The 60948-nt window shown below is 34.1% G+C and overlaps 7 protein-coding genes and 1 pseudogene across 7 annotated transcripts; 6 read left to right on the top strand and 2 right to left on the bottom strand.

Moving 5' to 3' along the window:
• Positions 1-3255: 3255 nt before the first annotated feature.
• LOC112783653 (amino acid transporter AVT6A) lies at positions 3256-6921 on the top strand. The gene is made up of 6 exons (XM_025826687.2): positions 3256-3876; positions 3962-4456; positions 4845-4997; positions 5429-5632; positions 5739-6204; positions 6396-6921. Exons 2-6 carry the CDS (start codon positions 4027-4029, stop codon positions 6532-6534), a joined length of 1392 nt encoding a protein of 463 aa, XP_025682472.1. The 5' UTR covers positions 3256-3876; positions 3962-4026; the 3' UTR covers positions 6535-6921.
• Positions 6922-7134: 213 nt separating this feature from the next.
• On the top strand, positions 7135-8086 carry LOC112783655 (nicotinamidase 2). The gene is made up of 2 exons (XM_025826689.3): positions 7135-7547; positions 7616-8086. Exons 1-2 carry the CDS (start codon positions 7247-7249, stop codon positions 7906-7908), a joined length of 594 nt encoding a protein of 197 aa, XP_025682474.1. The 5' UTR covers positions 7135-7246; the 3' UTR covers positions 7909-8086.
• On the top strand, positions 7822-9579 carry LOC112783654 (uncharacterized). Its single transcript, XM_025826688.3, has 2 exons — positions 7822-7949; positions 8711-9579. The coding sequence occupies exon 2, from the start codon at positions 8711-8713 to the stop codon at positions 9314-9316; it is 606 nt and encodes a 201-aa protein (XP_025682473.1). The 5' UTR covers positions 7822-7949; the 3' UTR covers positions 9317-9579.
• A 1776-nt stretch (positions 9580-11355) lies between these two features.
• Positions 11356-17769, bottom strand: LOC112785166 (abscisic acid 8'-hydroxylase 2). The gene is made up of 7 exons (XM_025828611.3): positions 16778-17769; positions 16380-16529; positions 14817-15059; positions 14647-14736; positions 14011-14196; positions 13632-13750; positions 11356-11693 (listed from the first exon to the last, which is right to left on the bottom strand). The coding sequence occupies exons 1-7, from the start codon at positions 17324-17326 to the stop codon at positions 11585-11587; spliced, it is 1446 nt and encodes a 481-aa protein (XP_025684396.1). The 5' UTR covers positions 17327-17769; the 3' UTR covers positions 11356-11584.
• A 9864-nt stretch (positions 17770-27633) lies between these two features.
• On the top strand, positions 27634-29140 carry LOC112786628 (uncharacterized). The gene is made up of 3 exons (XM_025829995.1): positions 27634-28266; positions 28367-28514; positions 28686-29140. The coding sequence occupies exons 1-3, from the start codon at positions 27634-27636 to the stop codon at positions 29138-29140; spliced, it is 1236 nt and encodes a 411-aa protein (XP_025685780.1).
• A 2640-nt stretch (positions 29141-31780) lies between these two features.
• On the bottom strand, positions 31781-35195 carry LOC112784079 (uncharacterized). The gene is made up of 5 exons (XM_025827190.3): positions 35062-35195; positions 34892-34976; positions 34711-34805; positions 33422-33693; positions 31781-32775 (listed from the first exon to the last, which is right to left on the bottom strand). The coding sequence occupies exons 2-5, from the start codon at positions 34919-34921 to the stop codon at positions 31961-31963; spliced, it is 1212 nt and encodes a 403-aa protein (XP_025682975.1). The 5' UTR covers positions 34922-34976; positions 35062-35195; the 3' UTR covers positions 31781-31960.
• Positions 35196-48003: 12808 nt separating this feature from the next.
• LOC112785288 (uncharacterized) lies at positions 48004-49861 on the top strand. Its single transcript, XM_025828748.3, has 2 exons — positions 48004-48555; positions 49298-49861. Exons 1-2 carry the CDS (start codon positions 48238-48240, stop codon positions 49673-49675), a joined length of 696 nt encoding a protein of 231 aa, XP_025684533.1. The 5' UTR covers positions 48004-48237; the 3' UTR covers positions 49676-49861.
• A 2646-nt stretch (positions 49862-52507) lies between these two features.
• On the top strand, positions 52508-60884 carry LOC112786812 (myosin-6-like; annotated as a pseudogene).
• The last annotated feature ends 64 nt before the right edge of the window (positions 60885-60948 follow it).

The following is a 60948-nucleotide window of genomic DNA, read 5'->3' as shown; positions in this document are numbered from 1 at the left end:
ATAAGACTCGTTGTTTTGGTTAACCCGTAAAATAAACTAATAAGTAATGAGGGTAGATTTAGTGATTTACTAAGTAAAGAAGTGACACCACATTATTTTTTCATAAACGTGTGGCTGCAATTGCAAGGACTTAAAAAAATGCTTCATGATTGCGTAGATTATAATGCTTGTTAATTGTAAGCACTTCCGTCTTATATCAGCTTGGCAAAAAGTAATAATCAAAGAATCAAATATTACTTTAGATAATAGTTTATAATATTTTTTGATTGGTGAATACTTAAGGACACATAAAAAATATCCTGAAATAAAAAATATGGTTTAATTTTATAGTTTTTTATAGTTTGGTCTATATTTCAATTAGATTTTTCACTTTGTAGTTCAATACTTTTTAGTTTTTATATGATATTTAAAGATATGGTTTAATTTTATAGTTTCTTTTAATTAAGTCCTTAAACTAATTTTTTAATTTATCTCCCATAGCTACTTAATAATTTGTTGTGATGATACGATATTTAAAAGATAATTAATTTGTCGCCTTACTCTTAGTTTTTTTATAGTATTGGCTTAGAATAAAATGTATTCGTTGATGCATGCAGAAGGAAATTAAAATAATAAAAGATAAAGTTTATACATAAAAATTAAATTATTTAATGAAATAAACATGTATATTTCGATGAAATTTAAAAGAACCAGAAAAGTTTGATAAAAGAGGACAAATATGTTGGGGTCGTCATACAAATTTATGTGGGGACTAGGAAGCTTTTTAAACTTTGTATCACTCGACTGCATTGGTCGGTTATGGGCCCATAACGTAACCTCTGATTATGAAAGGTATGGCCCATTGTGACATTACCCATTTGTTCTTCCAAAAGTCAAATTAATTAAAGGCAAATATCTAATAATGTCCCTCCTCAAAGTTCCAGGTTTCGAGTTTCCACCCCAAAGTAAAAAATAAAAAAATATTCAAGGTTTGTTATCAGGTGTCACATGCATTTCCTTTTTATTATTATTATTATTATTATTTTCCTTTTTGTAAAATTTTCCCGTTTCCCTTCTGTTTTTGTGGTCATGTTTTCCACGGCTTACACTTCCCTCTCACAATTGCTTAATTTAATTAGGTGGGGACAGAGAAAAAGTTAATTACCTGATTTAGAGAGTAAATTGGGTTTACACCACATGAAATAATTACTCACACATCCACTATTGCAATTTCAATCACATTTTCCCTTTTTTTTTTCCCGTCATCTGTAAATTAAGTTTAAGAGAACTGATAGGATTAATATAGAAAATCAAGATTGTATTAAAGAAAAGGGTTAGTGCAGTTAGGACCTAAGCTGTTATGTTGGTTAGGCTTGATTTGTTGACCAACTCACCAACTCTATTTTGGTATCTCTTATGCATATATATATATATATATATATATATATATATATATATATATATATATATATATTGTACGTGCATGAGACTGAGTAACGAACCATGTTCCAATACTGAATATCAGTTAGCTTTTCATTCATTTTTTCACAAATCTCTTCAAGAACTATAATTATATTCATTAATCCTTGTTGAAGAAGCTTATAACTAAGCTATCTCAATTACAAAAGTCAACAATCATCAGCTTGGTTTTCTATAATCTGCACTGTGATATGGCTATTTGTCTTTTAGGCTGTTTAATTTCATGAAGATTTTACAGGTAAAAAATTTACTTATTCCCAATTTAAATTGTCAAATTAATTGATGCATTATTTTACCTTGTAAATTAATTGATTCAACAGAAATTCTTAGGAGGTAACATGATTTCAAAGCGAGAGACAATGCCTTTGTATTAAATTATTCAAAGTTACTTTTTCATCAATCATGCTACCAAGTGCCGTAAAGAGCTGTCAAAAATGGTAAATCTTGAGTGGTTGGATAAAAATTAAATTAAACAATGTATGTTGACACATACCAACTATTTTTTTAAGAAAGAAAACAAAAACTGGTATGTGAATATAAACATTCAAAGTAGATGAAGGATTATTTAGTATAATATTAGGAGTAAACGTAACTTACTTGTAGAGGTCTTCCTCTCCTTAAGAATGTTCAATCTTGTTTGAGTGTTAATATATATAGTGCCGTGGCGCGTGAGGGGTAACACCATTATCATTATTATGTATGTCCATATATTTCATAACACTTATCCAATTTGGATGGCAAATAGGATATGCACTTCCCCATGTATATCATATGATATCATCACTACTTTTATTGCTATACGCTCATTTCATATGAATTTCTCTCTATATAAATACCAAAAATTTAATTTCGTCATAGATCTTCTCTTTAGATACATTTTTTTTTCTTTCATTACATGTATGATAATAATGCACCATTGCCAACAAAACTCTAATGTCTGGATCTGTTTGATCGATCGAATTTCTTTAGCTAATTTAACCTAAATGTGAGACATATATATAATACAATAATTTTAATTTTAAAATAAAGATATGAGTAAAATCTTTTTTGATTGAACTTTGAACATGAAGATGTCAATTTAAGTTGCCCGGTCTTGTATAAAAAATTAAAAACGGTTCCACGCACTCATCTCTTCTTGCTATTAAAATTATCACGAATTATGCTACGTGTACACTAAAATTAGCCACCAAAATCAGTCACTAGCATAAAATATATGGTAAAATATAAATATACATTGAAAATAAATTAAACCATACATGTATTTATATACAAATACATTGGTGGATGATTTTAGCGGCTGATTTTGGTGTATAAATAACATTTTTGAATTATCACTCTTGATTAAAAACATTTTCTACAGCATGGCATGATTCATATAAAATTTATATTTTGTTAAAGTTCTAAAAGGATAAACAATTTAAAATATTTAAATGTTGCAAACAGACAAAAACATCGTTGAATAAAAGAGTTACCACTTATTTTTCAATTTTAAATAAATATACGCATTGCTTATTAATTAAATTAATAATTGTATAAAAAAGATTTATTAGTTTTTCTATTTTTATTTAATAAAAAATGGCTCAAATATACTTTACTATTGGCACCCTAGTAATTTATAAGTAAAAGTGTATATAACCAAGAATAGTTTTATTTTCAGAAATTCTTTCTCTTTTTTTATTTGACTATATGTTAACTACAAATGTTTTGGTAATATAAAATCATGACTCAATTTATAATAAGAATAATATACTCAAGAAATGGTTACTAGTACATGGAAGCACTGCAGCGGTAAAACTTGAGTTTTCACAGATTTTATTTGATTTGCTTAAAACACTTTACAGTGATTCGTGTGTGAGTGTCTTGTCCTGTTGGATTTGTCTTTGTCACATGTCTCAGCAACTTGCCTCCGGGCCATGCTAATACCATTATTCAATTTTGCATACAATATTCCATCAATTCGTCTCCAAAATATTGATTGCGTGTATTTTTCTTCCGTTGATTAATTCTTCTATAATCTATAAATAAAGCTAATTGGCCACCACAACCACTAAAAATCTCTCCTTTTCGGTTCTTCTTTTCTATTTTCTTTTGGGTCTCTGCTTCCTCATTTTCAGTCTCAAGTTCTGCCCTTTTTCTTTAATTGGTTATTAATTACTTGGCTTCTCTCAATCATAGATCCAATAAATCTCCCAGGAACCACGGGGATTCCCTGCTTCTTTCGCTGAAGCACGAGATTCTGATTCTCGTCCAATATTTGATTTTCTCAACTGGGTTTTGTTGAACTTGTAAATTTTGTGTTGCTGTGTTTCAAAGTTGATTCCTTTTGACTTTTTGGATTCTGGGTATCAACTCTCTTCTTGCTTTGTGATTAGTCTCTCTTGTTGCTGAATTGGGATATTTTGCTTTGTCACTTATCAGGTACCTAACTCAATTGAACTTGATTGCTCAAAGCTTGTATCTTTGTTTCAATTTTTATTTGTTTAACCTTTTTTGTTCTTTACAGAGTTACGAAGCTGAAGCTTCTTTGAATTTAAACTTTCCAAAACCTTTGATAATTCGAACCTGAAAATGACGATTGTGAGCACCGCACCTAAGACTGAGAGAAAGAAGTCAAGGAAGAACAAGGCAATAGTTAATGAGAACGCTCCCTTGTTGCCTAAGACTCAAGAGAGTGATGCTGGTTTTGATGATTTCAATGGAGCTTCATTCTCGGGAGCAGTTTTCAACTTGTCAACAACAATCATTGGTGCTGGGATCATGGCCTTGCCTGCAACCTTGAGGGAGTTGGGGATGTTGCCTGGCCTCGCCTTCATAGTCTTCATGGCTTTGTTGACTGAGAAGTCAATTGAGTTCTTGATCAGGTTCACCAGGGCAGGAAAAGCTGTTTCCTATGGTGGCCTCATGGGGGATTCATTTGGGAAATATGGGAAAGCACTTGTGCAGCTATGTGTCATAATCAATAACATTGGTGTGCTCATTGTTTACATGATCATAATTGGTATGCTATGCCCTTTCCTTAATTGATTTTGTTGTTTGGGTTTATTAAAATATATGATTGTGTTACTAAAAGGATTCAAGTATAAAGGAGCTAAATACGTATGTGTTCTATGACCAGGAATTATGGTGTCATTTGATCTATTTAGCCGACCTCACCTAGTGGCTAGTGAGATGAGGCTTTTTTGTTGTTGATACATAGGATGGTATGATGTTTCCTGATGTATATAGTTGATTGCACCTAGTGGAACTGGCTGTGGTTAATTTGTTTTACTGTCATTGTTGTTTTGATGTTAGTTTCTGTTATAGGCTTAGGTTTCACGTATGAGTTTTTGGAGGCAACAGATCTAAGGCTTTCTAACTAATTCAGTTTTGAATTGGTGATATTGCAGGTGATGTGCTGTCTGGAACATCTGCAAGTGGAGAACATCATTCTGGCATCCTAGAAGGATGGTTTGGTGCACACTGGTGGACCGGGAGGACATTTATCGTCCTGTTTACAACACTGGCTATATTTCTTCCACTGGCAAGCTTCAAGCGAATTGGTGAGAGCTTTAGTCCAAGGAAGATTTATTGAGAACACTAGGAATTCTTAGACTTTGTTGCACAAGTTCTTGTTTTTACAACTACAGTTACATGCATATAATTGATAACATGTTATTGCTACAAGGGCTGTTCTTTGTCACCAAATTACTCATCGAAGTGTTTGTTGGAAGAGTAACGGCAAAATTAGATTTGCATTAAGGCTTAAGATGACTCAGCTTTCCCCCTTGTTTATTTGTTAGTAGCTTTAGTTTGTTCATGTTTCTAAAATACCTATTTTATGATAGAAAATTATAACTTCTTGAGGAAAAGTAAAAAAATAAAGACAGTGATGGACATGTATTCTTATTATGCGTATGATGTTGACCTTAAACATGTATTTGCGTATGATGTTAACAAATGGAGGTTTTTGATGCGTATTCTATGGTTGCAGATTCCTTGAGATTCACATCTGCACTCTCAGTTGCACTGGCAGTTGTTTTTCTTGTCATTGCTGTGGGAATCTCAGTTGTCAAGGTTATTAGCGGGGGCATTGCAATGCCAAAACTCTTCCCAGACATTCCCGATGTGACATCGTTCTTTAATCTATTCACTGTGGTTCCTGTGTTTGTGACTGCATATATCTGCCACTACAATGGTATTAGTACAATTGGTGTTTGGAAACTTGGAATTGTGTTAGAGCATGATGTTATTACAATTTGTCATACATTTAACTCAACTGATATTTGACTCTTTTCGTGCAGTTCACAGCATAGATAATGAACTTGAGGACTCCTCACAGATGCAAGGGGTTGTACGCACTGCCCTTGGTCTATGCTCTTCCGTGTACTTATTGATAAGCTTCTTCGGGTATCTTCTATTTGGCGAAGGAACTCTTGATGACGTGCTTGCCAATTTTGATACCGACCTTGGAATCCCTTTCAGTTCCGTCCTCAATGATGCTGTCCGTTTGAGCTACGCTGCACACCTCATGCTTGTATTTCCAGTTGTTTTCTATCCGCTGCGGCTCAACATAGATGGTCTCCTCTTCCCTTCATCAAGGCCCTTGGTTCTGGATAACTTCAGATTTGCAACAGTCACTGTTGGCCTAACTGGTGTGATCTTCCTTGGCGCAAATTTCATACCTAGCATTTGGGATGCTTTCCAGTTCACCGGAGCAACTGCTGCTGTCTGTCTAGGATTCATATTCCCGGCTGCCATTACTCTTAGGTGAGTTCTGTTGCCTGAATTCAATACTGGATTTGGTTTTCAAAAATGATTCTTCGTATGTCTTAAGATAAGTATCTACCCCAGCAGCTGATTTGCATAAAGGCTGTGGCCCTTGTCTCCATTAGAGTCCTGATGCGCTTATTTCGAGTATGCTGTGGTGCTAATCAGTCAAGTGTTTTCTGACCATGCAGGGACAGGTACAACATAGCGACCAAGACAGATAAGATTCTATCTGTGCTGATGATAGTCCTTGCAGTCTTCTCAAACATCGTGGCCATATACAGTGATGCCTATGCATTGATCAAGCAGAACAAGGGTTCTCGCGCGTAATCTGTGTTGCACGAGCACAAGTTCTGCCAAAACTGGCAGTAGAATCATGGTCAGCCTCTCACATGGAAACAACTCAAGTGGCAGGGGCAGTTTGAAAATCAGGGTTGAATAAAAATGAGAAGCTACACTCTGTACAAATTTGCTTCAGGAGTGTCGAGAGGCATGGCTTGCACTGTAACATGCATTCAGCCTCCCTTTGTCATGTGCTATCTTTTTGTGAACATGTAATATTTTAGTCCTGCTTGTAGTTTAAGATTCCTCTCTTTTTCTCTTTTTCCCTGAATTATTTTACTCATAAGTGTAATAATCTATTGTTGGCATTGTCATGTTTTATACAACCTATGAATTATGTTCTATATGCAAGTGGTATGATCCAAGAATTGAACATGACTTGTTTGTATGATCTCAGGTATTTTTGTCACTTTACCTTCATGATTGTTTAGTTTTAGTAGTTAGTTGACAAATAAGCCCAACAGGAGATTAAAATTTTTGTAATTGATATTTAATTATTTGTTTTTATTTTCACTTTTTTTTTTTTACCAAAGATAGGAAAACTCGAATTCGCAACTTCTTAATTGAGTATGGGGAGATTATGTCATTTGAACTCTAACTTGTTCGGCTTGTTTTTATTTTCACTTAAGAAGCAACTAGAATTGAATATTATCCACATATATATAGAGTAGTAGTGATGAGAAATCACAAGTAACTAATAATGGCGTCGTGCTCGTCCTATAGAAAGTACGAGATAAGGAAGAGAGATCCAGATCCCAAAAGATGCGCCCTCTTGGTCATCGATATGCAGAACTACTTCGCCTCCATGGCCAATCCCATACTCTCAAACGTCAACGCTACCATCGACCTCTGCAGGCACGCCTCCATGCCCGTCATATTCACGCGCCACTCGCACCGCAACCGCGACGACCACTCCATGCTGGCTGAGTGGTGGTCCGGCGACCTCATCCTGGACGGCACTCCCGATGCTCAACTTATGGCAGCCCTCCACCGCAAACCTGGTAAGCTTGGTTGAGTAATTAAATTAGGATGATGTAGGGTTTATGATTGAATATATGGAACGGTGCAGGGGAAGACATGGTGGTGGAGAAGAACACATACAGTGCGTTCAGGAAGAGTGGGTTGGAAGAGAAGCTGGTGGAGATGGGAATTAAGGAAGTGATAGTGACGGGTGTGATGACAAACCTCTGCTGCGAGACCAATGCGCGAGAGGCATTTGTTAGAGGCTTCAGAGTGTTCTTCTCCACGGATGCAACTGCCACGTCGGATGAGGAGCTTCACGATGCCACTCTCAAGAACATGGCTTATGGTTTCGCTTACTTGCTTGACTCCCACACCCTCAAACAAGCCCTCACTCACTAGTTCTATTACTTTAATTATATCTAGAACTTTCCACGAACGAGGTATATGTATATCCAGATCCTACAAATAAATATAGAGGAGCATTAAGGTCTAGGCGTCTAGCAGATTTTATAATTTGTATTCATTAATTAGTGTAAAATTATATCTAATGATATGAAATTATTTATTTTTTTTGTTAGTTAAGTATTGATCAGATTTTAATAAAAGTGCTGATCCTAGACTTTTTTAGAAGATGAAAACTCAGGTGCAGTCGATTTCCCGTGAAATTTAATGATTCTCAACTATCAACTTCACTTAAAGTCAACTCAACTGCACTCGAGTTTTCACCTTTTATAAATATATGTTGTCAGTAACGTAACCCGTGCATGTACACAACATACAATGCATTCTTGTTTGAACAAACATTTTGTCTGCTCCTAAGTAATCAGCATAGGTTGGCATACATGCACGAGTGCGTTGCATATTTAATTTGTTATTTTGTCACAAGATGCAGCAACAATCGATATCCTGAACCGCTTACATATCCACACCAAGAAGGTTCCTTTGGACCCAGCTTGTACCTTAGCTGTTTCCATTACACCCAATAATTCCGTACCACATAATTAATTAATAAAGGATACTTCATTTTTGCTTCCTCGTTTTGATCTCAGATCCAATCATTAGTTATAAAATAATGCTCTGTCTCTATGGTCTATACTATATATACCAGCTTTAATCATTAACTTGTAGGCATAGCCTTATTAGCTTAACTAATTATATAGGCACCATTATGGGACCCCTTGATTTTAATGCTCTGAAGAAGATGCAGAATTCTGCGAACGAACTGCTTCACTCAGCAGTAGTCCAAGAAGCACTGGTGCAGGAGCGGGAAGAGAAATGGTTGAAGGAGTTGTCGGATTCATGTTTGGGAATGTTGGAGGTGTGCGGAATCTCGAAGGACGTTCTGGTGCTGGTGAAGGAACACCTTGAAGATCTTCGATTCACATTGCGGAGAGCCAGCATAGGGGAGGCGGGAATCGAGGACAAGATGGCGGCCTGCGATTCCTACAGGAAGAAGCTGAAGAAAGAGACCCTCAAGTGTTTGAAATGGCTCAAGGCAAAAAGAATCACTACTCCAAGCATAATGGAGGTGGTGTTGGTTGTTGATGTTCTAAGGGAAGTGAGGTTGACCAGCATCTCAATTGTGGAATCACTACTGTCTCTGATTTCAACACCGTGGTTGGAGTCAAAGTCAAAATCATGGAGGAGGCGGTCTTTGTTCGCAGATGCCATGCTGCTTCAAAGCGCAAACAAGAGGCTTGCAGGGGTTCAGATGGCCATTCAAGATCTTGACCTTGAGTTGGACTGCATCTTCAGGCGTTTGATTCACACTAGGGTTTTGCTCCTTAACATACTCACACCAAATTAAATTAAGATAAAGACTCACATGCAATTCACTTCATATGAAGTTGTTAGTCGAGAAACGTTAGATAATTTGATATGTTTCAGTTTGACTAAATTGTTATCTAACGGTTCTCAATTAGCAACTTCATACGAAGATAACTGCATGCGAGTTTTTCTTTTAAATTAAACTCAATTAACCACTCACTCACTCTATTCTTTCATTTTTTTCAAATATAGTAACTGCATTGTCATCATTCTGCAATCAATTACCACAGTTAGTAGTACTCAGTTCATTCCTTTATTTTTTTATTTTGATATCAATCAATAATAAATTGTGTTAACTTAAAAACTTATTAGCTAGTGCATGTTCCAATTTGTCAACTAGATGTATGTATAGAGTAAATTAGAAGGAAAAAGACATAATATATATAAGCTTCACAAATCACATCTAAAAAGAATAAGATCTTTATTTATCTTTTAAATATGAGGTATATCCCCCACCTCTTAAGCTAGTTCTGATCCAATTATGTTGATGAGTCCCTTGTGTATCCAATATAATAATAGTACGTAAAATTAATGAATGGTGTTTTCCAGAATAGCACATATCACATATATGTGGTATTAGCGATGATAAATACATATATACTCAAAATATGGAGATTTGTGTTCAGTTATATATAGAGTTAGGTTCTGGAGATCATCTAGCTAGTTAGTTTTTTTTTTTTTTTATGGTTTTCCACGGTATCCCTCAGTCCGGCAGGCCAAGGACTAATCCGTCGCGGAACTGAGCTCCATTTAAGGGATTTACCGCTGGCCAATGGGTTGCTGTATGCAAAAGGCGGGATTCAAACCCCAACACTTCTAGTGAGCTAACCACTAGACCAACCTAATTTGATCTACTTTATCAAACGGGAATGCAGCTATCACAGCACTGTAAAACGTCTTTATGCTGCTGATATATGCAGCAATATCAACTAACTGATAGGAAATGGGCTTGGCCTTTTCTTAATGGGCCTCCTAGGTACATATCCATTACTGGATTTTGCCTTGGATCTATCAAAAGAAAAAATGGGAGCCTGGTTTGTATATTGGTGTATAAACCATAAATTTGATGGAATATGGCTATTATTAATTACTAAAGAATTTATTTTTTAATGGATATGAATTGTCCCAATTAGACTCAAAGTACATGCATGTTGGAAAAAGTGGGCCAGGTGAAATATAGACAAAACTTTTGCCTTACAATAATTTTATTAGCAGAAAATAATAAAACAAAATGCTAAGGATGGAGAGTAGTGTGAGAAATCATGGATCTCTCCTAGCTTATCATGAATGTTTTACTTTTCATGAGACAGAGAACAACATCTTATCATGAAAATAGTTGGAAGATGATTTGTGTCCATACAATGTTGAAAATACATTGGAATTTGCCTTGGATATACATGACAAGAGAAGATTTTAACATGTTAGGCTTGCTTTGCCTATGATGAACTCCACAAATGCAACAAGATCCTTTAAAACATGACCATTATGCCACGCATGCTGCATTTTGGTGCTCAGACAATGGCCACGTGTAATTGTGGTTAACATTTATTTATGTGGGTCACCACTCATCAAGTTACTGCTTGCTGCATGCATAGCTTGCCATACACCATATCTTATCCATAATCACATTGACTCAGCTAGACAATATACACAAGCTACATTCTCAACTCCACACACATTAAGGACCAATCAAAGTTTCTTAATCTATTATTCAGAGTTTTGGAATCAAATCAAATTATGTGCTTAAGGATAAGATAATATGAGAAGATGGATGGATGAAATTAAATGGAAGAGCAATAAATAATAATTAGGTATTTTATTGAGTGAAAATGCTGTTAAGTTGTGCAGATTGGTGGATGGCTGGATTATGAGAATGTCTAATAGAAATCTTATTCATTGGCATTTCATATGAAACAATATGATGTCAAATCTTCAGTGATCATTTGACATATATAGATAATATTGCTATTACTAAGAGAAACAGAGAGTGATCCATCTAAATTTGTAGAGAGAGAGAGAGATTTTAAAGTTCGTTATAATTAATGTACAGTAACATTTGTTTTTTAATGTTATTTATATTACATTTCTGAAGAAACATACAATAAGGCCTACTATATATTTCTACAACAAAAGAAAAAGAAGTGATTATTATTTAGTGACTAGTGTGAGACAGGGGACAAGGAATTTTGGCCCCACTTTGCTAACATTTTGTGAAGTACGTTTTAACAAACGCAAGAAAGTTGCAAATTTAGGTAAAGATGTTGTTTCTGCGGGTAATCTTTACTGGTAAGCCATGTTTGGGCACTGGAAAAGGACCATACTGTATTCCATCACCATTATTTCCCACAACTTGCCACCTAATTATATAAAGCAACCATCAAATTAAAGGGGTCAGCATCAATACAAATTTGACAAAATCTTTGATAACTTTGACTCTTTTGCCAAAACCATCACATTATTATTATTATTATTACCTTTGAAAATTTCTTCATGAACTCACACCTGTACTTATTTAACACTATTCTCTAATTAATTAGTCAAAATAATGAACACAAAAAAGTATAGTCATAGTCTCATTACTCATAGGCGTATATTTATTTTACATTCTACATTAAATTAACTCATCTTAATTACTACTAAATTAAGTGTGACCAAAATTAAATGATAGTAAAAATGAGTTAATTCAATATAAAATATGTAAAATGAATTATTTAAACATTTAATACGAAATACTTAGAAATGTCAGAGTCACATTCCAAATTAATAATATCTTATAGAATAAGGACAAGGTGAAATATGATGTGGTTTGTAATTGTGCAGAACTATGTGTGGTATCAAGTAAAACTTGCTCCCTTCAAATTTGACTTCTCTAACATCATGGAATTTGTCTGCAAATTGCTTGGACTATCTTCAAAAATTACTATCATCTATCACATGCCATAATTACCGGAAGAATTCATGTTTGAGAAGGAACTTAGCTTGATAAACAATTTAAAACAGAGTACACTAAAAAGAATAAAAACACGAGATTGAATTGAAAGGGGGGACGGATCGGAACATATTATGTTACCTTAGTACCTAACTAATTTTTTGTATTCTTTAAGAATTTTCTATTAGCAACTATAAATTTATTTGATGTACGAAGTTTACACGTAACTTAAGAAAACTTGTTGCATATTTATATAGTGTTGGTATCATTCTGAAAAAGAAAGGCATATCTATTTTATTAGTACTACCATTCTATATATGATTGAAAGGGACCTTCAAGAAGTGTGATGTTTTGAGTAATTGTAGACAAGCCTTTGCCTGTTAAACTAAATGACAACAAATTTTGATTGGCCAATATAGTAGAAATAGTGATCAGTGTAAAGTCCCACTCATTTGATTAATTGACCATCAACAAATAAAGATTAGGAAATATCTAATTTTTAGCTTAATTTGTGGGTTTTATTTCATAGACTGCTTAAATATCTACATTAGGAGTTTAATTAGAGAATTAATTTTTTTAGTTAATATCAATAAATTTTATTAAATTGTTTTTTATTTTAAATTTTAAATCTTAAATTCTAAAGAGATAATATTAAAAAATAAAATTTCAATAAAAAAATAGTTAATATTCACTAATTAATTAAAAGTTAGTTCATAATTATATCATTAAATAATACTAATAAATCTTATGGAAGATAATTTCTAATTTTTAAGAATTGGAAAATTTTTAAGTTAAAAAATAAAGTTATATAAAAAAAATTGTACTTAAATTTCTAAAAAGTGTGCATTTTACATAATATTTTTATTTTTAAAATATTTTTATTTTTAAAATATTTTTATTATAAAAATTAAATAATAATTTACATTCTTTATTGTAGCATTATTCTTGGAAATAGTAGTAGCTTATGTAAATATGCATGCATGGCGACAAAAACCATGCATGTTTGCCACGTATACGTATGAAATACGTAAACAGTTTAAGGTCGTCTTAAAATCCGGGAGGTCGTGGCTACTTCTTCCTGAAGACATGTATCGTATGTCATCAAAACCACACGCCAGTAATTAATAATATATGCTGAAATAATATTATAATATAAACATTGATAATATAAATAAAAACCCTATATTTATGAAGGACCACTTCCACATCTTAAGGAACACAGTATGTAATTATAGGACCACCCTCATTGATCAATTTTCCTAAAGTCAATTGAGAGATCTGAGTAGCTGACAAACTAATTATGCAAAAAGTTCATACAAGATCCAAACTAATTAATTGTATTATTGATCGAAAAAAATATAAATACCTATACGAAATAGTGAGATGATGAAGGAGGACAAGAAGCTCAAGCTTGGCTAGCTCATTCCCTGGACAAGAATGGATTCCATTTCCAAATGGCATGTATGTGTTTGGTCTCGGTGGCACCTTCACCATCACATAAACAAAGTAATTAACAAAAGTCAACCCTCTTTAAACATATTATCCACTATGTACATGAAATAATGTTACGTTGTACTAGCTAGCTAGCGTACAAATATAGGTCACGTGTTCTGATATCAAAAAATATATAGATGAAGATTCAAATAGGAAATGAAAAGGACTTTACCTAAGCATTGATTGATAACCTTATATATGAGATTAGATTTATAGAGACATATATTATAATAATGTGACATAATATATACCTCGAAGCGTGAGGGGTCGAATTTGTGTGGTTGAGGGAAGAAATCAGCAGAATGGTGAATGCTTCTGAAGAGTGGAAGGACCTTCCAGCCTTTGGGAATGTAGTAACCTTGAAGCTCCACATCTTCCACTGCTTCTCTGAATGTGAATGACAGTATGCTTGCACTTCTCAACGTTTCTTGGATTACCTGATCAAAATTAAAACATACACATACATATATTAATAATTAAAGAGAACTGTTAGGGAGCCAATGGTCTAAGTGTACATGTGTATAACGGATTATGAGTTAACAAATAAATATCACCCATAGTATTAAGAATAACCATCCGAGTACGATAATAAACATCTCATGTCATGAAACTACTTATCCCAAAAGCTTAAGTTGATTTTAGGGTTCAGTAAGGATCAAACTCTTGACCTTTCGGATCTAGAGCTCTAATACTATGTCATGCAACTGCTCATCCCAAAAGTTTAAGCTGATAGAAAAAGGTAACATAAATGGTTATATTTCTAATACTTCCTAAACTTCTATTGTACGCATTGTACAAATATTTCATTGGCTCCCCATACTTTTCCATAATAAAATTGGTTTAATGCATTAAAAATTAATTCAATGATTGATTAATTAATTTATTACCCGAGTAGTCAGTGGCATCTGCCTGGTATCATCCCAAGAAAGTCCTCGATTTTGTTGAGCTGTTTTGCTCTTGATTCCTTCATGTTCTTTCTGTGAAAGTTATTGAAAATTAGGATTGAGTAGGTGATGAGAAAATTTGAAGGATTATAGAGAAAGAGAAGGCATATTACTGTGACAGCTTCCAAGAGATTGGGATTGTCGTGCAAGTATTTGAGAAGCCAAGTAAGAGCAGTTGCAGTGGTGTCATGTGCAGCGAAGATAACACCAATGAGATTATCAGAAACCTGAGAATCAGAGAGTTTGTATTTTCCTTTCGCTTCCAGCAATTCTCCCAATAACCCTCCACCAAGCTCTCCACTTTCTTTTCTTCTTTTTATTAACTTCCCTATACTCTCATCTAGAAGCTTCCTTGCCTTCATTATTCATATTAATCAACAATTATTCATTAATATGTGCTATATCACCATAATTAATTAGCTGATTACTTCTATATATAGGTCTTTCTTTTTTTATTTTTGTACAATAAATGCACTATTTTATGCACATTTTCACTATGTATTTGAGTCTCTACCAATTAATTAAACACATAAACCTCTCATCAAGCTTAGAATCATAAATATTTTAATATGATAAATTATTCTTCTAACCTTTACCGTATCTAATAATTAACAAATTAAAGTTTTTTTTTTCCGTTAAATAAGAGTTAACTATCAAAATCAGATAATGATATTATTATGTCTTTGTTATATATCATGTCTAAAATAAGTCAAGTTTTTAAAGATTTTATCGATTATTAGTTTTGGTGAAAATCATAAATGGCATTTTTTTCTTTATTTAAATATATAGCAATTTAATATTTATTTATAATATATAAAAGCTGATACCAATTTTTTTCACAATGAATTTAAGCCATCTTTTCTTTGCTAATAATGTCACATCAACAATTCTAATGATTTGGCAAAACATTAAAATCAACCAATCACTATTTAGTAAAATATTTTAAAAAAATTAAAACAAAAAACTTTTATCTACTATTATTCAATTGAAACATCAAGTACTAATTAAATGTAATAAATATACATTAAAAGTGTCATAATAATGATAATTATAAAAAATTTCAGTTACAAATATTCAAATTCTACAACTTATACATATTAACTCTTACTACTTTTTATTTCTTAATCTCTTGTATTAATTATCAAAAATTTCTTAAATTTAATATAACTTTTTTATATATTTTTCATTCTCATTCATTCATTTTTTTAATTATTTACAAAAAAAACACAAGAGGTAGGAAATTAGAACTCTAAGAATTAATAAATACAAAACACATTACTATAAAGAATGATAGGAAATTAAAAAAATATTTTAAGTAAAGATTAAAAAAATCAATTTATGTCCCAAACATCTAAAGAATGAAAATAACATTAATATATGCAAACATATAAATAGAATTCAAACAAATAAAAAAATAAAAAAATATTTTTTTATAAACAAATTAATTATATAAAATAAAATATAATTGATGATAAGACATAGTATTTATATGACATGGTTGTTGAAATAATAAATAAAAATGACATTACTTCATCGTAAAAATATAATTTTTTTTAAATTAATATGTATATATATATGGTATCATATACCATTTGAACTATAATTTATTAGCAAAAAAACACCCTTGTTTACTTAAAAGAAGTAAAAACTCAATAAAAGAAATTTGTGATACATACCTTGATTGCTTTCCAATAGGAAGTTCCAGGAATATGTAAGGGATAAGAGTTGTAGCCTTTCTCCAAGCATCGATACAGTTTGCATATTTCTTCCATTTCTACCTCCATTGTTCCACCAAAGGCCGATACTGCAGCCACTTGGAAAGCATACTATATATAACAAAAAGAAAATAAAGGCACATATACATACATTAATTCTATGCTTGGGATAATAGGAGAAAGTCTCACGCGCCATACTTTTATTAAAATTTAATCAGTATCTAACTAATAAAGAAAGAATGTATAATTTTACACCATTAAATATAATTTTACATCATCAAAAATATTAATAATGATTAATTAATAATTACATTTCATAAAAATGTGCTGGTCTTCTAGCACTACTGCATAATATATACCTTTTTCATCTCCTGCAAGGTGTTGATGGTTTTATTGGTCCAAGTAGGCAACAAATCGAGGAGAATATGCTCAACCTCGGAGACCGAGTTCTTGATTTTGGAGGGCAAGAAAGAGTTTTGAACGAGTTTCTTGAGCATGGTGTGATAGGCGCCTTGTTGGAAGAACACAGCTTGGGGGCCTATGAGCTTCTCTTTGCTGGGTGGATGTCCTGCTTTAAAGAGATGCGCGTGGCTCACCAGCACCACTCTTGCCGCGTCTGGATCTGATATCATCACGCACGGGCAGCCCAGTATGTGCGTCTTGAATATCTGCCCGTACTTTTTCTGTCTCTTGGAGAAGAAGGAATTTGGGTTTTGAGTGTAAAGTTTGAGAGTCTCTCCAAGAAAGGGCCAGCCCATGGAACCGGGAGGCAAGTACCACTCTTTATTATATTTGAACCGCTTCCTCCATTGGATTTGGAGGAATAATCCTCCTATTATTATTATCATTGAAAACAAGGACACATAATAATAAGCAGAATGGGTAATAAAACATGAAATAAGTTGCATGATGGTGGACTTGATACACAGCTATATATACACTATATAAGTAGCTAGGTGCAAGCAATAAACAGAGAGGTTTAATTTCGTGCTATATTGTGTGGCCAATTAAGTTATGCACTGTAATAGGAAGAATGAGACTGAATTATGTAGACCAAGGAGATATATAGGGCTATATATATACACAGAGCCACAGAAATAGAAAAAAAGAAAAAAAAAAAAAGTACTAGTAGTCGGTTAAGTGAGCGAGTATGTGAGGTTATATTATATTGGTGCAGGTGGTGGTTTTATAGAGTGGCAAATCGGAGTTGGGACATGCGTCACCACCATTGTGGGAACACCTTGAAATCGGTTCCTCTTTTTCCGCCCAAATACAATCATCTTCTAACATGCTTTTATCATTTAGAACCGACCCTACACCTAGAGAAAATATTTTTGAACACTAAACTCTTGTAATATGTCTTCATGTATTATTTTAAGAGGAGTGCGAGGAGCAATAATTTTCGTAATTTGTAGTTATCAAATAGTTATTAATAATATTTTTAATGGTGTGAGATTTTATCTAATAGTATGAGATTACTCACTTTTTTTTACTAATTACATGTTGATCAAAATCTAATAAAGTTTCTGCTCCTTAGACTTTTTCTTATTTTAATATCAATTTTATTTTGACATTTATCTATATTGTCATTCGAGTAACTTAGCTGTTGGCAAACATTTTAGCTTTATTCATTTCTAGCTATTCAAATATTATCTCATTATATTTTATGTAACAAAAAAGATTTGCTATATATATATATATAACTAATATTACCAAAGGAGAAAACCTTTTTGTATATTGATATCTAGAAAATTTTCTGTAGTCTATTATTATTTATAAAGAAATTTGTTTCCACGGTGACGAGCAAAGAGGGAACATTTGTCCCATCCTTTGCAGACTTGAAAAGGTATTTAAGTTGGAATACAAAGATCATCTTCAAATGTGATGATAGGTTTGGCCACAAATTCAATGTTTGTCTAGAATTAGTTAGAGAATGAGCTAATAGAAATAAGAAGATACTTCATGTAGGGAAAGAGCAGTATTAGAAGAAAAGCGGTGGCTCTTCTATCCACGATATACAACGGTAAGAAGAAGGAAGGGACAATCCCAAAAGAAAAAGAATATATGATGGCAAAAAATTAAGAAATCAGTAATAATGATCAATAATCAATTTTAATGAAAAGATTGAGTGCAAATTACTTTTTAATCAAAAATCTTAGTAGAAAAAGAGTACGTACTCCGTACTCAAGGAGAATGAGAGAAGGAGAGAGCGTGGGCGAGCAGTTGAGGGTGAAATACGGTGAGAAAGATGGTCATGCCATCGGAAGAAATAAGGGGAGAGTGTGGGTGTGTATCCGGTGTTAAGGAGGGTTCTTCTCAAGAGGGGTTAGAAAAGTCTCTTTTAGAGATAAAGTCATTGGTGCAGAAAAGTTTAAGCCTTTGCATTAATAGGGTCTTTATCTGGGGATGGTATCTGGTGCGGAATTTATAACTACAAACTTACTGGCAAGTACACCGGGTCGTACCAAGTAATACCTTATGTGAGTAAGGGTCGATCCCACGAGGATTGATGGATTAAGCAACAATAGTGTTTGATAGGATTAGTTAGACAAACAAAAAAAATAGTGTTTGGATGTTCAAAAGCATTAAACAATAAAAGAAGAATTTGAAGACAGACAGGTAAATAAGTGAGAATAAAATATGGAGAAATAGTTAAAGTTTTAGAGTTATCTATTCTTTTGGATTAACTTTTTTTATTCACTATTTTAATCATGTAAGATTTAATTCATGGCAAACTATTTGTGACTAGACCCTAATTCCTTAGACCTTCCTAGTCTCCTCTAAAATTCATTAACTGCCAATTCCTTGGTCAATTAATTCCAATTAGAGGGTGATGATCAAATTCCCTTCTCTGTTGGCTTCTTGTATTTTGTTGGTTCTTCTGTTCATTCATCCTCTTTTTCTCCTACTTCAATGGCTAGTTTAGGATAGTCATTTTAGTAGGTATATAGATGGTTATTTTAATTCTTATGTGGATGATTATTTTGATTGGATTGGTTTAGTTTTATATAATTAAAATATATTGGATATTAAATTCATTAGGTATACGGATGGTTATTTATCATTAAGTGGATTGTTATTTTTACCACCGGTGTCGGCGTGTGGCAAGCCAAGCAGCGACGGCAAAGTGAGATGATTATTGATGAAGGTGGGGATGACAGCCGATGACAGCCGGTTGAAAAAGAAGAGGATGTTGGAGTGAAATGTGTTGGTAAATTACGTATTGTTTGGATGATATGATTTTGGAAAGAAAGAAAATGGGGGAGAAGAAAAGGGATGAAAAATTTGATTTTCCTTCGTTTGGATCAATAAGGAAAATGAAGGGAAAATGAAAAAGTACCTATGGGACCCATTTTAAAGTTTCTTAACCTGTTCGGCCTTCTTCCTCAGCACTGCCACCATAGCTTCCCATCCGCGTCCACGTTGCTACAGCAGTTTTGTTATCGTTGTGACAGGTGAAGCACATCTTCAACCAGGCATCCTCAACAGAAAGGTGAGTTCTTTTTTCAGTTCTAGTAGTTTTTTTCAAAACGAAACGAAAAAAATCATTATAGCATATAGATTGTATTCGTCTTTTGTTTTTCAACTGAAATGTTCTGATTTTACATTTTATGGATGCCGTTTACAATTGTAATGGAAAAAGAACACATTCTTCGTTGTCTGTTCTTAAATGCTTCATTCGTTCTAACCCAAAAATCCAATTATATATGACCCAGTTCACGTTTGATCCTAGAAAGGACTAATTTTTAACTCATCTGGTATTTGAAATGGTTTGCCCTGATTTTCATATCATCGGATTTTTTCTCAAAGTTTATTATATTATGCCCTTTTTGAATAGGGTGGTCCAAATATGAAGAAAAGAATTCAGGCAAGTGACCATAAAATTTAGTTACATTATTAGAGTAAATTACCAATTATGCCCCCGAATTTGTAAAACGCTGACAAAAATAACCCTAATATTTGATAACGACAATAATACCCTTCAAAAATTTTAAAACGGTACAAATCTGACCACCCGTGAGGAGAACCCTTCTCCGTTGAACGGCGCTTGGTGATGTGGCAAACGGAAGTCCAACGTGGCCTCCCTATTAGGCTTCACTCCCTTTACTCCCTTATTTAGAAATCAGAATGAACATTTTCCCCAAATTGAGCATAAAGCAAAACCCTAACCATTGTCATGCATGCTGGAAGCTCAGTCATGTCCAGTTATAATCGAAGGGCACAGTATATGGAAAATAGTGGATCTGAAGGGCTCGAAGAACATGTGAGCAAGCCATATGATGGCACATGCTTCTGTCGTCTTCAGGTGGTGGCGTTGAAGTCGAAGACGAGGAAAAACCCAGGTAGATGGTTCTTCAGGTGTCCTCTGTGGAAGGTAAGTATGAATTTTGTGCTTCATTTGTTCCCCCCGTCGACAACTGAGCTTGATGAATGGTTATTGTGTTGGGCAGACGAAGAACAGTGGGTGCTGTTATTTTCAATGGATGGACGAAACGGGTGAGGAATCTGCTGGGGTGGAGGAATGCTGTAAGAATGGCACAGTAGGATGCAATGCATGTGGAGTATTGGAAGGGAGGTTTACCAGTGTTAAGAGTGAGACGACACAGAGAGATCGAAAGATGTTGATAGAGCAGATGAAGAGAGTTGAATTACTTCTGTGTTTCGTACTGGGTGGACTTGTACTGAGTTTGAGTTTGAGTTTGATGTGTTTGGTTAGATAGGACAACGAATGCATGCAGGACAGGGTTTATTGATGACTGTTATGTGTTATTGTTGCATACTATTTATGTTGACATTGCTGTGGTTATTTTGCTTACTTGTTAATGAATTGGACCTGTGACTAGAATTTTATTGCATCACCAAGAAAATCATGAATGGAGTGAAGTGCAACTAACCAAAAAGGCAACTCAGACATGTTAAATAAGTTCAAATAGACCTAAGAAATCAAAATTGGTAAAAGGACAAGATAAAAACCGAGACAACTGGTCTGCATAACATCAAGCATTAGCACAAACTGTTCCAACCAAAATACTCTATACATGCTAATCAGTCTTCATAGCTGATACCAAAATAAACAAAGAGTCCAACAAAGGGCAATAACCCATACTAAATATCAACATACATTCCCAAAAACTGGATAAAGTTATAACTAAATACCAAACATACTAAATATCAACATACAACCCAAAATACTTAAGTTGTCCAACAAAGGGGAACTACAGATCAAGTTATAACCCAAAAGATGAAGTAATTATATAGCAAAGTCTCCTTCAAGCTGACTGATTTGGCATAAACCTTGAGAACCTAGAGGTGGTTGCCTTAGATGCTCCATTCATGGTTTCATTTGACACAAGTGGAGTCATTGTGGAGGCTGGAACTCCTGAACCAGTAGCAGCATTTGCAGATGGTGCGACAGGCCTTATTTGTGGGGGCCTAAATGGTGGGTTGGGCCTTGGAGTGGCTTGTGGGCCTGGAGCTGTGGGCCTAACATGGTGTTGGGCTGCTGTAGCTGTAGCTGTGGGCCTGAGATTTGGTTGGGCTAAGGGGGTTCTCCTGATAGGCATCTTGACCCTGATTGTTTCCCTGCTAGTAGATGCTGCACCAGCCGCAGCAGTGTTGGAGGGAGTTTGAAGAGTTGTTGCAGCAGCCTTGGTAGATCTTGCTGCTCTCCTTGCAAGGTTAGATCTAGTAGCTCTCCTTCCTTCACGATGACTAGTTGAACCGGAGGTGTTCATGTTTGCCTACAGTAAATTAAATTTAAGTACTAGATCTGAAGTTAGTGTAAAGAGCAATTATTGAAGAATGTGCTACCTCTTCATCAGCTTCAGAGTGTGGATGGCCCTGTGTGAGCTCCTCTTCGACTGCATCCATGGTTTCCTCCCAATACATCTCCTGCTCTGAGTCTGACATGTCTTGTAAGCCCCTGGGTGGAACAACTCCTCCTGTTGCTGGCTGACCTGATTGAGGTGCTTCTTGTGCATCTGCATCTGCCCCAGCTGCAACATGATTCTTATCAGGGCAGGTCCTGGAATTGTGTCCCACCTACAAAAAACAACATCAGATCAACTTGAAGAGAACAGATAACAACAACAGTTGTGTACAAGAAATGAGTTTTTATTTACCTTTCTACAATATTTACAACTTGTTTTTCCATAGCTCCTCTTGAGTTTGTACTGGCTCCCACTCTGACTCTCTGATTCATGTCGTGCTCTCTTCTTGGTAGGCCTTCCTATTGGTCTCTTATAAGGTGGAGGGAGACACGGGAGGCCCTCTGCATCAGCCCAGTATTCTTGACTAGGGACAGTGTTGATGTGAAATTGATATGTTCTGTTGTACGCCTCCATGGTCAGCCAATGGTGGGCATACTCATCTGGACGTTGATTTTTTCTTTGAATTGCAGCAACTCCATGACAGCACGGCAGACCTGTGAGTTGCCACTTTCTACAAGTGCAAGTCCTGTCTTGAGTGTTGACCCGAACTGTTCGACCATGCCTTCTGACTTCAAAGACATTGTGGTCATCGTCTCCCACCCATTGAGCCTCCCAGTAATTTCCTTCCTTCTTTTCCTTCTCCAATCTGCTTATTTGGATAGGAGCCAGTTTTCTCGTGTAGGCCATGAGTGCATCTTTATGCGTTGCCATCGTCTTCATAAGGAAATATCTAATTTCCTCTAGCATGGTAATGATGCTCTTGCCTCTTAGCCCCACCATGGTTGCATTAAGTGACTCAGCATTGTTATTGGTTATGTTATCCACTTTAGGCCAAGTTGAGAATCTTGATCTTGACCAAGTTTCTTGCTCATACTTAGAAAGATATTCCCAGGCAGAAGTATTAATTTTCTTGATAGCATCCATACCTTCATTAAACTCCTGATCAGTCAATGCCCTTGCACATTGAAATAGCAACTGCTTGAGTTCTAAATCCTTCCAGCGCTTGTTGAAATTCCTCCACATATGCATAGTACAAAATATGTGATTAACCTCCGGCATAACTTCTTGTAGAGCAGGAATTAGGCCCTGTCAAGAACTAAGTTAGTCAGCATATAGTATTAAATAACTTAACACACAAGTTACAGACAAGATACCTTCTGTTTGTCAGACATAAAGTGCCAATCAAATTGCCTGTGATCCCCGATATCTTCCAACAAATACTCCAGGAATTCTTTCCAATTATTCTTTGTTTCTGCATCAACTACTCCATATGCAACTGGGAATAGATGATTGTTTGCATCTTGAGCCACGGCTGTCAGCAGCTGCCCCCCAAAATAACCCTTCAAAAATGCTCCATCAAGGCATAAAAAAGGCCTACATCCTTGCTTGAATCCTCGTTTGCAGGCATCTAGACATATGTAAAGACTTCTGAACTTAGGCAACCCTTCTTGTTGTGGGGTTGTGCTCATACGGCAGGTAGATCCTGGATTGGCCTTACGGAGCTCATTCAAGTAAGTCCTTAACTTCAAATATTGTTCCCTTTCTGTGCCCTCAATGACATCCTTAGCCTTCTCCATTGCCCTAAACATCATCCTCTCTCCGACACATATATCAAACTCAACCTTGAACATATCACGAGCCTCTCTATGAGACAAATTAGGACAGACTCTAATCTTGCTAATCAACTCCTCGGACACCCATTTACACGTCACTGACCTGCTTTTGTTACTCCTTGGACATGTATGCTCATCGACCAATGTTTTGATTTGGTAACTCGGGGGCTGGTTTCTCCTTGCACAGTAAACTTCCCATGGACAAGTTTCATTGTAACATATTACCCTGCACCTGTGTGGTTCAACCTTGAGAAAAAAGGCCTTTCTGCCCAGCTGAATACTGTACTTCCTGACTGCATCCTTAAACTGCTGCATCGTGCCAAACTCCATTCCTAATTCCAGTCTAATTTTACCAAATTTTGTATCTGGATTATACTGAGGGAATACCGGGTTTTCATCCTCAGAATCAGAACCAGGTGGGGTGTGCAGCTCTTCAGAATGATACTGATACTCAATGGGTTCTTCATCCTGGTCATGAGGGTTAGGAACAACCACCCTTGGAGCCTGATTCTCTTCCCTAGGTGGAAGAATCTTCTGTCCAGATGGACGGGGTCTTTGATGATACCTCCGGCCTTGAACCCCACAACCTGCATCGTCATCTAATTTTACAACATAAAGCATTCATATGATTAATTTTTTAATTAGCAAACATCTTATGACAGGTAAAACACAGTCCCAACAATATTCAATATTTCAACTAGGATCTACAATTCATGTACTTACCAGCATGTGCATCACTATTGTTTTGTGGTACAGGTTGAGCTCTACCAGATGGTTGGGGCCTCGCATGTTTCTTCCTGGGTTTTCTTCCCCTGCCTTGGGCTTCTTCAGGATTAGATTGACCCGCCTGGTCTTCAACATGTGTCTGATGGTTGTCTCCTATGTTGGGGGCCTCGTTTTCCATTGTTCCAGCCTGAGTTTCATTACAAACCTTTTCAGTAGCAGCCTCATCTGGCAACGCAGAATCATACCCCCCTTTGTTCAGCATTGTTTCGTCCTCTTCTTGCTCTTCTTCCTCCTGATGTGGGGGATCATCATCCTCTTCTTGCTCTTGTTCCACCTCTTGTGGGGGATCAGCTTGATGATTTGATTGATTTTCTGAAGGATCTCCCTCTACTTCTGTATTTTCATATCCTTCATCCTGTTCATTTTCTTCGGCTTCCTGCTGATGAATTTGCTGATCCACTAAATCAAGAGTCTCAACTTCTTCGTTACCAATAAGCTCAGCCTCATCAACATACTCTGGCTCCGCATCAACTGGATGCTCAAAATACAAGTGGACCCTGTTTTCATTCCTCAATGCAGCTTCACACAACTTAACCACATCGGCATCCCTCCTGAGCACCCGTAACCCGTTACCTAAATCCTTCCCGGGCTCCAACCAATAAACTTCAGTATACCTAGTATACCCTAAATCTAGAAACAAGCCTTCCACAAGGAATAGGTTGCATGTATCAACGTGCACCCTGTCGATGATACTCACTGTACCACCATTATACTTCAGCACACCATCCGCATCTTTCTCTAACCAACCCCGATGGTGATAAACAAATGTGATATGTGTAGCCATCTGACAAAAGTCATCACAAAAGTTATAATGAGCTAACACAACACATCAAACTACCATCATCATACCTCCATATTCAAACCCCAACTGGCTGATAATAACAACAACAAAAACATAAAATGCTTACCAAAATTTTCGTTCTTCCACAACGATTTCTTCACTCCGAATCAACGCCAAACGTGTCACTGCATATGACGTTATGAAATCCAAGAGACGGATATAAAGCGACAGCAGACGAACACAGACAGAGACCACCACCAAGAAACTCTTCAGTTTCGCGCGTCCAACTTCGTCTTAGTTACATATGGTCTTTCACTAAAGGGTTAATCTAGTAATTTCATTTGAATTGTCCAATTAGGGTTTCAAAAATTAGGGATTTAGGAACAAAACGGATAGTGAAGCCTAATAGGGAGGCCACGTTGGACTTCCGTTTGCCACATCACCAAGCGCCGTTCAACGGAGAAGGGTTCTCCTCACGGGTGGTCAGATTTATACCGTTTTAAAATTTATGGAGGGTATTATTGTCGTTATCAAATATTAGGGTTATTTTTGTCAGCGTTTTACAAATTCGGGGGCATAATTGGTAATTTATTGAAATTATGAAAAGTGTGTGTGAGAAACAAGTAGAAAATGCCAAAAACTTGACCTCTTAAGTCTTGATCAATGTACAACAATACATTAGATAATCAGGGACTTGTACTTAGGAAAATTTATTGAAAAATGAAAAAAAAATTATACATTGTGATTTGTGAAAACAACATATTAGAAAATAGAGAGTATAAAAAAAGATTAAGCTCCTAATGCATATAATGTAATTCTAAATCAATCTAGTAATTAAACTTGGAGCTTCGACCGATCAAATCATTCAATTAATTTGAGCATGCATTTTAAACACAATTCTTTGTAGGTTAGCAGGAAGCAATTTTTTGAAGACACAAGCCAGCTTTTCTTTCTCTTTTTTACTTTCTTTTCATGTAAATATCATCAACAATAGCTATGAGCTATATCATTCATAAAGGGAGAGATTTCCCAACCTCTTCTTTAGTTCATGCATCATTTGCTTAGTTTACTAGGTACTTGCTTTGTAGATGATTCTTTTTGTATAATTAAAAGAAATTGAAAAAACTCCCATTGTATATCTTTAGAAAATTAACATGAATCGAAATTAAATTAGTTTAATCAAAGATTGGTGGTGGGTAAACCACGACAATTACAATTATTTTAGATCGTAGATATTAAATTGGAGATATCATAAAAACTAACTCTTTATAATTTGTCTATTTGTTATATATGCCATAAGAAGAATCTCTATCTTAATAATTCAAATAACTTTAGGACATAAGAACATATATTATGTTTAATATAGAGAAAGCAGTTACAAAGTTTATAGAAAATGTACACATGCTTCTCAGTTATCACAATATTTTTATATATTTGATTTCTTAATTTTTTTTAATTTTTTTCTCTTTATTTTAATCGATTTGATTTGTTTATTATATGCTTAAACTACAACCAATGGTTAGGTGAATTGAAGCAATGTTATGGGTATAGTTTATTCAAAAGTCCATCACTTATTAAGTAGATCCACTTGGTTAGATTTTATCTATAGGTGTTGTGATGCATATACCTAATTATTACAATCATTAATGGGACAACTTATTCTTTTTCTTTTTTGTTTATTTCTTTTAGTATAAAAATGAATAAACAGACATAAAGCATGGGACATAGATACAGTTATTACTATGGAATAATTTTCTTTTGAGGTCTCATCCAATTTTTACTCACAACTTATGTTTTTATGTTTTTCTCATTGGATTTTGGTGTTAAACCAATGTATTTATTAATATATCATGCCATTTACAGTTTGTTTTTATTGTTTATGGCAGCCAGTTTTGGAATCAAGTTTGACATTTAGGAGCTGGAAATAAGTGTTTCATACCAAGGTATTTTCGTGTTTACAACATGACACCATAGTGTTATATAAAATTTTATTTTCATTTATTTTTTATATTTCGACAAATGAATTGTTAAAATGTAATAACATATGTGACTTTCTAGTTACTTTCTTTATTGATATGTCCACCCTAAACCTTATATTTTCATAGATGGATAACGAAAATATTGAAGATGCGAATCTCGAAGATAGAACAAACGTCATATATGATTCGGAATTTCAAGTAGGTCAAATCACTTCTACTGACCTATATCATCCTGAGCCAATACAAATACTAACTCGTGTCAGGGAGGAGTTAGAAAATAGACAACATATCTGTGTCACATCTCTTTCTTGTGTTGCAGTGCATCAGTTATATCTTTTGGAATTAATATCACAACATAGAACTAGGCAAATTAATGACGACAAGTTGGAAAGAGAACTTAGGCGTACTCAATTAATGACACAGTTATTGGAGTCTGAAAAATGCCGATATGTCATACGTATGGGCCCTGAAGCATTTAGGCAATTGTGTCAGAAATTAAGAGGAACTGGTAGAGTAAAGGATTCAACTCGTTCTACGGTTGAAGAGCAAGTCGCTAAATTCCTACATATTATAGGGCATAATGTGAAAACTAGAACCATGTCTTTCTTCTTCCACCGGTCAGAAAAGACAATTAGTCGTCACTTTCACAATGTCCTACATGCTATTCTATCGTTAGAGGGAGACTTCTTCAGGCAACCATCTGGTGAGGAAGTTCCTTACGAAATACTTAATAATAGTCGATTCTATCCGTTTTTTAAGGTACTAATTCTTTTGATTTACTTAGTGACATTTATATAATTGTCAATGAAATAATTATAATACTGTTATGTTAATAAGTCAATATACTTTCCAAAAAAAGGATTGCATTGGAGCCATAGATGGAATTCATAGTCGTGTGAAGGTACCAAGGGTGGACGCCCCTCGTTTTCGCGGACGAAAAGATCACCCAACACAAAATGTTTTAGCGGCCTGTGGTTTTGATATGAAATTCACTTATGTGTTGTCCGGTTGGGAAGGAACTGCCTCTGACTCAAGAATATTGAAAGATGCTTTAAATAGGAATATCCACTTCGAATTCCCGAAGGTCTGTGCTAATATAATTTGCGAAATCAGCTACATAAAGTTAAATTTATAGCCATAGTGTGTTATACTTTAATTTTTGTATGCAACTGTTGTAGGAAAATTTTATCTAGGCGATGCTGAATTCATGCTGAAGCCTGGGATACTTACACCATATAGAGGTGTTCGGTATCACCTGAAAGAGTATTCAGTACGTGAGCCACAAAATCCTAAAGAACTATTCAACCACTGGCATTCTTCATTAAGAAATGTCATTGAAAGATGTTTTGGAGTTCTAAAGAAAAGATTCCCAATTATAGCTGGCGACACTGAACCATATTATTCATTTGAAACTATGAAAGATATTTTTTTGGCATGTTGTATACTGCATAACTTTTTGATGGGTGTTGATGTTGATCAATCTATAATTGATGAGGTTGACAGAGAATTGCTACAAGAACGCAATATAGATAGATCACAACCAAATCAACAACGTGATGAGGAATATAGGCATGCAGCATTATTACGAGATAACATTGCGGCTGAAATGTGGAATGTGTATCAAACATTATGAGTGATTATACCTCTGATATATTTGAATATGTATATATATGTGTAGTTTATTGTCAAAGTTGTTTGATTGGATTTTTTAAGAAAATGTTACAGGTTAAATAATGCCAAATAAAGAAAATAAAACAGAAGCAACTCAACCTTCTAAAGACAACTTAAGATGGTCTGAGGAGATGGATGAAGCTCTGTTGAATGCGTTAGCAAAAGAAGCATTGAAAAGTAATAGACACGATGGCTCGTGGACAACTGAAGCATATGCCAATGTTGTGAAGACTTTGAGTATAGCTATAGGCCCGCACATAACAAAGAACCACATCAAGAATAGAATGAAGACACTGAAAGATCATTTTGCTGAAGCGTATGACTTATTTCATCACTTAAGTGGATTTGCATGGAATCCTGTAACTAGAAAGTTTGAAGCTGAAGAAGAAGTGTGGCAAGACTTTATCAAGGTATCTAATACTTTTTTATTACTTATACCGATGATGAAGTGAGTCACAAAATAATTTTAACATTACTTTATGTAGAAAAAACCACAAGCAGAAAAATGGAGAAAAATGCAAATTAAGCATTATGATATTATGAAGGAGTTGTTCGGAGCTGATAGAGCTACTGGTAAAGGGGCTGCTACTTCACGAGAAAGGATTCAACAACTTGATAGAGATCCCATTGACTTGAATGACTCTTTTGAAAATATTGAATTTTCTGACATAGATGTGAATACGGGACATGATATCCCAACATTTTTTGCTAGTTTAGATTCACCAAGTGCTCCTCATGGTCAGCCAAATCAATTAGGAGGGAATTCAACTTCAAGAGGTACAAAGCGTAAGTCTCCTATGAATGATTTTTTGGAGGCACAGTATGAGAAAGTTGCTTTGGAAATTACTACCATGGCCGATGCTGTAAAAGAGGGTAGTTATCTGTCTAGCAAGCTACATGACGTGGCTCAGAGGCCGGTTGAATCAGCTGAGAGACAAGCTTTTGTGGCTGAGAGGCAAGTTTTGATCGCTGAAAAACAAGTCTCATTAATTGAAAGACAAGTCGCGATTGCTGAAAAAGGATTAGCTATTATGCAACAAAGTAGGACTCGCCTTTACAGTGAATCAGATGTATGGGATATGTTGACTGAATTGGGTCTAGTAGGTTCATTTCGGATGCAATGTTATCAGTTTTTATGTGAAAATGAGCAAAAAAAGCGCCAAATTTTTGGGATCCCACCTGAAATGCGATTGGATGCACTTTTTCATTTCATGACTGCTGCTGGTGTTCGCTTAGGAGATATGGTACTTCCAGAAAACATTCACCATTACAGGTATAATTTTTATATGCGTTTAATCTCTGGTTAATTTGAGGTTATTGCTTTTAACAATTGATTATGTGTTTCTTATTGTCGTAAAGTATGACTATATCTTGATATATTTGAACAAGAGATCATTTTCTGTTTTATTTATATTAACACATGGTTGGAAATCACTTTTTGCTGATACGTTGAGATTGATTGGTTGATTGAATAGAAAGATATTGATAAAATAGATTATCATAATCAATTCTGATCTTTGTGTTAATTAGTCTTTGTTGTATATGCTCGTGCAGGAATCCTAATACTTGAAAATGTTTGGGACCAATGAGTACACAGGACAACTAGAAATTCATCATGTGTTAATATCTTTAACTCGGAAAAACTTTATTTTTTTGAAGTAGATAGGTACAGATGACTCAAGCTATGTACAATTGATTTTTTGGACGTAGGCCTATGCTGATTACTCTGACCATGAAGAATGACCCTTTTGGAAAGTGTTGTGTGGTGATAAAATGGTACTATTTTGGAGTCCTAGTCGTTGTTACGTTTTTTACGTTTTGTTATATGTTTATAAAAATTGTATATGGTTTTTTGTCACACGTAGTAAGAAAGAAATGCTAGTTACTGTTGATAATATTTTATTTTGTGAATACAATTTAGTGAAACTTTTTCTTAAATATGATTAAGGAGATTAATGATGTAGAGTATGAGTAGTTTTTATGATTCTTTTAGGAAATTATTTATTTATATGTATTTAAAAAGAATGATATATATTTTTATTTACGACATTAAAAGACAACAGAAAAGGATAAATTCAAAAAAATATTATTGTTCATAAAGATAACACTAAAATTCTTAAATGTAATTGGGATCACTTTTTTTTATTTTAGAAATAATTTAAATACGTCGGTATATTGTAATTCATATATAATATAAAGAAGGGTATTAATGTAATTTCACTTGTTCATGATTTTCTCTCTTCTTACTTTTCCTTTCATCCAAACAAAGGAAAAATTTCCTCCTACATTCTTTCCATCAATTTTCTCTTCATCCAAACAACATAAAAAAAATATTAACTTTTTCTTTCATTTTCTTTCCTTCTATTTTCTTTCCTCCCATTTTCTTTCCTCTCATTTTCCATCTTCCATCCAAACAAAGTGTTAGGGTTTGGGATAGTTATTTTTTTAGAATAACTAAGTAAATTTTTTTATTTAGGTAATTTGTAGAGTATTTTATTTTTTACATGTATTGGACTAAATCTACGGCCCATTGTTCGTATTGTTTAGATTCCCCTTTGTCTCCCTAGCGGAGTTGTTATTTAAAGGTTGCTGAATATCGGAATTTTGGTACATCACAACTTGTATTTTGACCATTAAAAATGGGCCATAATCAATCTCACAAAATTTCATCATCCCTAGCTTCATCTTTCACAAAAATTACTAAATCTGAATCAAATTCGGCGTCTGATGGAAAAAAAAAAAAAAAGGAAAAGAGAAAGAACTACCGGATTGTGTAGTGATTTTAGCTCCATCTTCTCCTGTCCTCTTCTTCATCTACTGGAGCATACCATTGTGGTCTCCCTTTGGTGTTGCTGAGCCTGTAGTTGAGGAGGACTTCCTCATCTTCAAGAGCTCTAGTAGCTACCAAAACAAGAGTTTTCAGTGTCGCAGCATTTGTTGATGATGCACTTTTTCTAGACACCCCAGATTTGAACCAAAAGCTGCCAAATCTCCTCATGTTCACTTCACCGTTTCCAAACATAACATTTGGGATGTAAACTCTCATGTTGTCTTCGGTTAATGGGAAGTCATAAGGGCAAATCATGACATTTGGTTGCACCCCTTTTGGAGGGTGATTTGCAAAATGAGCTAATGCTAAAGGGTTTCTACGCTCAAGTATTTCATTCTTGGATCCAAGTTTGTTGCCTTCTAAAGGCTTACTAAGAAGTTTCCAGAACTTCTCTGAGCCTTTCTCGGCTCCTTTCACATTGGGTTTGATTTCGCCCATTATTCTACCATTCCATGGTTCTCGCACTTCACCTCCAGAGCCCCAAGGTTGGGCATTGATGACATTCCCATCGTATCTAGTAATCAAATAGGGATTCTGTGCATCAACCTTGGGGTATCCGGGAATATACCGATAGAAAGCTGGAGAATAGACCACCCCAGGATAGAAGGCAATTACAGCACCAACATCTGCTGCGCCATCTAAGAATAGACCCTGGCCAGCATCCTTGTGGGGTATTTGAGAAGATTTAACATCAAGTGTGAAGCCAAGTTGATTTTTTAATTTCTGAGAAACTTCTGCTTGGCTTAATGGCCTTGTCTGAGGGACGTCTGCACAGAAGTTACATCAATGAGTTATTATAGTAAACAGATAAACCAGGGAAGTTTTCCAATAATGTCAAATTATAAGAAAATAAAAGTAAGCTGTTACCAGAATAAGATATTTTCTATACAACCTTGTCAATGTATATGAAGAGGGGAAAGAGTTTGTAGCAAGTGAAAGATGTTGTGCTCATAACAAACAGACATGTCAACTTGATAGTGTGGGAATTTCTTAATTCAAAGGCATAGAACCTCGATAATAATGGCATCTGTTCATTTATAAAGGAGAAAATAGTAATGACCACAGGCTAGTATCATATCCATGACCTTATGATCCTAGAGCCTTCATAGTATTTCAGCCACATGAACAGGGAACTTAATTGGTTATATCATGATTGCATAGTTTTAGTAAAATATGAAAATATGAATCACAACACGGGCACGGAAATTTGATTAGAGAAAAGTTTTCATATTCCAGTTTTGAACAGGCGCTATTGTACTTGGCTTATAACTGCTAAGGCTCCTTTCACTCAAATTAAGTATAATATAACCTCAACTGAATGAATTGACACTACTTATTAATGATGAGAAATTTCAATAGAAGATGAAAAGATTGCAAAATTTAAATAAAAAAGAAGAGGCGAAAAAAACTGACCGGGATTGATAGGTGTATTGCTCCTACCCACAGCAAAACTAAGCCCACTTCGATGAGGCAAAGTGTTCGTTTGCCGAGATAATTCAGAGAAATCATTCACCATCTTTTTGTCTGGCAGAAGAATTTCATCCATGAAGGTGCAAAATGCTTTGATTTGTGAATGAACATTTTCTTGAACTTGCATCTGTTGATCAGCAAAAGAGGCTTTATTGGCCATTTCAATAATTTCTTCGACATTTGCTTCATCTGCACTCTTCCCCAACTGATTGTAGCTGGATAGTTAAGTCTTTGCATGAGAAGAGTATATCAAGATGTTGAAAAAGAAAAGCATCAAATACACAACAAAATTGAAATCATTGGAACCAGCATAATGCAATCCCATGTTGGCATATAAACGATACTCATCCATTTATGTAATCATAACATTAAGGAACCAACATCTCATATCTCATGCTAGCTTAATCCTTGAGCAATCTTTTTCCCCCCAACTTTTCTTGCTTTGGAGGACTCAGGACTCTCCTCTCCAGTTCTGATCCCATCCTTTTCACTTCGACTAAAAACATTGTGTGTTTTTTTGAATTAAGGAAAGAAAAGAAAAATTGGGCTTTGCAAAATTCAAATAAAAAAAATACAATTCAAATATGCTGCATGATAGTTGTTCGAGTCGGGGATGTCCTAATCAAAGCAAAACCTGAACTATAGATACAGCAAGGCAGATATATTGATTATTAGGACTTAGGAGACATTCATTTATCAACAACAGACAACCCACTCTCCTAAGAGCATATCTGAGATTATTAGGAGGTACAGAACAGAATCCTGCCTAAGAAGCTATGGTGGATTTCCATGGTCCAATGAAAAATATATAAAAAGTAACAGCTTCTGCTAGATCAAGGACTAAGATATGAACAATTTAGCCACTAAATATAAAAAGGGTAACAAAACAAAAATATAAAAGTTTAATATTTAAGGTAGTATTTGCCACTTCTGAACATCAGTAATAGCTTATAAGCAAAACATAGTGGATGAATGGAAGAGATTCAGGGATGCAAAAATATTGATTCAGGGATGAAATAAACTATAAACAGCAATGTGTAAAGAGGATGAATGGAAGAGAGAGAGAGAGAAAAAGAAGAATGCAACGGAACTCTGCATTAGCTAACAAAGCAAGCTGATGAAGAAGATACGGAAAGGAATAAAATTTGAAGGAGCAGCAAGAGAGAAAGAGCATAAATTTACTCTCATTATTTTATCAATAATAAAAGCATAGAAGACATAAAAGCACTGACCTGGAATAAAGGAACAAGCGGTTAATGTCAGCTTGAAATTGTAGTTGTCTTGGATCCTTAGAAAAAGAAGGGCGTTTTGCAAGGATTTTGGCGCCCTAAAACAAATCCAGAGCAATAGAAGAGTGGGATTTCCATGATATATAGTGAACTAGTTTAGTTGTGTCATAAGATAACCATATACCTCGGTGAATTTCTTGAAAAAAAGAGCCATTGGTAACTGGTGTTCACAAATAAATGTGCTTTAGTAGCCCAATTATCGCATTGAACTGCAAAACACAAGAAGCATAGTTGCAAGAGTAAACCCCGATGAACCCTGGAGTAGAAAAACTAGAAACACAGAATTAGCATTACCATCGGATCAGAGCACGGAAAGGACGGCGGCGGCGCTGTGGGTGCGGGCAGAGAGTCCCGAGTCCGTGATGGTGCCTATGTCACTGTAGCTGTAGCGATCTCTACAGAAGAAGAAAGTACAAATCTCAGATAAATGGATTATTTTCGGGTCGGGTCCGGTAAGTATGCCACCTTGGTTTTTTTTTTTTACTTTTTGCCAAATGCCATGGATTTCCAAGGCTCTTTTTTTTTTTTCTACTTAAATGAAAAAGAAATTGTAAGAAAGAGAAGAATTATGCATATAAACATTACGATTTATTTTCCATCCCCAATCCTGAGAAGAATTATGGATTTCCTCAATGTTTGTTTTGACAAATCTATGAGCTTCTCGAATCCCAAAATTAAGGTGCCAGAAATTAAATTAAGAAATATGGTTTTTTATTAATTTAAATTTTGGAACAAAATAATTAGGGGTGAGCACGGGTCGGTTTGGTTCGGGTTCAAAGTGAAATTAGAACTAAACTGATCAAAATATAATTGGTTCGAATTTGTATTTTTTTGTATATGTACTCGAACCAAACTAAACCGATTAAGAATGGATTGGTTCGGTTCGGGTAATTGGATACCCGATGACTTTAAAATTCATAAAAAAAAAACTAAATTTTTATCTTAAAAATTCAACAAGTACAATAAACATGTAACATTAATATAAATAATCTAAACATGTTAAACACCAAATACATTAAAAATTAAACTCATTAAAATTCAAACATATTAATAGTAAATAATCTCACTAAAAATCATATATATTTTTATTTTTTTATTTAATTAATATATGATCGGGTTCACGAATTGGTTCGGATTCTGCACCTCCAGAATCGATACCCGAACTAATCACTAACAAAAGGCCATTAATTTGATTCAGGTTTAACTTGATTATCCCTTTTAAAACCAATTTAATTAGTTCGGTTAGGACAGATATTTGGTACCGGCTATCCTTGCTTACCTCTAAAAATAATTTTATGATATTGATGCGGAAATTGTTGGTGCTTAGGCTACAAGCCACAACCACTTTCCAAAAGGTGTCACCCTCCCCCATTAAAACAAATTCGTTCTATTTGACTCTCAACCGCCGTTACGCTACTTTCACTTCTTCAAGGACTTGGTTTCCGAGATTAACAATGTGAAAAATATACTTGATCACAGATTTAAAATCAAAGATTTAGGAGACTTGAAATACTTTCTAGGCATGGAAGTTACTAGATCAAGCAAAAGAAATACATCAAAGACATGCTTCAAGATCACGGACTCACCTAATTAATGCAAGCCAAGCTCCACTCCAATGGAGTATACTACAAAGCTGTGCAAGGACAGTGGAGATGCTCTCGATGACTCACAAGACCAGATATTTGTTTAGCTGTTGGAAAACTAAACTAGTATATATCTTCATCATTCGAGCACAGCACACATGACTGCAGCTCTGCGTATTCGGTTTCTTCTGGCTTCTTCATCAGAATCCTCAAGTTGCAGAGATATGCAGGGTGGTGAGTGAGAGAGAGGAGGGAATACCGGAAGAACGGAAGAAGATTCTTTTAGGTTTAAGCCTCGAGATTAAGAAGATGCATTATTTGCATGCTTCCCTTTCATCACAAACAGGTAACTAAATTAACTACTATTATATTCCATTTAACTACTCTCATTCGCTATATACTTCCATTAATTTGATTCTTAATTTATTAACACAGTACTGGTTAATTAGCATATAATATATAATTCATACTATCTCATATATTTACATTACTCTTTCTTTCTTATTTATCTGTATCTATTTATTTTTATCCAATAATAATAATATTTTTTATTATTTAATAATATTTTTTTAAAAAAATTATTAAAATATAAAAAAATATAATTGTTAATTTTAACAACATTTATATAATCACGCTAGTCAATATAAGCACAGTTTACCTCACTATCTGCACTGTTTCCTTCCTAGTTATGTAACTTCTCGATGCTTTCTATTCCATGTGCAAGTATCGCCATGAGATTTAATTAATATACTCTTGGATCAAGCTACAATTTTTTTTTTAAACATATATTTATTTATATATAAATATTTTGGGGTCAAAATAAATAAATAAGAGTTGGCAGAGGTGAGCAAAAATAATAAATTAGTCATCAATAAAGATTGTGATTGCTAGTAGTTTGGTACTACTTACTCCAAAGAGTTAAGACTTAGAAGTCAAATCTGATGTTGCAACTAATAAAAATGCAGAGCAATGAAAGAAGAAAGCTGAAGAAAATGTATATATTTGGCCTTACATATTGTTGGAATTTTGTGTGTTTTGGGTCTGATGTGTTGATAAATTTGATAGCAACATATGCTGAAATCTGCGAAATCTGCTCAGGCACCCATTAAGAACATCCCACAACTCAATGTTGCATTCAATGCAACTTGGGCTTCGGTCGAAATTCAATGCAACTTTTTATAATTACATACATCTTCATCCTTCAAATTGAAATTAATTGTAATGTCATACGTACAACGTAGTGTAGCTTTGAAAATCTTTTTCATTAAATCATTATTGAGCTCAGTAATCTTAAATTGAACTTTTTGTTAACGAGTATTCATAGAATCTTCGGTATAAGGTGATTTTGCATTTGGTATACGAAGGTGGTGGAAGATGAGAGATTGCCAGAAGGGTACAAAGGTAATATACGCAATATATGCAATGGCGAGAATGGAGAGCTTATGGCTTCAAGGTCAAGGTCAAAGTCAAAGTCAAAGTCGCTTCATTTCTAAGTCTGCATATAAGTTCGCTGCCTCGGCAAAGACTTTCCATACTATCAGATGCAACACGCCGCCGCCACCATGTCATTCTTCCCCCACACCTCCCTGTTCTCCCTAAGCTCTCTCTCAATCTCTATATGCAGCAAGCATGGCTTCAATATATGCTTCGCAAGAGTCTTCCTTCTCCAGTTCTCCACTTCCTAAATACTTTTTTTTAACAAAAAAAAACTCAACACAAGTATAAATTAATAGATAATAAAATAAAAAATTAAACGGTAGTCATTTCTGGTATTGTCGTCAATAATTAAAAGGATCAAAATTAGCCTATTTTTTATAATTTTTAATCAATTTGTTGATAATTTCTGCAATACTTATTTCTAAATGATTGAATATCCTGTCATTCCTTTTCAACAGAGTATTTCAGATGATAGTACAAAATCCATCTACGGACAATGATTCGATAAACCTGTTTGTCCACCTTTAAGCTGTGTCTCAGGAAACTCTTCAACCCATTCAACGTTAACCAAAACTCGATCAATGCGACCGCACGATTAGCCCCTAAACCAAGTAAACTTACAGTCATTCAGCTCTAAATCCACTAGCTTCATATCCTGTATCTAATTTTTAAAATCTTCTGCTGCTATTAATGTACTGGCTCCTTTCCTCTCAATCACTGTCACAACTTCATTAAACTCTTCTAACACAGTTAGTTTGTCCTCTTTGACATGAGCACCGTACACCAAGCAAAACGCACAATTGAAACTATTATTCGTCAACACCCTTTCCACACACGACCATCTCTCTCCTCTATAATAATTATTCGACTTAAATATCATGTTGTCCCACATCAACAATAATCCCCCAAAAGCACCATTCGATCCCACAAATTCTCAACCTACCGCATAATTCTTCTAAATTTACATTACATCAAACTTAGTCACCACCTGTTTCTTCGTTTCTATCAATCCTAACATGTTTACCTTATTTTTTCTCTTAAAATTTTTCATTATTCCTAACTTTTCGACACCCCGTAAACCCTTTACATTCCAACAACGATAAATCATTTAAGCACTGTATTACACACTTTATTTCGATTTTTAGAACGAATCCTTCTTGCTTTCTTTTTTTTGTACATTTGCTTCATTATGAACTTGAAAAATAGCTATAATATCTTCTTCCTCGTCATAAAGAACAGCTCCTGATTTCACTACTAAATTCCAAGCCACTCTATTTTCAACCAAATCGTCTTCCCAACTTCTTTCTGGCTTTTCTAGATATGGCTCACTGCCTACATCCTTTCCAGAAACTTCAAAGTCCGCCAAGTTTCTTTAATTCCCTTCCTCTTCAAAGCAATTTTCATTCATTACTGAATTTTCAATCCCTACATCTGATTCTTCTGCTACAACATTCCTCAACCTACTTAGAGCAGTGTTCATCTTAACACTCTCGTTCAGCCTATTTGCGGTGGCACAAGTACCATTCAAACTCTTTATCTTCTTCCTAATCACTGTCCCCTGCCGCATCGTCACCATTTGTGTGAGCATCTGTACCAACCTCAACGAGCATCATAGTCATCTTCTCATTAGAATGTGTCTGCATCCCTAACGCGATTTCTTTTGTTGCTATATTGTTCTCCGCACCTCCGACAGACTCCAACTCGGCGTACACTGGTTTAGCGGTGACTCCATGAGATTCTCGCTCTCCACTACACACCACACCAGCGTACTCTATCCGGAACTCCACACAGTCACCGTCACCGCTTATCGGTGTTCGCGCCCCGTTCACTGCCTCTCCCCCCACCAATCCTATCGGCCCTACATTGAGTCGTGCCCTCCACATCCCCTGCACAAAGGCCAAACCCTTCGTCCCTCCTTCCCTAGATGGCGCAGTATCTCTGTCACATGCCCTCATGACAGCCACCAACACAACCTTATGGAGACACAGGACTAAGTACTCACTGTCGCATGTCACTACAATAGCACCATCATTGCGTCCCAGTAAGTTTACTCCTTCATCACTACTTGAATGAGATCCCATAAAATCTGCACAAACCATAACTACTGTTCGAATTATATGATTATCCATTTTCTGTTTCGAAAACCCGTGCTGCCATTCATCCAAATTCGCAACCGTAATGACCATTCTGCCCTCATCTTGATGCTCCTCCCTTGAACCTTGTGGTATCATCGTTGCCGCCATGTCCCAATGCAGCTTCATCGGTTCATTACGTGCTTCAACATTCTTGGTGTAGTTATATTCAACAATAGAGATCCCTTTTGTTATTCGTCCTGTTGTCTGCACGCTTTTCAAATAATCCTTTTTATCTCCGTCATTTTTATCATGTTTTGCCTTGATATCGACATTCCTCCTCTACTTATAGCCTCTCTCACATAAATCTCTTTAGTTCAGCCGCATTTGATTCTTCCTAAATACTTAATTAAGACTATGTAATCATTATTATTAAAAATAATAATATTTGAAAAAAATAAAAAATTAATTTAAATAATTTAAAATTATCTTATTTAATATTAATTAATTACTATTAAAATAATTATATAATTTTAAATATAATAAATGTATATTTACAGATATTATATATATAATTATAAATATTATTATTATTATTATTATTATTTTTACAAAAAATAAGAGACTCGAACTCGCAACCTCTTATTATATATATTATATTATATATATAATAATTTTAGATATTATCTTTTTAATATTATCCTATTAAAAATTCAACTTACTCAATAAGCCAATTGGATGAGCTTTAATTTCATTATATATGTTATTATTTCCTGGAATTCAATTCATGCTAATTGTGTGTTTTTACTTTTTATCCATCTGTTTATTTAGACTAAAGTAACATTCAATCAAGAAGAAAGTTCACGTAATTTAATTTAGAATTTTGATTTTGCCTGCTTCTGTTCTCATTCCAAACTACCCATTTGACTCTACATTCTATTCGGAAGCTTCGAAATAAAAATCAATCGGATAAGAAATATATCCAAACACTAAAAGAAAAGTAGTACGTATTCCACTATTCCTTTTAAATTTAAATCTTCAAGGATTAATTTTAAAACAAATAATTCATATAATGATTAGCTTTTTACCTTTCAATTAACGCACGCAAAGGAATATTTGCTGCCTTTATAGGTGTGTGTAGGTTCTCATTCCTCAACACTTAGCTTCTTTCATCTAAAGAAGCAAGTACCCAAGTAATCTTGATTTCAAATAAATTACCCACATAATATGATGAGTTTTATGTGGAATTGTGGATCTTCAATGAGGATATCGGATATTCTTTTCTTAATTTTTATAGCAGTATAATTAAGAAGAATGAAAAAAAGATTAGATCAATTAGGAACTTTTTTTTTTCATTTTAGTCCATCAATTAATTCATTAATTGATTTTTTTATTTAACAAAATCTATGAAATAATTTTTTTTTATTCGGACGCACAAAAAATTAAAGATTGACTTCAATTTTATATAGGAAAAGTCTAGGGGTTAGCAACTTTTTTAAATTTTGGCTAAAAAAGTGAGCTATTGGATAAAATCTCACACCAATCTCACACCATTAAAATCATCATTAATGACTATTTGATGGTTACAAATCACAAAAATTGCTGCCCCTAGCATTCCTCTTTCATACATATATATATATATATATATATGGATCGGATTATCGATCCGTTCAAAGCTAATATCGTAAACTTTAATCAGCGGCGGCCAGTTTCTTTTGTTCTTAAAATTTGGCTTGACTGATTAATCGAAATTACAAGAAGCCAAGGCGGTGGATTCGATATTTAGATATTCCTCATTGAATACCTAAGCAGCAATTAGATTTTCAGAAATCTTATGTCATCATTTTCTTTTTTATATCCTTTCCTTCCTTATAATTATTATTTTTCTTGTGTCTCTATCTCCTCATCGTATTATTAATTAGATGATCGTCAGCTTTTTCAATTCTAGAGGAGGCTATCATTTCCCTTCTTGATTGTTCTTCAAGTTTGAAGCTAAGATGTTATCGATGTATATAATATAATTCAAAGAGTAGACTTTAATTATATATTGTTTTTGAATTTATGATCTGAAATCCGATATAGCTAGTATATATTTTTTACCTTCACAATTTTCATATGCATGATTTTATATATATTAATTTCTGAGTTTTCATTTACCCCACTTCTATTACGTACTTTTGGAACCACGTGAAGCTAAATAATTGTTCAATTCTTGAATAAATAAGACTAAAATTATATATGCATAAGACCTTTATTTTTTTTTTCTTATATTATTGAAATGACTATAGATAATAAATTAAGGCATGTTCCTTAACCACGTGATATAATTAGGGTATATTATTAGGGTATATTGTTAGATATAATAACAAAATATATATGCAACAATGTTAGGGAACTAAGAGGGTACTAGCTAAAAATCAGTCAAATATTTTTGAGTGATTCTAAAATCTCTACGTAGATGATATTTATGTTAGGCATTAGGATGTTTCTTCTACTAAGTATTAGAATGATTCTTTTTCATACTAAATAGATGTTCTTTTATATATTTTATAAAATTTTTTATATACTAAAAATTGAAATTGTTGGAAGTTCCGTAATTCCGCTCCTATTTTTCTAATGTATCATTCAGAATTTTTAATTTGGAGTGAGAAGTAATTAATATCAAATATTATAAATTAAAAACAAATAAAATTAATTAAATATAATTATAAATTAATTAAGTTGTTTACTGACTGATCTTGATTTATCACCTCTTGATTTCATATACTTTTTTATATGCGTATATTTGGTGCCGTCTCATGTGTTAACGCTGTTGATTGACTTGCATGGACAATAATTTTGTTAATCAAGCACGATCGATAAATGTTTAGTGGGTGTTTTTTCTCCGTGAATTACAAGAAAAAGAAAAAAAAAAAAAGAAAAAAAAGGACGAAAGAATTATCCAAAATCCAAGCGCGGCAGCTATTGCAGAAACTCTAGAGCTTATTATTTACTGAACCTCTTTATGCTCCACTAGTCCTCCTTGGCCCCTTGCTTAGAAATAAAATTAAAGTCTAGCTTCGTTTTAGAAATATAATTATTTATATTATATTCTTTTATTAACTTAAATTTTTAGAGTAAATTTGATTGTTTTAATTTGTTGATGAAAATTATCATTTGGTGGTGGAGGCGCCTGATTAGAATGCTAAAGTTGTGAATTTTAGTAGTTCTAATTGAATTTATGATAACATTGTCAGATAGTATGGCCAATTCTTTCACAAAGCTGACATTGAGGTCTGCTTCTTTGCCATTATAAGTCACAACCTGCCTCATTTGAAGTTCCTTCCTCTACTTCTTCTACCACTTTGGTCTCTACTAGAGTTTCTTGTGTAGTTCACATAGAAATTTGGTATTGTGTAAAGGAGTGGAGCTAGATAAAATATTAGAGGGAGGTCAAAAATATTTACATAATAAAATAAGACTAAAATAAAATTTTAAAAGGGACTAAACTGAAATTTACATATAATTTACATGTAAAAGATTAAAATTAGGGGATCATTGTCTCCCTTTCCTACAATGTAGCTCCGCCCCTGATTGTGTAGTCACTGATTTCTTTACCTATATTTGATTCTTTGTACACTAAATTCGCATCAATCATAGTAAGAGATCTCCCTTTCTAAATCTCTCATTCACTTTTTTTGTACCAAAAGTTGTGACTTAAAATCACTAACAGTTATGGGATCCATTCTTACATTAACCATAATAATGAAATCCCTAAACTATTCATCTAATCCTCCTAAAGCACATTCAAAATATTCCTCTATTATTGAGAGAGGAGCTCCAAGAGTTGAAAGTGAGATGATTAATTACCTTGTTCATCTTGCCTATATATTCAGAAATTGTTGATCTATGATTCATGATTGTCTTCAGCTACACTTTCAATGACCTTATTCTTGATTTGAGTCTTGTTGCGAAGTAGTCTTTTAGAGCATTCTAAATTTTGTATGTATAGTCATATTCTACAATTTTGTTAACAAACATTTCATTCATGGCAGAGAATATCTACGCCACTAGACACTCATCTCGTTGTTCTTATTATTCAAATTTTTGAGAAATTTTGTTTTTTGCTTGATCTTGATTACTGTTGAATTTTCTTAGAATCGATCTTGCTGCAATGTGATTTTGCAACTTGTTTGCCTTAATGCATGCAAGTACTTGATGTTTTCATACTTTGAAGCTGTCTTTTCTAATTTTATTGTTGCTGAAAAAGTAGCAATTGAAGTCATTGTTGTTGTTGATAGAAGCTGTGTGAAGCTTGAACAGTTGAATATTGATTTGCAGAAGGTGTGGAATCGTCCATGGATCAGAACCGTAAAATTTGATACCATGTAAGATATTAGAGGTGAAAAGGAAGAATGATAGAAAGAAAAAAAAAGAATTGACAGAAAATTTGAGAGTAAATGAATTATTGTTGATTATAAAATGATGAGTGATCATGCAGTGAATTTAAGATTACAATTTATATTTGAGAAGTAGGATGTGAGCGGTGTGACTAGAATTAGTTAGAGAGGGTAACTCGCTAATTTGTTGAGCTGTCATAACAAACTAACTATTTGTTAATTTGGGAAAGGTTCACTTAACTGTACTAACATGCTCCTCAAATCAAGGTCATCTAAGGTTCTGTTTTGAAAATTCTGAGTAGATTTCTAAACTTGAGAAAGGATGACGCTGAGAGAGGTTTAATCATTGTATCTGTCAGTTGATTCTGAGTTGGGATGTATTGAACATAAATCTCCCTTTTTATTACATAATCTCTGACAAATACTTGATCAGAGATAGTTTAAAATATTAGATAAATAAAAATATTATTTATATACTAAATCTAATCCTCCTTCGATAGCAGGTGTACGAGATAGTTTAAAAATATTAGACTAATGAATTAGATTGAATAAGCATGTGCTTTGTAAAATCGAAACCAATTCCATCAGGTAATTAATTATGGGTGCAGCCAACTGCAGTCAATTAGTAAAAAAGAAGCCCATTAATAAAAAATATATATAATTGAGCTTTTTTTTAATTTTTTATTTAAAAAAAATATAAATTCAAATTATTATGAGAAACATTTAAAATAAACAAAATAAAAGCAACAACCTAAAATCACTTTAAAACAAATATCCAAAACCTAATAAAAAGAAAATTCAAAATTTAACAAAAAAACATCCAAAATCTAACAAAAAAATTATTCATTTTAAAAAATTTAAAATCTAACAAAACGACATATAAAAAAATATTGGAAAAAATATTCCAAAACTAAGAAAAGAAATATCCAAAATTATTAAAATAAATAATCCAAACCCTAAAAAATAAAAAACATCTAAAAACATATAAAAATTACATCCAAAATATAGGAAAAAGAAACAATCAAAACTAATTAAAAGAATCATCCAAAACCTAGACGACGATGCTATATGTGGGGACTGGTGCGCAGTTGATAGGCAGCACTATAGCGGACGTGGCACGCGATGGAGTGGTGGACGAATGGCGTTTTCGATGGAGGCTGCTGCGTTCGCGATGGGCGTGCTTGCGGAGAGGGAGGGTGTTGCACGCGTGCAGCGGCGGCAATGCGTTCATGAAGGAGGTTTGTGTGCTATGATGGTCGGCGACACTAAGAAAAAGTGGAAGGTGTTGGACCAACCGTGGAGAGCTCTCGACCACCGGGGAGACTTCAGGGAGGAATCAAGCGAGAGAACATAAGATGAGAAGACACCACATCCAACTCAAAACCTTAATGTGTCAAGTTAATGGGTCTCTCATCTTATAAACACCTCACTCTTCCTTGCTTTCTTTAATGTGGGATTAATTTCAACACTCCTCACACTTGCAACACTAACAATCTTCCCCTCAAGTGTGAGTCTCCACATCAAGCATCAACTCCCCTCTAGCTCCTCCACCACATTTGAGTATTCGTCCATCACACCGTCGCAAAACACCGCGGGACACGCCGCCCGGACCACCTTTGCCGGGAAGACTTTCGATGCTTCACCTTGAATACTCCTTAAAACCAGACCGATTAAACCATCGGCTCTGATACCACTTGTTGGGCCAACCGTGGAGAGCTCTCGATCACCGGGAAGACTTCGGTGAGGAATCAAGCGAGAGAACATAAGATGAGAAGACACCACATCCAACTCAAAATCTTAAGGTGTCAAGTTATTTAATGGGTCTCTCATCTTATAAACTCCTCACTCTTCCTTACTTTCTTTCTTTAATGTTGGACTAATTTCAACACTCCTCACACTTGCAACACTAATAGAAGGTTGGGCATCGCTCACGATGAGAGTTGGATGATGAGTGGCCAGCGCCACCGAGAAACTCGGTGGAGGGCACAGACGCAGGGGAGGTCGCAACGAAGAGAGTAATTAGAACGGGAGATCATAGTATGAATTGATTTTGGATGAATTATGTTTCTAAACTTAATCTTAGCTTTCAGAATTTCAAAATCATATTTTTTAAAAAATTGTTCAAGTTGATTGCACTAAAGTTGGTTACCTGTACTTTCTTAATGGAAAGTGATCCGAAAAGCAGCACCAATTAGTTTAGTCAATTATTTCAAAGAGAGGATTTAAATGCTAAAAACCCTTGAGAAAGAGCCAGGGTTATGTCTATCGACAGTGTTGATGTCGTCATATTGCTGTGGAACCGAAATTTCGGGACCAGTCACTGAGGAATGAGCTGATAGCATAGTAAATAGCCGGATTTAATAGAAGTAAGTGCTCTTTTTATTCTGTCATCGTGCATGTCTTCGATAGCAGGTGTAGGAGATAATTTAAAAATATTAGACTGATGATTTACATTGAATAGGCATGTGCTTTGTAAAATGGAAAACAATCCCGCTAGATAACGAACTAGGGTTGCAGTCAACTGCAGTCAATTAGTAAAAAAGAATTCCATTAATAAAAAAATTAGAATTGAGATTTTTTTTAATTCTCTCTTTAAAAGAAACATAAATTCAAATTATCACGAGAAATAATTAAAATAAACCAAATGAAAAAAAATCCAAAATCTAAAAAGAATCTAAAACCAAATAAAAACAAAAATTCAAAATCTTAATAAAAAGAAACATCCGAATATAACAAAAAGAAACATCCACAACCTAACAAAAAAAAGAGGTATCCAAAGTTATTTTAAAAAATTCAAAACCTAACAAAACAACGTATAAAAAAGTTATTTAAAAAACATTCAAAAACTAAGAAAAGAAATAATTAAAACTATTAAAATAAATCATCCAAAACCTAAAAAAAATAAAAAAAATCTAAAACATATAAAAAAGCACATCTGAAACTTAGGAAAAAGAAACATCTAAAACTTATTAAAAGAATCATCCAAAACCTAGACGACGATACTGTGTGTGGCGACTGGTGCACGGTTAATAGACAGAGCTGCAGCAAGTGTGGCTCGCGACGGAATAATGGACGAGTGACGTTCTCGATGGAGGTTGTTGTGTTTTGCGATGGGTGTGCGTGCGGCAAAGGACAACGCTGTGTGCGTGCGTGCAACGGTGTTGCATTTGCGAAGTGAGAGCGCTGCGTGTGTGGGGCGGCATTGCGTTCAGAAGGAGGTTTGTATGCTGCGGCGGTCGACGACACTAAGAGAAAGTGGAAGGTTGGGCATCACTCGCCATCAGGGTTAGATGATGAGTGGCCAGCGCCGCCGAGAGACGCAGTGAAGGGGTGGACGCAAGGAAAATTGCGGCGAAAAGAATTATTAGAGCGGGAAATCATAGTAGAAGTTGATTTTGGGTGGATTATATTTTTAAAATTAATCTTAATTTTTAGAATTTTAAAATTATTTTTAAAAAATTGTTCAAATTGGCCGCATATGGAGTTCATTATCTATACTTTCTCAATGAAAAATAATCCAAAAGGCAACATCAATTATTGTCAATCGATTTTATAAAATTTATATTAAATCTAACGATTTTACGAGTTAAATCATTTTTACGTAAAATGTTAATTTTGTCTCTTCTATTAATAATATTGGTGTGAGAAGAGAAGGGAATTGAATGAGAGGAAGTGGAAACGTGGGAAAGGAGTAAGCGTGTGAGGATGAAGGGAAGGGGTTAGGTTGGACGACTGATTAAAAGACAAAGTCCAAGTCTTCCCTCCAAACCACTACTTTTACAAACTATATGCAATGCATACCTCAAATTCCGTTATATTTTAATCTAACCTCTATCACTATACTATGCCGTCAATAACAACATCATTATTCATTGCTATGGACTAAGCCAACCATTATTCCACCACCACTCTCCATCAAATTCATCATGATATTCTTCCCATAGGCCATAGCTAAAACCAACTTACCTGATCTTCCATCTTTAATTAATAAATCCACACATGGCCAAAACCAAAAACCGAATTTTCCTATGCTGTTTTGGACCACCACCCGACACAGCATCCACTAATAATAAAAAGTCTGACCCAATAATCAAGAAACGGACGAGGAAGAAACGCAGCTGGATTTCATGGCTCATCATTCGGATCCGAAATACTTCCTGCAAAACGGTGCCGCTTGAAGATCATTACTCCAATCCCAAGCCCAAGCCACCAAAGTCAACTCTCCGTCACAATAATAAGCCTCAAGCTCCACCACCGCCGTCGTCAATTGTGCCTCTTCCGCCACAGCCGGCTACTCCCTACTATACCCCTTCGCAGGTATACGTATTACTATATACATATATTTAACTCGTAATGGATCTTTCATGTAAAATTCTGTACCCTATATTATTACTATATATTGATTCGAATAAGGTTGTGTATATATTATTGAGCAATGCTACGGGGCCAGCAACATTTGTGATTGGCAGCCATCAACTAGCTATCAATGATGATTTGATGGTGTGAGATTGGTGTGAGATATCATCCAATGACTCACATTTCTCTGCTGGTTCCATGCTGGCCAAAATGCAATCAAATTGCTGACCCCTTAGACTTTTTCTATATTATTAATGGAAGACTAATAATGCAATAATATAATATGTCCGACACTGCAAAAATTTACCCCATGTTTAATTTTCTTTTTTTTTTTTTTTTTAAGAAGCAAAGTCTATGATTTTTTTTAAGAACAAAAGTCTACGAAAAAATAGCTCTTCTTTTTAATTTTACGCTGGAGGCCTATAAACAAAAAAAAATTAGAAGCTAGTATTTGTATTAAAATTTAATTAATATTTAATTAAAAAATAAATAATTTTATATTATTAAATATAATTTAATATTATTTAAAATATTAATAATAAATAATTAATAACTATAAATCACAAAATTTACTGAATCTCTAACATTTTTTATAAATAAATTCTTAAAAAAAATAGTGTTGTTGATATATGTCGATGAATTGGAAGCAGGCGGTAAGAGATGTTGTACATTTGTACTTATTATACTGCGTGTTATGTTTCAGACAAGGCACGGGGCGAGCAAAAAGAGAACAGAGGAGGACACGCGTCAACAACGAAGAGAGTCTCTGAATGATGAAGCAAAACAAGAGCCAACAGAAACGAAGCAGAAAAAGTCGAATAAGTACGCGCCAATGGTGGGAATGTCCATAATAGTGGTCATTCTGGTCATAATGGTGTTTTGGGGTCGCTTATGTGCCATACTCTGCACTTCCGCATGGTTATACTACATCCCCCATTTTAAGACGGTCACAACTGCCGCTTCTCATTTGCAACACGACGTCATCCATGTGGACGTGGATTTAGATTCGGAGGATTACAAGAAGAAGGTAATCATGGAGGGACTTCTAGACAGAAAGAGAGGGCTCACTACTAACAAATAACAAACAAACTAATATTATATAGGTTACTTGCTTGTTGACCTCATCTAGTCCCATCCTTTTAATGCTGGCTAGGCACTTTATAATTTTGTGATCAACCCAGAAAAAAAAAAAGTTAGTTCGGAAGTAAAAAAAAAAATACTTATATAATTGTACATTATTATTATTTTATTTTTGTTACTTAAATTATTTTGTTGTTAATTTAATATTAATAATAATTAATTATAATAGGAGTACATAACAAGTACATAAAATTAACTATTAAATATTTCTTTTGTAAAAATACATAAAATTAATCACCAAATATTTTTTTCTCAAGAGTACATAAGATTAATAACCAAATATTAAAGTAATGAAAATATAATATAGGTAACAGTTTCTAATCATATTTCTTTTGTAAAAATTTTTTCTTCATATAAAGATGTAATTATAATTAAGATTTATATTATGACACATTTTAAGAGAATATATAATAATATTATTTTAATTTTTAATGTATTTAATAAATGAGAAATATAAAAGATTATTTATCTTTTTAATTTATTATATGCATTTATTTATTCTCTCTTTCTATTCACTTTTTATATTAAATAATATATTATCCGTAAAAATAAATGATTAGAGTAAAGTATCGTTTTTGTTGCTAACGTTTGGGATAAGTTCTATTTGTGTCCCTAACGTTTAAATCGTTCTATTTGTATCCCTAACGTTTATAAAAGGGATTCAATGTTATCCTACTATCAATTATACTAACAAATCAGATTATATTTTTCAATTGTTCTCACTTATTGGATGCATTCATTCTCAATTAGGTCTCACTTGGATGTGTTCGATTTTAATATTATACCCACTATTTGTGTTTAGATTCAATTATGTCCCTAGAAAAGTGAATTATGTAAATGTTATAGGAATTAGTTTCAACTTTTGATGAGCTATTTTTCGGAGTAGATCATTGATTCTATCTCAGACATTCGTATTCTAACTTCAAGAAGAGATTTTTAAAACTCAAACTAAAGCGTTTGATGTGTAATTGACGGCATGATAACATTGAATCACTTTTACAAACGTTAGGGATACAAATAGGACGATTTAAACCGTTAGGGACACAAATAAGATATGCCCCAAACGTTGGAGACAAAAACGATACTTTATTCTAAATGATTATTTAAAATTGAATGGAATATAAATTAATGTATATTTAAAGAGTTAAACTCACATACGTACGGTGTATTATCTATTAACTACGGGTAAAAATAACTGCACGTGGATCTTCTTTTAATTTTAATGTAATGATAATACGAAGAGAATTTACAATTATACAATTAGATTTATGCATTTAGATAACTTTTAAAATAATAAATTTAAAAATTAATTATTTTTTTGATATATGATAATGTATGTATATTTAAAATTGTGTATGAAAATTAGATTCATATCTCTGAATATAAAACAGGGTTTAGAATTAAGGAAATACCAAAACCCCGCCGAGTGCACAACACGATATTATTGAGCATAATAAGATACTATGATATATAAAATCATACATTGCTAAGTATATTTCAGTTATAATAATTGTTCCAACTGTGATAGTGATACGCACATAACAATGAATGCGCAGCATGTCATGTTTATAATTTATATATGAGATATAATACGTAAATGTATGTAAGCAATTATTGAAGATTTAAGTTTTGTATAATATCGCTATATATAACATACATTTAAGATACATATAAGTAGTGTAAAAATAGAAATGAGCTAAGAGTTAACCACTTGAGAAAAATTAGTTAAATCTCCGATCTTTTCTTAAATACAAGTAACAGTAATACAATGCATGATTCGTATGGTTGCACCAATAATAATTAATACGACGTGTAGTAATATGTAATGTTTTCCTAACCATTGAATATATAATATTCATTTTCCAATTTAATGGCTAAAAAGTTATCACAGTGGCGATGATGCATCTTCATGCATGCAACGACGACGACGACGATGGACTTTGATTCAAGGAAGGTGTATGTAGATTGATTGATTCCGTCCGATCCCCAATTATGAATTCATTAGGATGAGATCGAGAAGGTGTTTGACTTTGGCTATGTATCATCGAGGTTGAAGCCTGTTTGATTCAAGAAATTAAGTGCATGCGTGCGAAGAAACAGAAAGATTTTTCTTCAGTTGTTGTAATTATATATGGCATCATCTTATTGTGACTGGAATTGGGCAGCATATCAAGCTAGATTTCTTGGCATACCAGTTACATAACGTTATTGATTGATTAGTTAGAAGCAAAGGGAGAGAGAGTTGCAGAGGAGGGCTTAATTAGGGTTCGGTTAGCTAGTTAGCATAGGTTGGAGATTCTTCTTCTTTCTTTGTGAATCTTCTGCAACGACACTTTCCTGAGGTCACTCCAACAAGAATTACAAGTTAGTGAAAACAGTTCTGAACATGGAACCACTTGTTTGATCAATTCAACCTCAAACCCAGCATTCCCTTAACAATGGTAATTATCTACAACTTGTCATTGTGTTGGTTTCTTTCTAATGTATTGGTCACTTATGCAAACACATTTCTTATTGAATGTACAGTCTGCTCAACTAAGTTTCGTAGTTGGATCTCATATTTGGATTGAGGACCCTGATGAAGCTTGGATTGAAGGAGAAATATTGGAATCTAAGGGCAATGAGATCACAGTTAATTGTGCTTCAGGGACAAAGGTGAAGAACTAGTTACTTTACTTGTGTGATTATACTGCATGCATTCATGTAATGGTGCCTTTTGCAGGTTATTAGTAAATCGTCTCATATCTATCCCAAAGATCCTGAGTTCCCACCAAATGGAGTGGATGATATGACAAGGTTGGCATATCTGCATGAACCAGGGGTACTTCAGAATTTGCATGTTCGATATGAAGTAAATGAAATATATGTAAGACTTCATCATCACCTCTCTCTCTCTGACTCTATATGTATGTATATGTTTGAGTAATGTTTCTTATGGTACGGTTCCAGACTTACACAGGAAACATATTGATAGCTGTAAACCCTTTCCAAAGATTACCTCATTTATATTCGAGGGAAACAATGGAGAAGTATAAAGGCGCGGCTTTCGGTGAGAAGAGCCCAAACCCCTTTGCCATTGCTGATTCTGCATACAGGAAGATGATAAATGAAGAAACAAGCCAATCCATTTTAGTTAGTGGAGAAAGTGGAGCTGGTAAAACAGAAAGTACAAAAATGCTTATGTGTTATCTTGCTTATATGGGAGGCAGAGCAGCTAATGAAGGACGCTCAGTTGAGCAACAAGTCTTGGAGGTAATGATAATATTTATTCCAAGAGTATGAATTCTATTTGGATCTTTTTATCAAGTAATTACTCATTGCACAATTTATTATTTTCCTAGTCCAATCCTGTTTTAGAAGCATTTGGCAACGCCAAGACTGTTAGGAACAATAATTCAAGGTACTAAAAAAAACTTGTATCTTGTATTTTCTAGTCTTAATTGGATTGATTTAAAGTTTGTTGTATTATACATAATTTCAGTCGTTTTGGTAAGTTTGTGGAGATTCAGTTTGATCAAAAGGGGAGAATTTCAGGAGCTGCTATCAGAACTTATTTGCTGGAACGGTCTCGTGTCTGTCAGGTTTCTGATCCTGAGAGAAACTATCATTGCTTTTATATGCTTTGTGCTGCACCAAAAGAGGTACATCATAATAATAATAATTCCCTTACCTTCTAGGAACTGAATGAACTGGACTAGTTTTTTCACCTATTTGACAAAATATATATTGCATGCATGTATGTATGTATATAGGATGTTGAAAAGTACAAATTGGGAAACCCAAGAACTTTTCATTACCTAAATCAATCAAATTGCATTGAGTTGCAAGGGTTGGATGATTCTAAGGAATACCTTGCAACTAGAAGAGCTATGGATGTTGTTGGGATCAATTCTAATGAGCAGGTAATATAACACAATAATATATGGAATTCATAGATTTTGAATTAATGTAATTTCACAAGTTATTGTGATTTGCTCTTCTCAGGATGCTATATTTCGAATAGTAGCTGCAGTGTTGCACTTGGGAAATATTGAATTTGTTAAGGGGGACGATGACGAGACTGATTCCTCTCAACCTAAGGATGACAAATCTCGTTTCCACCTCAAAACTGCAGCTGAGCTTTTGATGTAAGCTAAGTTAAAAATTGTTTCAATTAAATACAAAGCTTATAGATAAGATACTCATGTATTTATATGTGTAGGTGCGACGAGAAATCCCTTGAGGATTCATTTTGCAAACGTGTTATGGTCACTCGCGGCGATAAAATAACAAAGTCACTTGATCCCGTTGCTGCAAGTCTCAGCAGAGATGCTTTGGCTAAAATTATTTATTCAAGGCTTTTTGACTGGTCATTTCTCTCTGTTATATGTTCTTTCTTTTAGGAGATATGCCTCACCTTTTTGTTTTATTGAACTCATACAAATATCTCTTGTTCCAGGATTGTGGACAAGATTAACAATTCTATTGGGCAAGATCCACATTCAAAAAACTTAATCGGAGTCTTAGATATATACGGATTTGAAAGTTTCAAGACGAACAGGTGCTTAACTAGCTAAGGAACCTAGATGCTGTGTGTGTGGATAATGATGTGAAACTTGATCAAGTTCTTAATTTATTATGTAGTAATTTATGTGTTAGTTCATATCATTAACTTCTTACTTAGAAAAATTACACTCTACTAATTGTTCTTATGCAGTTTTGAGCAATTCTGTATCAATTTGACTAATGAGAAATTGCAACAGCATTTCAACCAGGTTTAAATCTGTCTTTTCTCCATTTGTTGGAATTTGATCACTCTGTAAAATATTTCAATTGACTTAGCATTTGCTTATTACATTATGCAGCATGTCTTCAAAATGGAGCAAGAAGAATATACAAAGGAAGAAATCAATTGGAGTTATATAGAGTTCGTTGATAATCAAGATGTTCTTGATCTCATAGAAAAGGTATGTAATTCACAAAAGATCTCTTTTTCATTCTAGCATAGTTTTGCTATACTACTCTTTAATATTTACGGTCTTTCTTCTTTTCACCTTTCTGATTTATATGTATTCATAACCACAGAAACCAGGTGGCATTATCGCTCTTCTAGATGAGGCATGGTATGTAATAATAATAATTAATTTTTGGTAACCATCTCATACGCTTGAAATAGTAAAATTAATGCATGTTGGTTAATGTTTGTAGCATGTTTCCAAGATCAACCCATGAAACATTTGCCGAAAAGCTGTATCAAACATTTAAAGACAATAAACGGTTCAGCAAGCCAAAGCTGTCTCGTACGGATTTCACAGTAAACCACTATGCTGGTGATGTAAGTGAAGTAGGATGCTATGGTAGGGTAGGGTAGTGATGGTGATATCATCAAAAATGGTTAATTAATTAATATGAATTTACAGGTGACTTATCAAACAGACCTTTTCCTTGATAAGAACAAAGACTATGTTGTTCCAGAGCATGCTGCCTTACTCAATGCTTCAAAGTGCAACTTCGTTTCAGGGTTGTTCCCTCCTTTGCCTGAGGAAACTTCCAAATCAACCAAGTTTGCTTCTGTTGCAACTCAGTTTAAGCAACAACTGCAGTCTCTGCTGGAAACACTAAACGCTACTGAGCCACACTACATTCGCTGTGTAAAGCCCAACAACCTTCTTAAGCCTGGAATATTTGAGAACAGTAATGTGTTGCAGCAGCTACGATGCGGGGTAAGGATTCAATTCTACTACATAATACATCAGTTAAGATCATCCATCATATCTTCATTCATTCATTCTATCTACAGGGAGTAATGGAGGCAATAAGAATTAGTTGTGCCGGATATCCTACTAGGAAGAACTTTGACGAATTCATTCGAAGATTTAGTATCCTAGAACCTAAGGTTCTTACATCATGGTATTTTTATATATTTATGTTTTTCTTTCCCTTTGTGAATTGTGATCATCTCATCTATCTGAATTATATCATGAACTGATTGAATATAACGATGTATGCATTTACAGCCCTGATGAAATGACCAGTTGCAAGATGCTTCTTGACAAAGTGAACCTTAAAGATTATCAGGTGATGTTAGTGGTAGCTTTGGCTTTGCTAACTAGTCAACCATCATAAATGATGTTGATTGGACTATTTGCCATTACAGATTGGAAAGACAAAAGTGTTTTTGAGAGTAGGACAAATGGCACAACTAGATGCCTGTAGAGCAGAAGTATTAGGAAGATCTGCAACCATTATTCAAAGAAAAGTTTGCACATATCTTTGCCAAAAACATTACAACACATTGCGGATGTCTGCAATACAAGTACAAAGGGTAGTCAGAGGACAACTTGCACGCTTTCATTATGAAAAAATGAGGAGGGAAGATGCTTCTGTGAAAATTCAAAAGAATCTTCGCATGCATCTTTCCAAGGCTGCTTACCAAGCCCTCAAGGCTTCAGCTGTATTTATTCAGACTGCTATGAGAGGCAAGACTGCTAGAAATCAACTCAGATATAGGAAGTTAACCAGAGCTGCTGTAATCATTGAGGTATCAACCAACAACTATCTACCTCAACCATTTGTATACCTTTTTTTTCCAATAATAATGATTGAAAATGTTTGACAATCTCTAATCTTTCTTATTATAAGCACATGCTCTCAATTCATTTGATGTAATTGTCTATCTTTCAGAGACACGGTAGAGGTTACGTAGCTCGTTCTCATTACAAACGTTTAAAGAAAGCCGCTATTTTTGCACAATGTTCATGGAGGAGAACAATGGCTCGTAGAGAACTTCGAAAGCTTAGAATGGTGATTCACACTCTTTTTATTAGATTATATTTTGAATTTACCCTTTTCACTCACTCTATAAACAAATATTTAGTGCATTAAAACATGTTTTAACTCTTATATATCATATTCTCCAAAAAAAATCACATCTATTTTAAACTTTTGTTAGGCTGCTAAGGAAGCCAAGGCTCTTGAAGCTGCGAAAAAAGAACTTGAAAAGCAAGTGGAAGAATTGAGTTTGTCTCTAGAATCAGAGAGAAGAATGAGGGTATGTAATTTATCTAAGTATATGAAGTTAAATTTGTTTTAGTTGTATATATGTATGTATGTACTATTGCTGACTTTTCATAATTGTTTGGGTTAATAATTATGATATTGAGGAAGCCAAGACACAGGAAAATGAAAAACTACAATCAGCTTTGCATGAGATGGAGCTTCAACTCAAAGAAACTCAAGCTTCCTTGCATGAGATGGAGTCATTGCTTCTTAAGGAACGTCAGGCCCCTAAAACTACCGATGCAACACCTATGCAAGTTATTCAATCTAACGGAGCTGATAATGATATTGAATTGATTAGCAAGCTTACAGCAGAAAATGAACAACTCAAGGTATATAATTTAAGTGTTCTTGTGGTTGAATCACGAAATGCCAAAGTATATATTATTATATCTGATGTTTTTACAGGGTTTGGTTAATTCATTGGAAAAGAAAAGCACGCTAGAGATTCCCAGTAATATGACTGAGAATGAAGTGATCAATATGCTTAGTTCAGAGAGGGAACATCTTAAGGTATACAATATGTTAAAAATAATGGTCAAATTAAATCTGAAGCTTTTGGGCTTGCATGTCATATATAATATAAGATCCAAAGCTATTGTTATGTTTTAATCTTTACAGGATCAGGTTAGTTCACTAGAACAGAAAATTAATGAAACAGAAAGGAAATATGAAGAATGTAGCAAACTTAGTGAGGAACGCATGAATCAAATCATAGAGACCGAAAGCAAGATAATTGAGCTAAAGACATCAATGCAAAGGTTCTTTATATATAGTATTCATTTTTAACTTACTTGATCCTTTTCTTATATATGCTATATATAAGTTGTTTTGTGTATTATGCATGTTAGGCTTGAAGAAAAAGTTTCTGATATGGAAACTGAGAATCAAGTTTTAAGGCAGAAAAGCCTTTCGAGTTCATCATCAAAGAAAATGTCAGAAAAGAATCCATCTCAGGTAGTAAACAAACAAACATAATATCTATCATGAGTGTTTTATATTCGTAAAACTAATCCTGATAATCCCTCTTGTTGGTGGTACAGTCATCGGAAAATGGTAGTAATCAGGTAATATTTAAATAAAATATTGAGCCTTTTGTTCTCATATACTGACAGACACAGTAGTATGTATATATAGTTGTGATGAAAATCCTATTTGGGTGAGCGTAGGCATCAACATCAGCAAGTTCAGGCCAGACAAAGACATTAGGAACCGATGCCGATAGCAAGGTAAGGACATCTCACATGGAGAGGCATCATGTATGCTTCTACAAGAAATTATTATTTCACATTCCAATCATTCTAACTGAGTCACATTTTCATGTGTTTGACTACTGTGTGCAGGAGAGCATCGAAACTCTTTTCAAGTTCATCCAAAAAGACCTTGGATTCTCGGAAGGAAAACCCGTGGCAGCATTCACCCTTTATAACTGTCTGCTACATTGGAAATGTTTTGAAGCAGAAAAGACAAGTATATTTGATCGTCTTATTCAGCTGATTGGATCTGCAATAGAGGATCAAGATAACAATGGTTGCATGGCTTATTGGTTGTCCAACACATCTGCTTTGTTGTTCCATCTCCAGCGAACTCTTCGAGTCCCTACAGCACGAAAGCCACCCACTCCGACATCTTTCTTTGGAAGAGTCACTCAAGTACACCACACTATCTATATCTATATATATATCTAATCATTCACTTGAGGATTCCAATAACAATAATAATAATACACACTTACTTTTCAGGGATTTCGGTCATCGAAAAGTCTTTCCAGTGGTTCATTTGATGTAGAGCATCAAGTTGATGCCAAGTACCCTGCTTTACTTTTCAAGCAGCAACTTGCAGCTTACGTTGAGAAGATTTATGGAATTCTTAGAGAAAATTTGAAGAAAGACATATCTCCTCTAATTTCTGCTTTCATTCAGGTATTAATTTAATTACCTTCCATTAATTGATTAGTAAATTCTATTTGATGCATTTTCTTATTGCTATGATTATGATTATTTCAGGCGCATGGAAAGTCAGATGATAACAACCAGCCAGCTGCTTCATGGACTGCCATTGTACAATGCATTAACAGATTTCTCAATATTTTCAAAGAAAACCATGTATGTCTTTTAATATTAATATAAATATGATATGGAATTTGTATTCTCGAACCCTTTTATTACTTCTTTCTTTTTCATTTTGTATCAGGTGCATCCAGTTCTCGTTCAGAAGATATTCAGCCAAGTTTTTCAACATATCAATGCGGAAATCTTTAATAGGTAGTTAATTTTCTTATGTGTGTATGTGATAACAAATTAACCTCGTCACAAGCTAAGCATGTGAGTTTACTTGATTGGAAATACTTTATTTGGTTGCAGCCTTGTTTCACAAAGAGAATGTTGCACATTCAACAATGGACAACTTATCAAATCTGGATTGGCTGAACTAGAACAGTGGTCTACTGAAGCAACAGAAGAGGTATATCCTAATAAATAATCATTATTTCTAATTAATTTACTTACTAATTATTTCTATTGCAGTATGCTGGCACAACTTTGGATGAACTCAAACATGTAACACAAGCCGTTAGATTCTTGGTATATCTTCATTAGCTTCAACTTAATTACTCTTTTTCTTTATAATTATACCTTAATTATTTCGATGTGGAAAGGTACTATTAAGCTTGTTGCGTTCATGAAAATCTTATTCAAGACATATGAACTTTTCCTTTTCCGTTGCTTAAGAGATTAGCAAGAAATCTTTAAAAAACAAAATTAACTTTAAATGCCTGATTTTGTATTGTAAAATAAGATTCTAAATTCTCAACACCGATTCTATTTTTTAATTGGAGCTCGACTATTACTTCTCCAGGTTGTAGAGAAAAAGGATGAATTATCATATGATGGTCTTACAAATGAGCTATGCCCTGTAAGTTTCATTTCTTCTTTTTTCTTTTTTTCCTCCCTCTCTTAATGTGATGAGTTACAACATGTGAAAGATAAATCTATCTACGAATGGCATGTCTTAAAGCAAAACCTTAACATGTGAACAACTAATCTTTACATACACAACTATAATTAATTCATGAGATGAAGCTAATAAAGAATTGTTACTTAAACTTTTGTCTAAATCTTCTTTATAAACAAAAACTTGATTTTATTTCTTACATTTCTTATGTTGGACCAAAAAAAGAAATCTCTTTAGTCTACTTGCTGCTTGAAAGATGAATCATGAATTTTTATAGTATATTTACACAAGTAAATCTAACTGTGAAATCAACTATGTGTAGCTGTATCAAATATATATGTATTATCCTTACGCAATGCAATGTTTATCTGACTCTAATGTTTGCTTGTATATGGTAATTAATTCCAGGTTCTTAGTTCTCACCAGCTTTACAGAATATGTACACTTTACTGGGATGGAAATGAAAATGACAGTAGCCAAAGTGTATCATCTGAAGTAAGTTGAGAAAGTATATATATATATATATATATATATATATATATATATATATATATATAAAGGATACTTTCTATTCTTAGCATTTACTCTATCATCTATATTAACTTTCTTGTGTAGGTCATCTCTAGTTTGAAGCTGCTAATGACAGATGGTGTAGAAGATGATAGTAAATCCTACATGTTAGAAGACAATTCATGGTAAACTTAAAATTTTTATTGATATAAGGCTTAAATATACATGCATCAAATCTTGAAGAAATTATAATTTAATTTTAACTAAAAACTAAATTTGTTTAACCTTTGGTATTTTGTCATCAATTTACAGTATCCCTATTATTGTTGAGGAGATTTCTAGCTCCCTCAAAGATAAGACTACTTCAAAAGTAAAGCCTCCTGAAGAACTTCTTGAGAATGCAGGCTTCCAATTTTTACATGACTATTCTTAATGCTCTTGCAAGGTGGCTTCATTTCCTATATATTACTATAGGTTCAAAATATTAAACACCATGCATGCTGTAAATTCACCCACTTTACCCCCCTCTTGCTATTATTAAGTGCCATCCATGTTGTACTGGTTCTGATAGCTAAAAGGTAGAATAGGCCTCAGAGTTCCTGTTAATTAACATTTTATTTTGATCTATATTTCATTAGATTATATGGATGTTCACTTGGGAACAAACTTTTGTATAAGGTAAGAAAAGTAACATTTGTAAATTATAGTTGTTGA

The sequence above is a fragment of the Arachis hypogaea genome, chromosome 20, assembly GCF_003086295.3.
Source record: "Arachis hypogaea cultivar Tifrunner chromosome 20, arahy.Tifrunner.gnm2.J5K5, whole genome shotgun sequence".
Classification (NCBI taxonomy): Eukaryota; Viridiplantae; Streptophyta; class Magnoliopsida; order Fabales; family Fabaceae; genus Arachis; species Arachis hypogaea.
This window is presented reverse-complemented; position numbering and strand designations above follow the sequence as displayed.

Bases quoted from the DNA above. Each gene is read 5' to 3' on its own strand.
- LOC112785288 (XM_025828748.3), top strand. From the start codon at position 48,238: ATGGCCAAAACCAAAAACCGAATTTTCCTATGCTGTTTTGGACCACCA. The intron at 48,556-49,297 runs GTATACGTATTA...GTTATGTTTCAG, and splicing joins CCTACTATACCCCTTCGCAG to ACAAGGCACGGGGCGAGCAA.
- LOC112784079 (XM_025827190.3), bottom strand. From the start codon at position 34,921: ATGGCTCTTTTTTTCAAGAAATTCACCGAG. The intron at 34,806-34,891 runs GTATATGGTTAT...GATTTGTTTTAG, and splicing joins TTTTCAAGAAATTCACCGAG to GGCGCCAAAATCCTTGCAAA. The intron at 33,694-34,710 runs GTCAGTGCTTTT...TTAACTATCCAG, and splicing joins CGCTTGTTCCTTTATTCCAG to CTACAATCAGTTGGGGAAGA.
- LOC112785166 (XM_025828611.3), bottom strand. From the start codon at position 17,326: ATGCAACTTATTTCATGTTTTATTACCCATTCTGCTTATTATTATGTG. The intron at 15,060-16,379 runs GTATGTATCACA...TGAATAATGAAG, and splicing joins CCTATTGGAAAGCAATCAAG to GCAAGGAAGCTTCTAGATGA. The intron at 13,751-14,010 runs GTATATATTATG...GTGATGGTGAAG, and splicing joins TCGACCCCTCACGCTTCGAG to GTGCCACCGAGACCAAACAC.
- LOC112786628 (XM_025829995.1), top strand. From the start codon at position 27,634: ATGGATAACGAAAATATTGAAGATGCGAATCTCGAAGATAGAACAAAC. The intron at 28,267-28,366 runs GTACTAATTCTT...TTCCAAAAAAAG, and splicing joins GATTCTATCCGTTTTTTAAG to GATTGCATTGGAGCCATAGA. The intron at 28,515-28,685 runs GTTGGGAAGGAA...CAACTGTTGTAG, and splicing joins ATTCACTTATGTGTTGTCCG to GAAAATTTTATCTAGGCGAT.
- LOC112783655 (XM_025826689.3), top strand. From the start codon at position 7,247: ATGGCGTCGTGCTCGTCCTATAGAAAGTACGAGATAAGGAAGAGAGAT. The intron at 7,548-7,615 runs GTAAGCTTGGTT...GGAACGGTGCAG, and splicing joins AGCCCTCCACCGCAAACCTG to GGGAAGACATGGTGGTGGAG.
- LOC112783653 (XM_025826687.2), top strand. From the start codon at position 4,027: ATGACGATTGTGAGCACCGCACCTAAGACTGAGAGAAAGAAGTCAAGG. The intron at 4,457-4,844 runs GTATGCTATGCC...GTGATATTGCAG, and splicing joins TGTTTACATGATCATAATTG to GTGATGTGCTGTCTGGAACA. The intron at 4,998-5,428 runs GTGAGAGCTTTA...CTATGGTTGCAG, and splicing joins GGCAAGCTTCAAGCGAATTG to ATTCCTTGAGATTCACATCT.
- LOC112783654 (XM_025826688.3), top strand. From the start codon at position 8,711: ATGCAGAATTCTGCGAACGAACTGCTTCACTCAGCAGTAGTCCAAGAA.